We start from the raw sequence: 72,089 nt of genomic DNA on the forward strand, positions 1-72,089 counted from the left end.
TTAAGTGCATATCCTGCATCCTCCAGTAAATGTCCTTTTGGGATATCTCCCTTGGAAAAATCTGGTAAAGCTGTGAGTTGTGCCAGATATAAGAGTTGCAGTAACTGTCGGGGTTGGCAGCACACACATTCGGGATGATTCTCCTAGCATTACAAATGACCTCTCAGTTAATGGAGGGAACCCCTTTCTGTTGATGGACATGCTTCCCTGTTCCCTGGATGGTGCTTTGATCTCAATCTGTATGCAGTCTATGGCACCCAAGACTTTTGGCAAGTGTCATATGGTGTAGAATCCTGTGTAGTTCTAGCTCTATCTGCTGGGGTATGGGGGAAATATATATAGTCACTGGCATGCTGTAGCATAGCATTTAGAAGTTGGTGTAGGATCCTGGATGCTGATGCCTGTGACACCCCCAGCATGTCCCCTGAGGGTCTTTCAAAGGTTCTTGTAGTTAACATTCTAAGTGCTACATATAACTTACTGTACTTACTTACTATAGTTGTCAACCATGCAAAACCCTTCCTTACAAATGAAGCCAGACTAGCCACTGCCAGGTCACAACTTCTATCGACCCTACTCTACTGCTCTCATATATTTACTAACCTCCGCAAAACTGACCTAAACAACCTACCGTCCTGTTATAATAAGATTGCAAAATTTGCCTGCAATCATACCCACAAATCTCATCACTGCTCTGCTCTCCAACAACTGAATTGGCTTGAGTTTCCCAGCCTGTTAACACTAAACTACCTCACTCTTACATATAAAATCCTTCACAACCCAAACCAATGCCCTTGTCTTTCTTCCTTAGTTGAAACTCAAGCTAATACTAGGCCCCTAAGATCCTCCAACAAACTGATGATAAAATTAACCCAGTCTTATAACTACCATGGTGACTGTCCTTACTCTAATAAAATAGCTAAGGCCTGGAATGCTCTCCCTCAACATATTCAAAACACTCCCAGGTATTTTTCCTTTAAAATCATTATTAGAGAATATCTCAAATCCAGGTGGATTTGCTCCTCCTGCTCCCCTGGTTGATCATTTCACCCTTTTTACTTTCTCTTTTTTACCTCTCTAAGCAACTGTTTTTTTCCCTCTGGCTCTTGCCCATGTTCTTAAATTTCAGTACATTGTTTGTACATTTTTAATATATACTACATCTGACATCTACTTGGTTGCGCCTCTCTTAATTAATTTCTCTCTTTGTTTTTGTTTAGTTTTATTATTTGCAATTGTTGCTCTCAACCTAATTTCTTTATCTCTGAACTTCTGTTTTTTACTTGTTTAAAATTTTGAATGTAGTGTATTATTATTATTATTATTATTATTATTATATGTATGTATTTTTATTATTTTTTTTTATGATTCTATAATTATTCTTGATTTTTGTATACTCTTTACATCTTTACAATTCTATTTGAATGTGGAGTTTTTTGCTCCCCGGGTCTCCTCTGAAAACAAGCTCCTTGGCCCAGTCAGACTCTACCCAGTTAACAAATGTAAATAAATAATAACTTGGTCTCCACAGGTATTGGTTCCCTTCTCTTTGTCCTTGCTCTCAGGTGAGGAAGACAAGGGTTTCAGAGTCCCTGGAATGTGTCTCTTTTCACCCAGTAACATTCTACTATTTCCACATCAGGCAGACCATGAAAAGTTAATTGGAGTCTAAATTCCCATCTCCTCCTTGCCTGAGATCTATTAGCAGCAGCTGCAGCAGCAGCAGCCCGTAACATTCTTTCCCTCCTGTGTAGTTTCCGTGGCTGTATTCCAATGGGTTTTGGAATACAAGGCAAAAGGCTACACTAAGTGTACATGATTTCTTTATAGCTTATTGAATACCTCTGTCATCTTAAATTTGTTGATTAGCATACAAGTTAGCTGCTTATGCAGCAATTAGCATACCGTGATGCTTATCATGTTTGCGCGGCTCTACACATCATGTAGAGTCGCTTATTAAATACAAATTGGCACGCTATCATGTGCGCGTTGTGTGAGCTGTGAACGGTTTATAGAATCCTGCCCTAGGTCTTTTTATAATACAGAGAAATGTGAAAGAAACGCACCATGGAAATGACAGCAATAAAAATCCATTTTAATGGTGAAAATAGTGAAAATTGAGTGCTTTTGTTGTTTGCTTTGGTGTTTTTATAATACACCGTGCGCCCTTTTATTCAGCCCCAAAACTATAGCTACTTTCAAGCTCTTGTCTGAATTAAGGGAAAAGGCTTCTTTTTTACTAGAAAAGACTGATGAAGGCGGATTCTTACTTAAAACAGTATGTGAAACATTCTTGTATTGTACTTTTTGATCAGTCGTGTAAAAGGCATCTTCTTATAATATTAAAAATTAATGTTTGCATGTTCTGCATATTCACCTACTAGCAGCAAAGATGCATCATGTTTTGCTTCCAGAAAGTTGTTTAAAGACTAGACAAGTTCAGTTTGTAAAGTTGCAAACCCTGCCATAAAAAAAAAAAATAATGTTCTGGTACCGAGAAATTCCAGTAGAAAATTATTTTAAAAAAAACACCACTGAACAGCAGTACATCAGGGTCCTCAATACTCTTTAAGCAACAACTTTACTCTCACTATTGTTCCCCATGCATGTGACAAATTGTCACAAAAAATGATCAGTACTCTTGAGTGTCAAATTTTGTTGCTATCCTAGTACAATCAGCACAATGTGGCTGATAAATCTACTTAGCTAGACCTGCCTCAGTTTAATGCTAACAGCCAAAAAAAAAAAAAAAAAAACAGACCTCTCTAGTAAAAAAAAAAAAATACAGCCCCTGTACTCATTTTTGTCATTCAAGAAAATTCAGTGCTGAAAGGTCAACAGAAACTCACTTAGAAAGCAGCCATTCACCTTAATCTGATAGTCTGATGACTAAAGTCTTACTCTTTTTATTGCATGTACCCTTATGCATTTTATAAAGAGCAGGGTCTATACAACTTTACAGTAAAATGTATCATTATCTTGCTTAAAACTATTTAAAATCACATATGGAAATTAAAACTAAACTGTTTACTATAAAACTCTCTTTGCTGACTAGCTTAATTGCCTACATGACAACTTCCAGACTGAGCTAGTTTTAATTACATGGTATTTTTAGCTTCTGGAATCATATCTACAGTTGTACACAGATAAAGATGTCAGTTATGCAGCACATAACTTCATTTGAATGTTAGAAGATCAAGCACCATTATTTATTTCAATAAATGTTGATGGGTACAAAAAGATCTTGATATGTTCAATTAAATTTCTTTGAAAAAAAATGCTTTTCATATTTACTGATAGTCGTATGCAGATGAGAGGCAGAATGACATCTTATGAACAGTTTCAGCTGCCTTTGACTACTTTACTGACTATTGACAGGTGAGTTTCTGTTTATTATGAATTCTATGCTTGTCAAATTTGATGTCTGTCTATGGTCAGGATCAACGTTATGGTATTTTCTTTGGCCTGAACCAATGTTTAACATCACTGTCCTGTTAAGCTGTCAATAAAATTTTAGGGTTAGCTTGTTTCTTTATAAGAACATATGATTTAATCTAGTGTAGTCTCATCTCAGGCTGTGTGGGTGCAGATACTGCAGAATATTATAAATAAATTTGATGGAACAGGCTTTGTTACTACTTGTCATGGATTCAGCAGTCATCATAAACTCCAGTTTAGTCATCTCACTGTGTGTGTGTGTGTGTGTGTGTGTGTGTGTGTGTGTGTGTGTGTGTGTGTGTGTGTAGTGTGTGTGTGGTGTGTGTGTATGTGTGTGTGCTACATGGAAAGCATTAATATTATTGTATGATGAAGCTGTGGCAGTCCATGGCCCACCAACAAACAGAATGGCTTCCACAAGAAAAAGTTAATGCCTGCATTCTGAACTAAAGCAGTTACAAGGTCAGACTAGGCTACTGAATACCATGAAATATCTGTGCCATTAACACTGTTAGAGCATGTTATATGTAACTTTCATTTTAACTTATGTATATCTTAAATGAGTAAATGAAGTTGTCCATTCATTGTATCATAGGCAGTTTAGCAGTATTTTTTTCTTTTTCACTGAACCTATCAAAATGTCTCATCTACAATCAACTAACTGGCCATTCATTCTTTCAGATGTGAGTGTCAGTAATCTCCATGGTGAGGCTATAGTTATGCACCCATTTTTTGTTGCCTAGGGGTTCTGATCAACCCATTTGATCCCTCCTGTAGTGTGAGTTATGTGGTAGAGAATGGTCTGGCTTTTGGTCCAGCAGAGCAGCCTACCCTTATCCCTTCTGCCAGAACACATTTAGCAGTCTGCTATTGGGATGTATAGTGGGAAACAGCACTAAGCTATCATTTTCTTCCATTAGGGAAGGCATCACAGGCAACTGTTTCTGCTCTCCACTGAGAAGTCATAACTTGTGTTTGTGCCCAGAGCTTGAGCAGCACCCTTAATCCCATCCATGAACAAGGTGAGGAGGATCTTCCCATTCATATCCCTCTTCCATGCCAACTCCATCAGGTGCCAAGCCTCTCAAGGAACTTAGGGTGCCTGCTTCATAGTCAGGGATTTATCCGTTTATGCCACCAGAACTGACTTATTTAGTAGCATAAACTGAAGTGATGGGAAGAAAGCAGAGTACCAGAAGATGCCATCACACACACACTCTCACACACACACACACACACACACACACACACACACACACACACACACACACACACACACACACACACACACAGGGTGAACATGCAAAATCTAAACACTAACCAGCACTCAGTGTTTAATCACAGTTTCTGAACCAGCAGGACAGAAAGATTAATCACTGAGTCACAGAACCAGTCAGTATACTTTATACCACACAGGAGCCAGAGCAACTACATGAATAACTGGGGCAAAGCAGCTTTAAGTTATCAACCTTAATATATCGTAACATATATAGGACTGAATTCATGGACAGCTACTCTAAGTGCAGCTATCATGTGTGTGGTGAGGCACACCACACACATGATAGGGCAATATTTGGTATTACAAAACAAGGGGAAATGGCAGAATATAATAATGAAACCATAAGTAGATGAATTACATGCTACTTAACCAATCCAACATGGCAGAGTTATAATACCTATAAAGTAATTGTGTACACTCTAGCCATTTGCCCTGAAATCCAAAACTCTTTGGATTACAGCCATGATTACATTTAGAAAAAAATAGGGGTTGCAGCTGCCATCATTAGCCTACAGTTGCAACATGCTTTAGTAAAAGGTGCTGCTGCTGCTATACCTCAGACAAGAAGTAGAAACATGTTTGGACCCTGTTTGACCTACCGTGGACTGCATGACAGAAACTTTAGAGTAATACTGGGTGGACAGGGAAACACTAGATGAAATATGCAACCTCTGCCACCCTCACCTGAGACCTCATGGGAATCACATAGAATCCATCCCAGTGGAAACAAAGGTATCTGTAGCTTTACATATACTAGCTACAGGTACTTTCCATAGATCCACTGGGGATATATTAGGTGTGTCACAGGTCTCAGTGTGTAGAATATTATATCAGTTTCTAAATACAGTGTTACAAATTGCAAGGGAGGATATCTGTTTCCCATACACTCCTGAGGAGAGAAGAAGAACCATGCAGGAGTTTTATGGAATAGCACAATTACCTGAAGTTTTGTGGGCCATGAATTGTACACACTGTGACACCCGTGCCCTGGCCCATCAATCAAGGAGCCTCAATCCTCACCACTAACACCAGTGAGGGGCATCTCATATAGGAGGAAAGGATAACAAATATGCACAGCAAAGTGCAATTTCCCTTAAGAGCACACAGAAATCAAAGTCAATTTGGGGCTGGTCACTCCTTAGCTCCCCGGGTCCTCAATAAGACACCCCACTGGCAAAGCTATAGGGTCCAGATCTCAGCCAGCTGGACAAACTAAAATCTCCAGCACCCTTTCTGTCCAATCAGTGCTTTGTGCCCCTGCCAAAGTAGCTGACAAACACATACTTTGAGATAAGAGTTTAAACATCCACACAGACACTCCTGGGGAAGGCTGGCACAGGTTCTCCAGCTGTGCCCCTTTTACCCAGATTTCTTCTTCTTCTTCTTCATTTGGCTTTTTCCCAGTTAGGGGTCACCACAGCAGATCACCTGTCCGCTCATGATTGGCAGTGCAGTTTTACGATGCTGAGGTGCCAGCCCGGCACCAAACCTTCCAGAGAAGGCACCCCTTTTTACCCAGACTATAATGTAGAAATCACTGCCACCACCCAGCTAATATTTATCAGCTACTCAAAGGCCCTTAAAAGGGTGTCCAATTATTACTGTGCAATATTATTATCCAATTGATAGTATAGCCCAGGGCTAAAGCTATTAGAGTGGCTTTGTACAATTTTACCAAAGGCATGCAAGTACTCTTAAGAGCTTAAATTATCTCTACACAAAACAGCCACAGTTGAAGGTTTTACAATATTTAATAATAATAAGTAAAAACACAAGACAATACTTCTTACTACACACTTCTAGTAAAGAGTTCAGAGATCACAGAGAAATACTTAGAATAATTCATTAGTACAGTTCTAACATCATAGAAAAACCCTTAGTCTAATCTTTCTAGTTTCTATCTATTTCTAAGAAAAAACACAAGTCTAAGATAATTTACATAGAACAGGCAGAGTGTTGATGAGTTGGATCGTCAAGATAAAAATGCTTAATAATCTCTGATTCTCTCTGGTTTTAAAATCACATTCCTGGTTCCCATTACATCATTTTTCACACTTCCCAGGGTTCCCAAGCTAACCAAAACTACATTTACATTCTGAGCATCTCCTTGTGTTATCTTGCAGCTGGTCAGGAAGCAGAGCAATAAAAATACATTTGCATGTTTAAATTTAGCAATTTAACTCTTGGTTAAAACACTAGAAAGAATGTCTTCACCTAGACTGGCTGGAGCCAACTTTAGATCAAAAGGTCATAACATTTTTATTTGGTCAGCAGAGAGCACTGTTGTTACATATTTTGCAGTTCCACATCTAACAACAGATTTTCCATTTAAGACAACAAGTCTGTGCCTTACATTAATGCCTTACATTAATATTTACAAATGATAGAATTATCTATAAAATTCTATCTAGCTAGGATGGCAGCCTTCACATTTCTCCCTTCCTGGAAAACTCACACTAGTTTTTCACATGACCCTTGAGAAACGCTGCTTGAGAGAGTTAGGTCTATCTGAGTATACTTTACCCCGTCCCATGTCTTGAGAGCCCATCTGCATTGGCATTGCTAATCCCACTGTGGTGCTACATTGACATATCATATGATTACCACCCTAGGCTCCATCTTAGCAACCCTGCATTTTGCTGGCTGGCTCTGTTTAATCATGTTAGGGGGTGTGATCTGTCATAACAGTGAATTTCCTTCCATACAGATAAGGCTGAAGTTTCTGCAGTGCCCACACTCTAGCTAGACATTCCTTTTCTACAGCTGCACAGCATTCCTCCCTGTGTTGAAGCCTACAACTGAGATAAACCACTAGGTGTTTTTACCCCTATGAAGAAATCTGGCTAAGTACAGCCCCCACCCCATGGTTCGAAGCATCCAGCTGCACAACAAATTCTTTGCTGTAATCTGGACTGGCTAACACAGAGGGTCCTCCCAAAGCTTCTTTAAGCTTCTGGAATGCCTGCTCACATGCTGGGGTCCACACTACCTTATCTGGCTTATTCTTCCTTGTCAGGTCTGTGAGGGGAGCAGCTATGGTACTATAACTGGGGACAAACTTTCTGTAGTATCCTGCTGTCCCTAAAAATGCCCTCACTTGCTTTTTGGTAACAGGTGCAGGCAATGCCTGAATGGCTTCCACTTTGGCAGGTTCTGGCCTTATTTTACCACTCCCCACTCTATGTCTTAGGTAGGAGACATCTGTCATACCCACCAGACAGTTGTCCGGCTTAATGGTCAACTCTGCCCTCTGTAGTTTGCCCAGCACCTCCCTGACATGCTGAAGGTACTCTGGCCAGGAATGGTTGTAGATGGCAATATTATCTAGGTAAGCAAGGGCAAACCCTCCTGCTCTTGCTAGGATATGATCTACCAGCCTCTGGAAAGTTGCTGGGGTATTCTTCATCCCAAAGGGCATCTTGTTGAACTCATACAAGCCAAAAGGAGTCACAAAGGCTGACTTCTCTCTAGCACTGGGAGTCAAGGGCACCTGCCAGTAACCCTTGGTAAGATCAATGGTTGTAAGATACTTAGCCCCACCCAGCTGCTCTAGGGCCTCATCTGTCCTAGGCTTGGAGTACGCATCTGACTCTGTGTGACTAATTTCCTGTAGTTCACACAGAACCTGGTACTGCCATCCTTCTTTAGCACCAGCACCACTGGGGAGGCCCAGGGATTGTTGGAGTCTTGAATCACCCATAGTTCCAACATCTCCTGTACCTCCTCCCTCAGAGTCTGTTTGACTCTCTCAGGTACTCTATAAGGGGCTTACCTAATCGGCCTTTGGGGTCCTGTATCCACCTGGTGCTACCCCAGGTGGGTGCACCCTGGTTTTCCAGTGAACATGCCCTCATATTCCTGCAACACTACTCAGATTTCTTGAACCTGGGTAGGAGATAGATGCTGGGACATTGCTACCCCTTCCACTGAGGTTTCAGCCTGAGCCTCACTGAGGAGATCAGTCCCCAGATCACCCTCAGACTCCTGCAATCCACTGCAAATGCTCAGCACAAGGGCCTCCCTATCATGGTAAGGGTTCATCATGTTAACATGGTACAATTTGTGCCCCTGCCATCTGCCTAGCAGTTCCACCATGTAGTTAACATCACTTACCTTTTTTACTACCTTGCAGGCTCCCTCCAAAACTGCTTGCAGCTTGTGTATGACAGGAATGAGAACCATAACCTGCTGCCCCACAGCAAACTCTTTAGCTCGAGCACTCCTGTCATACCACACCTTTTTCTGCTGTTGGGCTTCTTCCAGGCTATCCTGGGCCAAGACCATTGAGTTCCTTGAGCCTTGTCCTGTGGTTTAGGACGTATGCCACAACAGACTCCTTATGAGACTTGCACTCACCTTCCCACTCATCTCAAATTAAATCTAGGGGTCCCCTCACCCTCAAAGGGTGAAAAACCTGCGGATTCCTGGGGAACCTCTCTGTAAGCAAACAACAGATGGGGCAAATATTTGTCCCATTCCCTCTTAAACTGATCTGTAAATGCCCATAGCATGGACTTGATTATAGAGTTTAATCTCTCAACAAGACCATTAGACTGGGGATGGTAGGAGATGGTCTTCATATGCTTCACCCCACAGGGCTTCCACAGACAAGCCAGCAGGTCTGACATGAAATTGGCAACTCTGCCAGTCAGTATTTCTTTTGGGAAACCAACCCTGCTGAAAATCTCTAACAATGCATTTTCCACCTTCTCTGCCTCAAAGGAGGACAAAGCCACTGCCTCAGAGTATAGTGTAGCATAATCCACTACCACTAGGATATACTCTTTCCCTGCGGAACTTGGGGTACTCAGAGGACCTACAATATCCATAGCTACCCTCTGAAATGGCTCCTCAATCACAGGCAAAGGCATCAAAGGAGCTCTCACCTTGTCTCCTGCCTTGCCTACCTTTTGGCACTGCTCACAGGTCCTGCAGTACCCTGTTACATCTCTGGAAATTCCAGGCCACTAGATGTTCTGCATAACATGCCTCTTTGTATGTTTTATGTGCTTATAACCTGCAAAGGGTATATCATGGGCTATGGCTAGAAATGCCAGATGGCAGGCTCTAGGCACTACCAACTGCTGTACTCTCTCATCCTCTAGCCCTACCTCAGGGTTCCACTCTCTGTATAGTAACTCTTTGTCCCAGTATACAGATTCCCCTTTCCTTGAGAATCAGGTGCCTCCCTAGCTACCTGCCTCAGGCCTTGCAGTGTAGGGCCTGAGAGCTGAACCTGTCTCAACTCTCTCCTTGTAACCCTTCCCAGCTCCTCTTCCACAGGAAGTTTGGAATCCCTTGACAGCAGTGCCTCACTGTCAGCCTGGGTACTATTACTCACTTCTACCTTTGTAGTCACTCTGTCCAAGGGGTCATAAGTACACACAAGCAGCTGTGGCTCACCTTCAGTCTCACTACTACAGTATAGCTCACTCCCCGAAGTAACCACCTCACCAGTCCTGGCTGCAAGTATGCAGTCTGTCTGGGTCTCCCCCAGTCTACCAGACCCACATGCTTGTCTCCTAGTCTGACCGCTTGTAACTGCATAAGCACATGGTACTGCCTCATCCAAATCCTTCCCTATCAGGACATCTGCAGGATAGTAGTTCAGTACCCTTGTTGTCTCAAGACAACCTACTATTGTCCTTTTGTCTTTCCCACTTACTGGCTCTCTCACCTTTGTTCCCCACCTTGCCTCTGTGGACATCTGTATGCTACATGGCCCCACTGGTCCCTAGCTCCTGGATGTGTACCTGGACTAGTGGCTTCCCCTTCCAATGGCAGATTCTGTTGAGGCAGTCTGTGCTACCCACCATGGGTTCCTTTAGACCCATGAGCAGTACTGAGGTTCCCTTTCCTGTGCAGGGCTGTCAGGTATAGGTTTCCCTTCTTCCCCAACTCATCTGAAGTAACACATTGTCTATCAGCTAACCAGATCCTTATTTCCTCAGGTAAAGTGCTAAGGGCTTGTTCCCTCACCAAAAGGTCTGCCAGCCCTTCAAAAGTGGTGATCTGACATCCACTCACCCAGCTATGGAAATAAGTGCTCAGTTCAGCAACATATTCACACATACTTTCATCTGCCTTGCGTCTATGCTCACAAAACTTTTTCCTATACATTTCAGGTGTTAGCTTAAACAATTCTAACAAATGCTTTTTAACAGCAGTATAATCAAAACATGTAATGTCAGACATTTCTGACAAAACAGTTATAGCTTTACCATGGAGTAGGGGGGTCAGGAACTGTACCCAGAGCCTTTGGTCAACCCCATACTGTTTGCATACTCTCAAAAACATATGAATGAGACTATCAAAATTATCCCCTCTTTAAACTGCGGAAGAAATTTACTAACCTGTTGTGCTTCTGGGGTCCAGCTACTCCCCTCCCCATTACCTCCATGACTCTGGTGAAGAGTCAGCATCTTCTTCTCATGCTGCCTCCGCCTCTCCTTTTCCTCAGCCTGCAAATGTTGCAGTCTCTCATTGTCCTCACTCTCTAGATGCCTCAGTCTCTCAGTTGCTTCTATTTCCACACGCCTGGCCTCCAACCCAAGTCCCTTTAGCTCCAGATGGATTTTTAAGTCCTCTGCAGAAAATTTGAGCTGTCCATTCTCTGAGGATATTATATCTCCACTACCAGTCTGATTGTCCTCCTGGTTGCTGTTTTCTGATGCAGCTGTAACCAAGAATGCGATCAGGTCTGCCTTAGTCAGGTTTCCATGCACCAGTCACCTAGCCTGGCACATCTCCGCCAGCTGGCTCCTTGTCAGCTTTCCATACTCCTCTGCTGACATGCTGCCTGCTCACCCTGACTAACTTAACTAACAAAATAAATAAACCAATTGCGATCTGAACTCTGAGTATTCACTGCATGGCGGATGTAGTGTACAAAACAACTTCAAACCTTACTGTACACAAGCTATAGGGATTCACTTTACCTACACCACTACAAGCCAATTAGTATTTGCCAACTAATTAATATGTGATGTGGATATCCCACCAATGCCAAACAATTAATATGTGACACCCGTGCCCTGGCCCAGCAATCAAGGAGCCTCAATCCTCACCACTAACACCAGTGAGGGGTATCTCGTATAAGAGGAAAGGATAACAAATGCACACAGTAAATTGCAATTTCCCTTAAGAGCACACAGAGATCACAGTCAGTCTGGGGCTGGTCGCTCCCTTGCTCTTCAGGTCCACAATAAGACTCACCACTTGCACAGCTATAGGGTCCAGATCTCAGCCAGCTAGGCAAGCCAAAATCTCCAGCACCCTTTCTGTCAAACCAGTGCTTCATGCCCCTGCCAAAGTAGCTGATACACACACACTTTGTGATAAGAGTTTATACAACCACACATACACTCCTGGGGAAGGCTGGCACAGGTTCTTCAGCTGTGCCCTTTTTACCCAGACTATACAGTAGAAATCACTGCTGCCACCCAGCTAACATTTATCAGCTTCTCAAAGGCCCTTAAAAGGGTGTCCAATTATTACTGTGCAATATTATTATCCAATTGGTATTATAGTCCAGGGCTAAAGCTATTAGAGCGGCTTTGTACAATTTTACCAAAGGCATGCAAGTACTCATAAGAGCTTAAGTTATCTCTACACAAAACATCCACAGTTGAAGGTTTTAAAATATTTAATATTAAATAATAAAAACACAAGACAATACTTCTTACTACACAGTGCTAGTCAAGAGTTCAGAGATCACAGAAAAATACTTAAAATAATTCAGAAGTACAGTTCTGACATCACAGAAAAACATGTTGTCTAATCTTTCTAGTTTCTAGCTATTTCTAAGAGAAAACACAAGTCTAAGATAACTTACATATAGAACAGGCAGAGTGCTGATGAGTTGGATGATCAAGACAAAAATGCTTAATAATCTCTGATTCTCTCTGCTTTTAAAATCACATTCCTGGTTCCCATTACATCATTCTTCACACTTCCCTGGGTTCCCAGGCTAACAGAAACTACATTTACATTCTTAACATCTCCTTGTGTTATCTTGCAGCTGGTCAGGAAGCAGAGCAATAAAAATACATTTGCATGTTTAAATTTAGCAATTTAACTCTTGGTTAAAACAATAGAAAAAAATTCTTTACCTAGACCGGTTGGAGCCGACTTTAGATCAAAGGGTCATAAAATGTTTTATTTGGTCAGCAGAGAGCACTGCTTTTACAGTTTTTTGCAGTTCTACATCTAACAGCAGCTTTTCCATTTAAGACAACAAGCCTGTGCCTTGCATTAATATTTACAAATGATAGAATTATCTATAAAATTCTATCTAGCTAGGCTGGCAGCCTTCACACACACATAGAAATCAAAGCCCACCAGGTGTACAGGGAAGGAGATATATTAACAGGAAAGGATACCACTCTGTAAACTGTCAGGTTGTCTGCAATGCTAAAGAGTTCATCTACAATATATGTGCAGGTAACCCAGACAGTTTTCATGACTCACACACCTGTGAGCTATACACAAGGTTTGCTGGAGGTGACTTTCTACCACAACTAGATCCAGCACTAAGCAACCAAGGCAAAGTACATTTTCAAGGAATTGTAAGCTTCAAGAGAATAGAAGTTTACTGCTGCTTATGCTAAGTCTGTTTACAATGTGCAACTGTTTTGTTTGGCAAATGTCATCACTATTACACAAAAGAGCATATCAAGTAGCATACTTGCTTTTGATGCAGAAGGCTGTGTGTTCTGCTCCTACAGTATGCAGACAGATTGCTGAGTCTATGTTGTATTTTAAGGGGGTGGAGTGCTGCAGTTCTCAGTATATCCTTCTTTGGATCAGATGCCTAGTAAATATGAACCTGTTGTCAGTTTGCCATCCATTCCCTATTGCAATATTACCAGCGTGGAATTATTCAGATGACTTTTACTTCTGCAGACATTGTGCATATTGACTGACATTGATGGAGTATAATGGCATAATTATGAGTAGACTTTTATGGTTAAAATGTTCTGCATTGGACAGTTATGTCATTACTGGATCATATATTTTGTTCCATTGCTTATTGGAAACATATTCAAAAGTACAAATTTAAAACATGCTCCAAAAAGTGGTGTTGTATTAAACAAGGAATATAATTTTATACAATCAGGAAGGTGAATCAAAGAACACATACATGCATGCATGGTCCTAAAAATGTGTGCAAGGGGCCGATGATTTGAAAGCAGCCCAAAGGTAAATTTTATCCGCAATTGGCCAAATGCATTTTCTTTGAATGTGGGTTTCAATGCTGTTTCATGGATGTGAATTTCAAGGGCTGAGAAATTTTAATAATGTCTGTTTTCATTGTGAGACTGTATTGCTTTGTTTAGCAAATGTCTGTCAGTGTTCGTGCTCTAAAATTTGAAATCAAAGGTTTAAATTAAATCCAAATAATTATTGTATAACCAAAGCAGAAAACAGCATGCACACTGAGAGTTTTGAACAGTGTTTGTGGTAACTGAAGAGAAATAGCCAAGTAATAGGACACTGGAATGTCTGCAAGGGGGATGTATATGGGGGCCCCAATCTATTACCCTGCCTAGGTCCCCATTTGACAATGATCCAGCTGCACTTTCCACAATGTTATCTTGTAGAGGATGCAAACTATGGACTGGAACCTTGGCTCCTGACAACCATAAGACACCCACACAACCCCACTGAGCAAGGACACAGTAATGCCCATGCCCAAACTAGGAATATCATGAACTATAGTGTGTGTGTGTATATATATATATATATATATATATATATATATATATATATATATATATATATATATATATATATATATATATAAAAATGTATGTGTACTTGGCTTGCTCAGTTTCTGGACACATCAGGTGGTGCCCTGCAGTACGACCAGCAACCTCTGCCAAAATACACACAGTTTGTCCCATGTTGCATAATATCACATGGAACAGCTTCAACAAGGGCAACTGAGGGCAGGACCACAGTTCCCGGTACCACAGGCAGGGCCAGCAGCTCCAGCAGATACATATGAAGAGTCTGAGGGAGAACCACCAGCCGCAGATGCTGCTGGCAGACGTAGGCATGCACAATATGTCATGGCTTTGGCTAAGAGGCAAAGGATAGTACACAGAAAGATCAAAAGTGCCTTAATACATACAAATATTAAACTGATGCTTGCATAACTGCACAAACTTTACTGAACCATGTAATGGTTGCATTCTGTTAACATCAGACAGATACAATTCTCAAGGACACATCTTGTGTCTACAGTATTATCAAGGTAAGTCTGGAACCTGTATAGAAAATACAATACGAGTTATATAACTGATTACTGTTATATGTAAATTCTCATATGATCCTAAGGTGGAACATATCCCAGGTGTACAGTAATGTCAGTAATAGCTTATGACTGATGTTTGAAATATACAACTATGGATTTTGCCCAGTAATATGAAGTAAGCATTTCAGTTGGCCACTGTCTTATGAACCAGTGAGCATATCAATGTAAGCATTATTTGTACAAGTAAACCAATAAACAAACTTAAATATCTACATTGACTGCACTACCAAGAAAACAAACAGAAATACAATAAGGGTCAATAATTACAGAAGAACTTATTCACAGCTGATTATGAACAATGATTAAAGAAATATTCTGCAATACACTTACATTAAAGGAAGGTTCTGAGTAATTCAGAATTAGCTATCCACTCTATGCATCAAACATATATGCAATCGGAAATCACAAAGAAATTGTGCACAGGGCAGGGCATAGTCATCATTACTTGCACAGGGTGGGGGTGGGGATGGGTCACAGGAGGGTAAACCTGAGACCAAAGAAGTGTGTTTGTGAGTAAAACAAAAATGCATTCCTTAAATATCCAATTTGTAAGGCCAGTAGCAAGATATGTACAGCAGTCAACAATACTGCTTAGATAAGTAGTGTGTAGGTGTGTGAGGTGGTATAGGCATGAATTTGTTGAATGTGTGTGTGTCTGCATGAACACAATCAAGCAGTGTGCTAGCACTATGTTTTCGCATCTTGGACAGATGTGAGCCATGGATGGTAGACTAATCAGTTCAGCGTCATCACATTTAGCCATGAGAACTACCTGTACAAGGAGCTGTCATCAAGACTATGTCCTGGATCAGAACCATGTCTGGGTGTGGACACTACAATCATTAAGAGAGCAGTGGAGGTAGTATCACTGTAGAAGTGGGATCTTGCACAGCCATGTTGGCTAACACTGAATGCAGTGGCTCTCCAGCCACATGGATGCCAACATTGCCACAGCAGATGTTCCATTACAGACACTTCCCAATCCAGTGTGTCATTCATCCAAGGAGTCACACACACATGGTTTACGTACCCTCACATGTCAGAATGCACAAAGTTTAGTACTCTTGCTATCTCTTTCTGAGCGCCTTGTGGAATATGCCTCCACTACAGCCTTACATATATGTCTGGTAGTACTTAATGACACACTAGCATCAGGTGCAGGGTGGACAGCAGGTGTCATATGTGCAACTCTAACAACATGCCTGTGTAGCACCTCACCCTCATAACGGCTATAGGGAGAATCAACCAGTTCTGCAGCTGGAGTAACCATACTAGTCTGATCAACTGTGTCACCCTCAACCTGTCCTATGCCCAAGGTCGCTGTGTTATTGGTATGTGTAGGCATATCGAGTATGACTGAAATGGGTCAGGAGATTTTGGAAGCACAACCTCAATGTCAGACTGACACTCTGCACCCCAGAACATAACTCTTCATCACTGTCATTATCATCAGAGGCTACTAATACTGAGACATTAGGCGATAATGAGTTCCATAGTGCCACTGGCAGGATCACCTATGATAACAAGTAATCAACATAACAAAGAGGGAAATAGAATAAACAGTGATCACACCTATGCTATGTGAAGTGTATATGAAGAATTAAGAGATGCTAATGCAATGAAAACAAATGTGTTTCAGTTACATATACATCTACCTTTTATACATTAATAACAATACAGAAAGTAGATTCACAATGTGCAGGTGGCTGAGCAAAAAGAGAGCCAGATGTACCTAGATATAAAAAAGGGAGATGAAATGGTGATTATAAGTATCACAAAACAGATGAAACAAGAAACAGACAACTCCCTTCACTGCTGCAGAATAAGAAACATCTCATACAAAACTTTAAAATCTAGGTGACTTTCCCCCTTCTTCCCTCATTCACCCTCTCCACATCAGCCTCAACATCAGTGATTCTGTGTTTACCCTGTGCTGAGCTGCCTTGATCTCTGACAGTGGACAGAAAGTCCTCTGTTTCAGTCAATAGTGGTTCAGTAGCTGCCCGCTGTCTGGCTACTGTGATCTTATTACTAGCCTTATGTTTTATTTTAGAAAATGCACATCCATAGTCTCTGACTTCATTAACATCATTGACCACCTGCTCCCAGATACAGTCATGGCAGGATTTGTCACTTCTGCCTCTCTCTAAGAGGAATGACCCATGGCGACATAGTGCTTGAATGATCACTTAATTCTCAGTGTCACTGTATGGTGGTTTACAGGGTACAGATGTCTTGGGTGGTGTAACCCTGTATGAGAGGAAACATAAAAGTAAAAAAAAAAATACATAAGTAACCCAAATATGATTATACACAATTCAATTAAGATTCCCTGAACCTTCAAACAAAGAATGGAATTTATAAAAATCATTAAGAGGATAAACATTTCTCTAAGTCTGTAGCACATTGCAACATTAACAAAAATAATGTACACCTTTCAAGGAAAAATGGATAATAATTGTGTGTGATATCCACTTCCCTGGAGGGCAGCCAGGTATACATCACAGACTTAACACGATTTTGTGTGCTAATAATGCAAAAACCCATGACCTTGCTAATAAGTAATACAGCAGTCTTGTCCACTAAGTGGTCAGCAGCACAGATTAAACTGCACATTAAATATCAGTAACATTGTTTAGAAACATTTTGAATGATCAAGAAATAACTGATATACATGACTATGCCAACAGCCAATGAGAAAAATGCAGAAAGTAAACCAATAGTCACAAACTATCCACCTCTTCCCAACACTGCTCTGTCATAAAATAAACTTCCTTGATTCAAATCATCATCACACCTGAAACATGATCATAACACATATCTGGTCTGTATTCCATCACATTCATACATGGTTACATGTGTGTACCGCTTATTTGCATGAAAGGTAACACAGAGCAACATAGACTACTTATAATCCCCTTTCAAAGTTCAATAGTATCCGGACTTCAGAGTGATGTTGACTCAATTTAGTTGGTCTGTTCGTGTATGTCTGCACCCCAATGGTTACACTTGCAAGTGTGTTACAATGGTGTGTAACCTTTTCACACATAATCCATTAATGTTTTTCAGAAGTGTGCTGTCATATTAAGAGACTGTTTGTATTGTCAATGCACACTGTGCAAGCATGAGACAAAGCATCTGACAGTAACACAATAAATGGTTACTATTTGCATGCAATCATCCCAGGATGAACTGTCATGAATGCTTGATTGGCAATCCACTGTTTTACAATTGTGTTTGTCGTTGACAATCCATATTGTGAAACAGGTACATGTCCCTCACAGAAACACAATATACATGAATAATAGTATACAGATGCTAGCAGAGAACTATGTAATTACATGCGACAAGTGCAAAGCTGTTATTGCATATCTTCATCCAAACATTTATGTATAACCATCACTCTTTTTTTTCACACTGTAGAGCTTAATAGGACATGACAACTTATATGACATTTCTTAATGTATGGCATAATGCAAGATCATCATAAAGTGTGATTGGACTTGTGTCAATAAACTTTCTTGTGTGTTGGTGTTCTTTACATGCTGTAATGGCAGTGTTTGCTGTAATTTCTTCTGAGCATACCCAGTATAATCATATAGTAGATGTACTCCGCTTATGAACAGAGACCTTCTACTACTGAAATGTCATCAGATCTGTATGGCCATTTGTCAGTAGTGTATTTTATAGGTTCATAGGTTCATAGGTTCATACTAGGCTATCTGCCCTAGGGCATTTATAAGCCTAGCCAGAGTTGTGTGGCTTTCACCACCCCTTAGGTTGAAGAATACTATACCCATTAGTTTGCCATGCCTCTGTCCAGCAGTGATACAGAGATGATCCCCGGGGTAAACCTACGATCTCCCATCCACTGGTCAAGATTCCTCTTGAACAGAGCCAGCGAGGTGCTCTGTCTCACATGGACCGGGATTCTGTTCCACAGCATAGGGAGTCTCTGGGTGATGAATCTGTCCCTCCAGCACGTCCTATTTATATCCGTGTTGAGGTTTAAGTCTCTTGCTCTTGTGGCTCTGGTGGATTTGGATTTTTTGAGGTGGAGCATGTCCATTAATTCCGGGTTGGACATGGCCTTGTATGTCAGGCACAGGTCACCTCTGAGCAGACAGTATGCGACTGAATAGAGCTGGAGTTTCTTCAGTCGGGCAGCATATGGCATATTTTTGAGCCCCTTTATCCTTTTGGTGAGGAACTTTTGGGGTCTTTCCAATTGCTGCAGGTGTCGGGTAAGATACATTCTGAATGGGGCATTGTACTCAATCATTGGTCTGATAAGTGAAGAGTACAGGGAACAATGACCTCCCTTGATCTGGATGTGAATCCCTTCATAATCAGGTGGGCAATGTAGAAGGTCCTCCTAACCACTTTGGCAATGTGAGTGTCAAAAGAAAGGTTACTGTCAACTTGGGTCCCCAGGTCTCTGATAACCTCTTCTGTGCTTAATGGATTGCCACCTATGTGGTAACTTGGGGTTACCTTGTTTTTACCAAAGGGTATGACTATACATTTTTTGGCGTTTAGCTTAAGGCCATGGCTCTGGCACCAGTTATCCGTTTCTATGAGACCTCTCTGAAGGATGTCTGTGTCTGATGGATTTTCAACTATGGCGCCCAGTTTGCAGTCATCTGCAAACTTTGTCAGCCACAATCCTCCTATGTTTGCCTGTACTTCTGAAAAGTAGATGCCGAACAAGAGGGGGCCCAGGACTGAGCCCTGTGGGACACCGCTTGTGACCGGCTTGGAGTCTGACATGGCACCAGCAACTCTAACCCTGTGGGTTCTGTCCTTGAGCCAGATTGCAACCCATCTTGTGACATATGGGTTTACATTTAAGCTGGTGAGCTTTTCTATGATACCCGAGTGGGGTATTGTGTCGAAAGCTTTTGCAAGGTCAAGGTAGGCTGTGTGAACTGCCTTACCCTCATCAATGGCCTTGGTGACTGTTTCAAAAATGTCGACCAAGTTCAAGAGGCATGATCTGCCCTTGACAAAGCCAAATTGGGTAGGATCCAATGTCTGTAGGTCCCCTATGTCTTTATTTATGAGTTCCATTATGATCCTCTCCATAGCTTTGCAGACCAGGCTTGTTAAGCTTATGGGACGGTAATTACCAGGGTCCGTAGAAGCACCGCCTTTGTGGAGTGGGACCACAGTTGCCGTATGCCACTCTTTGGGTACGTATCCTGTGGTAAGGCTAAGATTAAACAGCAGCCTTATGTGTGGGTTTAGTTCCTCATTGAGTTCGTGTAGCACACAGCCGGGGACACCATCCGGTCCCATTGATGCTGTGTTTTTAGCTTTAGAGAGCAGCTCTCACCTGGGCATTTGAGATGATTGGGAGGCTACACTCTGCTGGGATAGATATTTCTCCTTTTGGGGGAGGGAGGAGAAATTTTCACTGAACCTGTCTGCCAGTATGTTTGCAATGTCTGTGGGTTCAGTGATTTTTGTATCATTTTGGACTAATTCTGAGCATATCTGGGAGTTTCCACCCAGATTTCTAACATAGCTAAAGAAGGCCTTATGATTGTCTTTTGAATCCTTGGCGATTTTTCTCTCAAAGTTGGCCTTGGATGATTTTGAGTGATCGTAGTTTTTTACTAGTATTGATCAGAGATGTCTTCCCTTTTAGGGATTTTGCTCTATCTTGTAGTAGCTTTCTCCTCTTGTTGTAAAGTTTGTTTATGGCTGGGGTCCACCAGATCAGGTGCTTGCCTTTGGTGGAAAGGGTTTTGATTTTATTTGGGATTGCTTGATCCATGCAATCCTGGAGGTGCTCGTAGAAAGCATTTGTAAGGGATTCAGCAGCATGGGTTGTGGTTTCCACTGGCTCAGGGGCCTTGAAGGATACCACACCAGTCTTAAGAAGTGTGAAGTTGGCTTTTGAGAAGTTCTTCACTGTGGTCTTTTTGTTGGGGTGGGGCGGATGTGGATCTCCAGTGAGATTAGTTTATGGTCTGATCTCACCAATGAGGGATATACTTCCGGTGTGGAGCATTTTGTCCCCATGTTTGTGATGATCAGGTCTAGTATATTTTCACCTCTTGTGGGAATGGTGACAAGTTGTTCCATAGCATTTGAGTTTATGAACTCCAGGAACCTTTGGGCTAGGGTATTGGGGCTTGAGTAATGTTCCCAGTCTATGTTTGGGTAGTTGAAGTCACCCAATATGATGGTGTTTGGAGAGACATTTATACTCTCCAGTGTCTTCAGGAAGGCTGTGTGGGGTTCCTGAGTTTGAGAGGGTGGCCTGTAACATGCTACAAACTGTAGAGCAGTTTTGTCTATGGTTAATTGCACCTGAATGTTCTCTGATGCTTAGTGAGTTGCCACCACATTTTGAGTGTTATATAGGTCTTGCACCACTGAGTTTGAGCTTGGGGGGGGGGGTTGTCAATTCTGCAATTAGCAGGGAATTCCACTTTGCCAAAGGCAATAATAATGTCACTTTTCGCATTTAGTTGTAGACCATGGATTTGGCACCAATCATTTGTCTGTTAGCCCCTCCTGTAATATGTTAACATCATTGGGAGCCTCAGTGATTGCAACCTGGACTTCGACCACTAAGTTTCCACAGTGGTAAGGAATGCCTTCTACATCATACACCTTAAAAGTAAGGGCATTGCATCCAGATCTGAGGATGTTGTAACACCAGTGTACTTGACCCTCATCCAAGGGTGCCGGAAATATAGAGCAAGGGGGAGCTGCACCCCCCCCCCCCATTTTTACAAGATCATCTTGTCTTGTCTAGCCCCCATGGCAGCTTCAAAGATTTGTTCTTCTTTTGGCTTTTTCCTGGTTAGGGGTCGCCACAGCAGAAATCTGGTCCGCTAATGATTAGTAGTAGATTTTTACAGGTGCTGAGGTGCCAGCTCGACACCCAACCTTCAACAAAGGCACATCCATTCTTTCGAATGCAGACTCCACACAGAAGGCGCTCCAGCCAAGAATCGAACAGAAGAACCTCTTGCTGTAAGGCAACAATGCTACTGCTGCACCACCGCGGCTTCAATGATTTAAAAAAAAAACTCCTTAATGCTGGCAGTGTCTTCTTTAAGGAGGACCCATGCGTATGTCTCAGATTTAAATACAGTCTGTGTCAAACCAGTCCACATTTAGGAGCAAAAGTTAAACTTCCATGCACTGGGGGCTCTAGTGTGTTTCACGCACAGCTTTTCTCCCTGACATACTTACCGGTAAGGGGAGACCATGGGATACAAATATTAAACTTTGCATTGTTAGTATTACAAAATCCAAAGGAATTGCCATCACATTAGTGTATGTCCGCACTGATTATGATGATGATGATTACAGTTATTATGTATTTAACTAAGTTAGCCAAGCGAAGGGCAAGAAATTCTGAAAATAACACATTTGTCTTGGTACTCATAAATGGGGAATGCTTCAGGGGAAAAAAGTAATATGCGGATATTTTGTGTGCTTTATGCTAGGCAGTGCTATTAATCCTGGGTACACAAATTCTTACACTCTCAGCCACCTTAAATACAGCACTGAAGTAAATGTGCCAGGCTGATGCAGATATACTTTCTGAGATAACGTGTCATAGTAAGAACATCGATTTAAGGAGTGTTTTAACTTGAAGAGTTAATTGCTTTGCTGGTTGCACAGAGTGTGGTAAATAGCACTGTCACACTTGCTTTGCTAGTTCGGTACCAGGATCTTCATTCTGTGAGCTTTGCTTCTTAGTGCTCTGTTTTCCTCCTACTTGCTATAAACATGCTGCAAGCAAACTGGCTAACCATAAAGGTGTGTGTGTGTGTGTGTGTGTGTGTGTGTGTGTGTGTGTGTGTGTGTGTGTGTGTGTGCGCGCGCGGGCACACATGTGTGAGTGAGTGTCCACACATTGCCCAGCCTTACCTCTCTCTGCATTATACCTGTGCCAGACGGAAATCAGCACGTGCTTTTGTGATGATAATTTATATTTAACTGTCATGAGACAAACCTTGCCTATATCCACTAGGAGAGCATTTTCTCATGCAGTAGCTCTGCATGTTTGTCATTCCATAAGGAAATCAGAAACCGTCATGCTCCTGTAACAGATGAGCATATTTAAATACTAGGAGTCCACTGCAACAAAACCTCCCTCTGCAGTATATTGTCATGTTACGTTTTGTGTATTGTCTGATCTACATGGTGCATCACCCATAAACTGGTATATTGTTTCTAGCTAAAATATAATTTAGTGACCACATACCCTTTTAGTGAGAAATTCTCTTGGGGGAAAAAACATTGTTAACAGTAAGCTAGAATGTGAAAAGTTCCACTGCTATATACACATTCTTTTACAGGAGAAACAGGGTCAGCAACTAAAGTAAAGCTCTTAGAAACTGTGATTAAGAGGGAAGGGTGCAGAAATGAACTGCTGATTCATTCTGATCGTGAGTCGCCTAGCTGCTTCTGTTTTACATAAATCAGAATTCGGCCTGAGATCAGAAAAACAAGTTGTTCTGCAATAAAATATACTTCATTTTCTGCATTCTAGTATTTTTGGGTAAAGTATCTGGCTGGGAACAAGTAAGAACCATGATGTTCTGTGTCAGCAGAACATTATCTATGCAGCAATTAACACTGCATGACGTTTGCACCAGCCAAGCAGGGGTTGGTAATAGCAGATTATAACAGCTAGCCAAAAAAAAAAAAAGATTGTTCTACACATGGTACCAGACGCAATTTATTTTATGATTTGAGTGTAGTGAGAAATCTGAGAAAAGTTTGAATATACATTTCCCTCTTGACGCTCAAGAGTCAAACTATGTTTTTTTTTTTTTTACTCCATTTATCCAATTGAGTAGTTTAAGATAATTTGTATCTGTCTATGTGTATATACATGTCTCTCTCTCTCTCTCTCTATAGATGTGTGTGTGTGTGTGTGTGTGTGTGTGTGTGTGTGTGTGTGTGTGTGTGTGTGTGCGTGTGTGTGTGTGCGTGTGTGTGTGTGTGTGTGTGTGTGTGTGTGTGTGTGTGTGTGTGTGTGTGTGTGTGTGTGTGTGTGTACAAAAAGTAGGTAGCACACCCCTCAACTGTCCAGGTTTTTGCAGAATGTCCACATTTTTACCCCATATTTTTGTCTGTTCCTTTAAAAGGACTGAAGTTGCTAAATAATAAAAGACATTTGAGTTTTAGCATATCCTCCAGATTTTTGCCCCATATTTTTGCCTGTTCCTTAGAAAAGGATTGAAGTTGCTAAATAATGACAGACATTTGAGTTTTAAACATCATATTCTTTAGAAAAGTGCCTTCTAACACAAATCCTGTTATTCTAACCATTTTCTAATTTCATGAGAGAAATATTTATAACCTGTCTCTATTTATTTTAGGCTTTGTCCAGACATCTTGCACCAAGAGTTTGAGGTATGTGTGTGAGTGAGTGAAATGCCCTAGTGAGGCTTAGCAGATGGTTACTAATTTACTTACGCTCATGCCCTGCACCTTAGCTAGAGGAAACAAGGGCCTGAAATCTCTATCCCAACTACCAAGCTGCATTTTTCAAGGAACTGAGTTTCAGGTGCATTTTTCAAGGAATTTAGTTTCAAGTACATTTTCAAGGAATTGTGAGCTTCAATAGAAAAGATTATTGCTGCTCATGCTAAGTCTGTTTACAATGTGCAACTGCTTTGTTTAGCAAATGGTATCACTATTGTGGTTTAGAACTTTAAAGCAGTATTAGTAGTACAGCAGGTAGCATACTTGTATGTCAGTCTGGAAGGCTGTGGGTTCTACTCCCACAGCATATACACGTATTCTGCACACTGTGTTATATTTTAAGGGGGTGGGGTGCTGCAGTCCTGAGTATGTCCTCCTTTGGATGAGATGCCTAGTAACTATAAACTGTTTTCAGTTTGCCATCCATTCCTTATTGCAATATTACTAGTTTACCATTTTTTAATGTAACACAGGCAATCAATTCTTCAAGGGCAGCATGCAATGATTTGTAGATGAAACACTGAAATATAAAGTTCTTTGCTAGCAGCAGCCTTTTCATTATTACAGAACTCTTTAATGTGGAATTATTTAGATGAATTCTACTTCTGCAGAAATTATGCATATTGACTGATATTGATGGATTCTAATGACAGAAGTCTGAATGGCCTTTTATGGTTCAATGTTCTGAATTAGTAGTTTTGTCAATATTGGTTCATTTGTTTTGTTTCACTGCGTACTGAAAATGTTTAAAACTATAAATTTAACACACTGTCTAACAAGTAGCACTGTATTATACAAGGGATATAATTCAATTATTATGTATTATAATTTTGCTGAATTATACAAGGGATATAATTTAATATGTATTATAGTTTAATACAATCAGGAAGGTGAATCAAAGAACTTTTGCATGGCCCTATAAATGTGTGCAAGGGGCCTATGATTTGAAAAAGCCCAAAGGTAAACTTAATCCACCACTGGCCAGATGCATTTTCTTTGAATGTAGGTTTCAATGCTGTTTCAGTAAATGTGAGGTTCAAAGGCAAAGAAGTTTTAAAGCTATGTTTGTTTTCATTGAAAGACTGTATTGCTTTGTTTAGCAAAAGTCTATCAGTGTGTGTGCTATAAAATTTGAAATAAAAGTTTTAAATTAAATCCAAATATCTGTAATCTTTGTAGAACTAAAGCAGAAAACAGTATGTACACCGAGAGTTTTGAACAGTGTTTATGGCAACTGGGGAGAAATGGAGAGCTAGCCAAGTAATGGGAAACTGGAATGGCTTCATGGGAGGAGGACTACCAAAATTACATGCATTTTGTTTTCACATACATTTCCAGAATTTTTTACATGAAAAGCTGGCAACCTTATTGCAGAGTCATAAAGTCTTTTTTTCTATATTGCACAGCCTATAAACAAATTGTAACTAGATGTAGAGATGTCATTGACCCCTTTATAAAGCCCTCTTAGGTCAATCATTTTTTATAATGCCCACTTTGGCATGTATCTGCTAGACCCATGCAACAATTGGAATACCCACAGAAATACCGTACCAAAGGATAAAAGTTCTAAACAATAGGTCTTGCATGGACCACCTCAAAGATTTATCACTATACTCAGTATCCTACAGAGTGCTTAAAGGTGACTTGAGTCTGGCATACAAGGCATCCCCTGACCTAATAATGGATGGACCTGCTGAACAAATTATCTATGGTATGATCACAGTTATTCTTACAATTATCAGCCATGGGATAGGTAAGACCAATCAGGAAATGTTAATTCAAGCACCAAAAGGGAAATTGGCTAAGCTTAAAATGTCCTCCAAGTGAACCTATGTTGTGGTCGTAAATAGTTCTAAAACAATTCCCCTTTTAGATCACTAAGTTCCCCTCTCACTCTCCGACCCCCCCCCATAGCCTTCAACAGCTTCTGGCACTTATGCCCTCATCAGACAAGTAATATAATATAATGCTCCCTTTAGAATGTACCTCACCGGATACCTGCAGCAGCTGGAGAGACCACAGGGGTTTCTCACCAAGACAATACACAGCATCAGATCTATGCCATGACATATGTTGATAGACTGAAAGCAATGTCACTGTACTCTGCATCATATAGGCTGCTGAGAAGTGACTGGTGCTTGGCCTACAGGGCAGTCTCAGACCCTGCCCTGATGGAAATACTGCACATCTGCAATTCTAATGGCACAAAAGTCACTCGCTCCTGGGATCTTAACATAGCCTGTGACATTACCAGAACATGCTTGAGAGACAGATATATTGGCCAGAGACTGCCACTCCTCTAGAATAAACTTCCAAATCATATGAAGCAGAATTCCTAACTGACTCTATTCAAGTGCAGTGCAGACAAATGGATGGGAGATTGAAAATTCATCCTGGGGGTGGAACCTATGTCCCTCATGAACAGGGGTAGTTGATGTTGACCATAGACTCATTCTGTGAATTGCATCCACCTGATAAGGACAATTGGGACTACTTGGGATGAACATGGCTAGTCTTTTAAGGGTCGGTTGTCCGCTAGCCTAGTAACCTCCTATAAAACTATGAACCTATGTCTACAGTTCTAAGGGGGCACATTACTCAGCTGTTATAGAAGGAACATGTAGTGCAGTGGCACCAATGGTCATCAATACATAAGGTCACATCACAGATCATAATATCTTCTTGTAGCCATACTGTGCATCCACACCTCAATACAGCATATGTCAATGACAGCAGTATTGACATGTCAACTGATCATAGGGTCATAGCATACTATTATGCTGATGGTCAACATCACATGAAATCTTAACCATTATTTTAACATGAAAGCAAAATGCCTATGTGTATATTATGGACAATAGTAAGACTATTGGGAATATGTGTATATTTGTTGTATTGCATTACATTCTCCCACTGTCCATATGGGACATGTGCACTACACAATGACAGAATTAACAATCACACATGTACTGGTCTGCAGATGGCTTGCATAGGCTCATGAAAGGACTCTGTTTCATGATGTGTGTGCATGTTTGACATGAGGACATCCTTCACTCCTCTGCAAGAAAGATGTCATGTGGCCAGAGGACAAAGAAGGATGTGTGAGGCTACATGAAAGGTACCTAAGTGGTAGCAAAATGAAGAGCTACTCCAAAGACCACACAATGACCATAATGTACCAGCAACTAAACACACAGCAGTACACTGGGCCTGATATGAAGATTACACCTGTGTAGGCATAGAATATGAATGCCATGCAATGTCACAGTAGCAACACCAAATATGTCTGACTGCAACATTGTCCTGTTGCACTTTATGGAGTATGATAACATCATTGTATGCTGAAGGGAGCATGTTGCAAGCACTGTAGGGCATGTATGTAGAGTCACATCCCCTGTGTAAAATTGTCTCAAAAGTGATAGTTGTATGTATAGACATGCAGGTAGCTTGCTGTCAGATTAGAACACCTATATGTGTAGTTAAAGTAGATTGCAAACAAAGTACTTAATGTTACTGCCACAGCATAGGTTTGTCTTGAATCTGTTAGAGTGCATGTTACACAGGATGACATAATCACTGCATGCTATAACAAGATGTTTAGAGGAGTGTTGGACATAACTGTAGACTCGCATTCATTCTAAAACTACTTAACTATTTACAGAGCATAGTACCTAACACACATGCCAGAGCACAATTCTAGCTTTTACAGTGTTGGAGAATACTTCATAACTGATGACATCAGCAGAGAGAAGAAGATGGTAATAGCAGTATCCCACATGTTGGTGTAAAATGCTCTCTCTAATGTCAAGCAACTGCACAAACACACACCAGTTGACTGCAGTCTGAACAGACCCTCTACCTATCTAAGTACACTGACTAGAGAGCTCAATATTTAATGCAAGCACCAATGCACAAGTCTGACATGAAGAGTGTCAGACAACACTTTATAAATGATGACATCAGGAGTGTCTACTGAGGAAAAGAAAGTAATAGCAGCATCCCACATGCTGGTGTAAAATGCTCTCTCTAATATTAAGTGCACAAACACACATAAACCAGTTTACCACAGTGAGAACCACTACCTATCTAAGTACACAGACAAGAGACCTCAGTATTTATCAAAAGAGCCATGGCACAAGTCTGACTTTTACAAGGCAGTAAGACAATTTATAGTGCATGACATCATAATTGTATGTTTGAGAGAAAATGTTGGGAAGCCTGAATGAAATGGATATTTAGGCATGCATATATAACTTTCAAGATATTAGCTCTCCATGGGATTCTAGTGATGCCTGCAGTATACATGGGTATGATCTTCTGACTAGACAGACAGATGCACACACCAGTTGACTGCAGTGAGATTAGAACCCTTACCTGAGTACACAGATTAGAGAACCCAGTACTTAATGCAAGCACCACAGCATAAGTCTGACTTCTACAAGACTGCAGGACAATTTATAGTGGATGACATCATCATTGGGTGTTTGCGAGAAAACGTTGGGAGGCCTGAATGAAATGAATATGCAGGGATATACAACTGTCAAAATATTGGTTCTTTATGGGATTCACACACACACACACACACACACACACACACACACACACACACACACACACATACACACACACACACACACACACACACACACACACACACACACACACACAAACACACACACACACAAACACACACACACACACACACACACACACACACACACACACACACACACACACACACACACACACACCAGTTGACTGCAGTGAGATTGCAACCTCTATCTAAGTACACAGACTAGAGAACTCAGTACTTAACTCAAGTGTCACAGCACAAGGCTGACTTTTGCAAGGCTGCAGGACAATTTATAGTGGATGACATCATCATTGGATGTTTGAGAGCAGATGTTGGGAGGCCTGAATGAAATGGTTAGCTAGCTATGTACAACTGTCAAGATATTAAAAATCTGCATGTTACCAGATTGATGAGTGTGCAAAGTATAGCATAGACTGTTGTGTTTCTAGTGTGCAGGTTTACCTTGAAAAGACAGCTTTGCAAACTAGATGTAAACAACTGCCCATGTTACTACAAGTATTAGAAAATCAGAATGTGTATTACTAGTATAAAGATGTCTGTGGTATATAATAAAGCATTTTTTATTATTTCCATAGTGTAGTTGATATATTTGGGAACACGTATTGAAAGACCAGGTTTCAAGTGCATGGGAGCAGGTAGCACATAGCTACAGTGTAAATATGTGTTCTTTCCTTAAAAAGTGCCTTTTGTTTGTTTTTACATGTACTTTCATGGGATGAAGACTAAATGGACAGTAAACATAAGTAATACCTGCTATTGTGCACTTTCCATAGTGCAACACCGAGCAGCAGGTTTGCACGATCAATGGCAAAGTCTTTATGGATGCGAGATACACAGTTATATTGTTTTGCTTATCCCCACACAAACAAATTAAGTGGAGAGGCATGACAGTCAGCATTGTGTACACTACAGAGTGTAAGAACACACCTGCTGCCTATCTGACCCTGTGGCAGCAGGTGTAAATGTATTGACCGATATTTTTGTTGCCCAGATGATAAACTTTTCGAATCTAGGTGTATCTAATAGTTTTAAATGCGTATTTATACTGCAATGAAATAATTCTTTATTCTTCATTCTCTGTGTATTACCTTAGTACAGCATGTTTAAGCAGCTTTGCCTGGAGATAACCATATCAATGAAAAGACATTCACCATTGTTTGGCATTTGTGTGCAATGCCAAACTCCACGTAAACACAGAGGCCAAAATGTGAAGGGTTTCATTGCTTTTTTTACTTATGTGTATCGTGTGTGATTCTATTTTTTGACCAGATTAAATGTGTTAAAATGGGGTAGATAGGAAAGTTGTGAAATGGGGTGACAAGCAGGTGGAGGAACAAAGGAAAAGTTATATAGGAATGTGAGGAGGGAGGTAGGAAAGAACCATAGCTGTCAACTTCTTCAACAGTGTAAAACAAAAATATGTACAGAATATTAATTGAATTTAGATGATCACCTCAACAAAGAGAGGTGACAACAACACAATCATGTTGTATAGCCAGTTGGACCAAATCAAGCATGTCAAGTGGAGAGCTATATATGGGATGATATTTTATTTTTGGGGGGTACCCATTTTTTTTATTTCAGTAAGAGAGGAATATTGGGTAAGGAAGTAGATATTTCTGGGTCATTTCAGCAGTGTAGGTGAGGAAGCAGATGCAACCAAACAGGAAAAGCAATACAAGACACAGGGACACAGGGATGATGAGGGACACAACAAGTTGGGGGAACACCATGGTCGGGGTTAGGGAGGGGACAACAGATGCCCATGACAGTCAAACATGGGGACAGTGAAAATCTAGTCAAACAGTTCTCACCTGCAGGACTGTCATCATTCTCCCCTTACACCATTGGCTGTTGTAGTGCTTGATGTCTTCTCCTACACACCATAAGTGAAGACAGCCTCTTCATCCAGTATAGGCATGTACCAATGGTGCACAACCCTACACACAAACCTTGGCATCTCCTGCTGGGTGATAAAATCCTCACCTCTGCCACTACTTCTGGAGGGTACCACAGCACCAACTGCCAAGGTAGTGATACCAGATATGGAAGGCCGAGGTAGTACAGGGGCATCAGAAGCAATACTATCAAGTTGGGTCCTAGATGTGCTGGGCATTGGTGCAGGAGCTGGTAGAGTGGGGGCATCCTGAGCCATGGGGTTTGGCCTACCTACCTGTGCTGTAAAGCATTTTGTGATTTGTCAGTGATAGATGGCATGTAAATATTCTGACAATGCATAGGAAGATAAAAAAGAGAGATAAGGGTTGGAGTTCAGAGAAAAAAAGATATTTTTTACCATCACATGTGACATGCAATGCATTAGCTTAATAATAAAGTATTTTATATTTATCTGTACTTTTGCATTTAAGTATACTTCTTAACAACTACAAACTATAATAATTGCTGAACATAATCCTTGCAATGTGCATATATTTCACATATGTTTGGTCAAATTAACAGCAGGGCATTTATAACACTTGTGTTGAAATTATAATATTTTAAAGGAGTTTACTTATATTTATTTGTTACTTGTGGTATTCAAACTCACACCATCTGACTACAGTATCACGTAACTCCTATGGTTAGCTTGTGCTACAGACTGAAGCATGCATGTTTGCTTTTACAGTTAGGAGATGCATGCTTAATTTGTTAATTTAGGTAAAATAATAGTGATATTGTGCTGCATACATACCCCTTGCTTCCCTCAGTCTCACTAGACACTCAGCATGGGCATCTCTATTCACCATAATCTCTTAGTTGGCTGTGGACTAAAGAGAAGAGAACAAGAGAAAAGCATTATGCATACCAGTTATGTCTATATGCAGCTTTCTATCTACTATACATTCTCTTATGACTGTGGTGGTGGTGCTGCGGTAGCTTTGTCGCCTCACAGTTAGATGTTGCCCGTTCAATTCTCAGTTAGAGCGTCTTCTGTGTGGCGACATGCATGAATGGGCGTTCCTTTGTTGAAGGTTGTGCGTTAGGCCCAGCAAGCCAGCACGTCAAAATCTACTGCTAATCATTAGCGGACCGGAGTTCCACTGTGGCGACCCCTAACCTGGAAAAGCCGAAAGAAACAAACAAGAAACAAACAAACTTACACAACTGTGGGATGTCAGCAGTCCTAAACTCAACCAGCCACTGGTTGGTGCATCCCACTTGTGCCTTTTCAAGTCCCAGTGTGTGGCATGCCAATCACACCGGAGACAGCCTTGGCCAGACTATTCCATGCCTTAGACTTGCACTGAGAGATGATATAGTCCCCCTGTAAGACCCTTCAGGTGTGGTACTTTACAAGAAGTGCAATGAAGATTCTGAAATCCTCGACACTCCATCTCTGCACCCTAAATTGAGCACCTTCACCTTCCCTCCCCATGTCCGACTAGGAATAACAGCAATAATTAAGAATGATTTCCCACCAATGTGTGTTATTGTGCTTACTGGTAGTGCACAAGCCTCAGCAATGATGCCAACCATGGCTGTGTGATGTTAAGAGGAGAACAACAGTGCCAAACAGAGAGAAAAGCAGTTTTTTGAAATTGGAAGATTAATCAGACACTTGGCATTAGTTTGAGGGTTGTTTGCTGCTGCAACTGTTAGGTGATTTAACTTTGAAGACATGCACTGGGGGCATACATTTTATGACCCAACACATGTTTTGTGTGGCTTTATGCACTGATAAAATTATTTTTTACAATGTGAGATTAAAACCTATTCATAAGAGGCAAAATATTTTCTTTCACAGCAGTGATTTTTCATCCTTGCCACAGAGGAAGTGCTTCTCAGACATACTCATGAATTATATATAAATACACATGACAGACTGAGGATTTAACCATGTGTGTGACCTGACAAGGTCCCGGTTTATAGATTTATGTGTGTATGAGTATTATTGAAGTCTGAAGGCTATCCAAGGCCAGAGAATACAACTATAATTACAGAAACATATTAATCAATGTACCCTCAACCACACACATAATTCATTTGAGCTCCACGGATATACATACTTATTGTTATTTATAATTATGTTTATATTTGTTATGTGTTTATTAAAATTGTTCGTGCAACCCTTAATACAATTGGGAGTGTGTAATAATTTTTTTTCATGTGCCTTTTAATGTAAAGAAAAATAGAACAGCAGTAAAAATATTTGGAATTTGCTGTATTAGAACCCAGGATTATCTGTATTGCAGTCCTACACTTACACCTGTTAACAAAGGAATAGTTAAAAACAGTTGGATATTTTTATATTCATTATTAAATTCTGTGTGTTAACTGACAAGCAACACTGCTTAATGTGTTTGTGTGGTGTCCAACATACTTGATAGAATGTATCCATTTTGAAATTGTCTACTGTCTGCTTCCTCTCTGCAGGTGTTCTCGACCTGCAGGTGTTGGTGAAGGTTGCTAACCGCAGTGCAATGCCACTTAGCAGGTTTGCGCAATGGAAACAAAAGATGAAACAATGTATCCTTTTTGAAATAAAGAATGTCTGCATCCTGTCTGGTTTGTGTGTGGGCCATTAGTCCAGGTTTGCATGACAGTAAGTGACACACAAATGTTAGAAGCAAAGCTAAACTTGTTTCATCTTTGTGAGCAGTGTTTATTAGGTTTCATCCTTAAAAGACAAATGTGGGACTTGCACCATGATCTTCAGATAGTATATACTGTGTGGATTACTGTGGTTAGAAGATGTGCTACACACACAGGTGATTCACAGGTGTAGCTTATATATTGTTTGTCATAGAAGTACATTACATGACATTTACTGCATTTCTCCATTTCCCGTGTTTGCACTAAGCCACAAGCCATGGAAATAGTGGTATTAAAGAAAAAATATTAAATAAACATTACAAAATAAGTGTTAATACACATTAAGGATGTTTGCACAAGTCTTGGTTAGACCTCTCACACCAATGAACCTACAAAACACAGTAAGAGTGTCTTATCCTTCTTTGCCACAGAAACAGTTTTGCAGCAGAAATGCAAATCATTGTGCATAGAACCAAGTACCATTTCATCCACAGTATTAACAAGACATATAACATTTGTATACTCTCTGTTGTTTGAACATGTGTTAATTACATATTTAGTGCAGTTACTGACCAAACAACCATTTATGAGTATTATTTGCAGCAATGCACCTCTGTCTTATCTTTGTACTGTGTTCATTCTTCTCTTACCTGAGCAGTGATCTCAGACATGCAGTATGTAAGGCATTTTGTTGGTTGCATTGTCTTAAAAATATATGAGAATAATAATTGATGATAATATACAGTTTTCAACAAAGGAAGGGGGAGATTGGATGTTAGAGAACAGAAACTGAGAAATGTCTGCTGCTCACTTCCATTTAAAACCATGATACAATTACTTCGACACTTTGTAAGTGTATCCTGGCTGAGACACTCATTGTAGGTAAGAGAGTCTGAATTGTTGTGCATGCTTTCTCCCTCCCACTAACCATTCACAGTTGCAATCCATTAGCAAAAAACTCTGAGCCAGTTCTTACACTATGTTTACATCTGATACATGAAGCCAAAAGTTTGGTATTCAGCAATTCTAATAAGTTCACACCTCATTTCCATCTTCACTGTGCTTAGCGGAATGAGTCTACACCACAACAAGGTAACTGTGTAGCAAGGGAACTTGACGGTGGGAGGACTTACGGATTTCTAGAACACAAAGGGTTGACATACCTTTAGATTTATTGGGAGAGAAGCCTTCTGATGTTGCAAAAGTATGCTTGTATTTTTCAAGTGCATGCTAGATGTGTTTGCATGTTATGAAGAGAATGTTATATATATGCATTAGGGGATTAAACTGTTACCTGTATGCACTTCTTATACTTCACTCTTGACAAAGACATTTTTGCCATGCATTGACTTTCACAGATACACAGCTTTATTAACTGTCATTACAAGTGTTATTGCTAAAACTGGTTACTCTATAGTCTTTTTCTATCTTATTCCATTGCAGTGTAAAGTACCATATTGTCAGTGACACAGGGGTGTAATATTTCTAAGATGGTCCATAGACACCACCAGGGGAGTGCTGGGCACAGTGAGAAGAGCCTAACAATCATATACAATTTACTTTTGAGTTGTACATGTGTAAATATTTAGTGAAAATTGTGTGGGAAGCATTTATAACAGGTGAATTATGTGTTATTCTTTGGATTCTACAAACTGTTATTTTGCTGTTATTTGGGGGGTGGGGGAGCCAAGTACTATTGGTGTGCTTTCACATCACAAGTTGGGTTTCAAAAGTTTTGCCCTTGCAATTGTGTAGTCGTCCTGATATTTCCATGTGTCTATGGGGACAATTGTATGTAATCTGTGGCATGTTGTAGTTTAGTATTCTGGAATTATTGTAGGATACTGGATGCTGATGCTATGATATCCCCAGCATATGCCCTGTTGGCCTCTGAAAGGTTGCTGTAGTTAAAACTCTAAGTGCTACACATACCTTAGTCTCCACAGGTACTGGCTGTCCTTGGTTTGCCTTTGCTCTCAGTTGTGGGCAACAGAGGTTGCAGAGTTCCTGTAGTGTGTTTCCATCCACCCTGTAGCACTTTAAAAAATTTCCACACCATGCAGACCGTGGTAAATTAACAGGGTCTAAATACCCTTTTCTTTCTTGGTCAGGGACTATTTGCAGCAGCAGCATAGACTTGTGGCTGTAGCACATACATCTATATAGCATCAACTGCATTCCCTAATAGTGTTTCTGTGTAGAGTACCTTCCGTGGCTGTATTCCAATAGGTTTTGGAATTCACAAGGAAAACCTACAATGAGCATACATGATTGTCTTATAGCTTATTGAATAGCTCCTCCATCTTGAATTGGTTGATTAGCATACAATATAGCTGCTTATGCTGTAATTAGCCTGCCATGATGTCTATCATGTTTGCACAGCTCTACACATCACGTAGAGCCACTTACTGATGCAAAATGGTGCGCTATTGTGTGCACATCATGCCACAATGCAAACATGGTTTTAGCAGCTTGTGTACGCTTTATTGAATCTACACCTGTATCTTTGCAAAGGATACCCAATAAAGCCTGGCACCAAATTACATCTGCATATTATTCTTTATTTCTTTTAATGTGACACACTAAAATTTTCATAGTGAGGTTACAGCTCTGCAAAATCATAAAAAAATGTCAGGTACTGGACTAATTATGGCTGCAAACACCACACTTGCTATCAAAAATGGATAATCATTGCCAGAGTATACAACATAGGCAATATGAAAAATCATGAATTAAATGTACTATCATTTTGAAATTGGAGTTGATGTTTAAAATAATTCCCACCCTGGAAAATTAGTAGCACAGTATTTATCCAAAACAAATGAAGGATAAAGCTTTTCAGAAGATTTCATTGCAAGATTTAAAAATTGAGAGGCCATTTTGTAGGGAATACCAAATATCCACCAACATGAGAACCTTTTGCGTAATATGATTAACTAACGATAACAGTTTTAGAAGTACGGTTAAAAGTTATATTAATCATAGAAAGATACCATTATGGCAAATTATTTAAGGAAATCACAATCTTCCAAGGAAGTATAAGGATAATTGAAATTGATGGCAAAAATACAATCCTTTAAGAAAAAAGAAAAGCATGTTAATATGTTACGTTTTCATGAAATTCAGAGTCAAATTCCAAAATGAATCATGCTTGCTAATCAACTTTTCCATTTCATTTTTTTCTGCTGCAATTAAAGAGTGTGTTCTTTTTTTTATTTTTGAGCCCAAGTTAAGTTCATAGTTAGATATGGAATATTTGATAAGAAAGTAAGCCATTTTAGTACTTGTGTTATGAGTTAGCAAAGTGTCACTTTTTTTCTTTTTTTGTTGTTGTTAAATGTATATTTCTATCTTTTTCACGTATTCATGAATCCATGAGTAAAGCTTATAATATCATATAACATGGATAGTATTCAGAACAAACTTATTTGAGACATTGAGGATAGTATCCCAGTCTATTTCATGCATATATAGCTTCCACTAATAAAATATAGGAAGTGTTATTTATTTATGATGGAGTTTAATTTTGCTCTTAGATTAACCATGATGGTATTATGGCCCTGAGTGTGCTATCCTTCAGATGAGATGTTAAATGGAGGCCCCATCTCCCTGAATCAGTGGTAGCTCAGGTGGATGTAAAAGATCCCACTGTGCACATCAAAATGAGTAAGGGAGGCTTCCTGGTGCCTGGCCAAATTTTCCCTAGTCATTATGAATGCCAGCTTGGGTGTCTCCTGAACTGAAACCTTGGCCTAATGGTAACAATCTGGTCAAAAAGTTATAAATAGATACACAGTGTACTGCAGATTCCTATGTTATCCAGTACCACTTATATTAATAATGTCATGAGAAGTGTTTAGCCCTGAGTGGTTTCCTAGTCATTCTGGCTTTTAAGTGTTCTGTTACAAAGACTGAAACTCTTTTACCAATCTTATCAGATCTGCAACAATGAAAGGAGGTAAAGCCTGATATCTGTGATGCATATTCTGAATCTTTAAAACACGTTTCAGTGCTGGTGTGGATGTCAACATTCTCCATGCAGATATTATTTTTTGTCTGAGAATTTGCAGAGGTCTGTTACCTTGAAATCTCCATGTGTAGTGGTGGCTGCTCATGGAGATAACTGTGGAAGTGATATGGACTGCAGGAACAACAACTGTATAGAGCAAGTGAAACAGACTAAATGGGTAGAAATTGTAAGAAAATAAATGATGTGAACTACAGAGATAGAAACTGTAAGAAAGCAAGTGATGTGCCCTACAGGGATAGAAACTGTAAGACAGCAAGTGATGCAGACAACAGGGATAGGAATGGAAAGAAAGTGAGTGATGCAGATTATGGGGATAGAAACTGCAAGAAAGCAATTGATGTGGAATAAAAGGATAGAAACGGTAAGAAAGCAAGTAATGCGACCTACAGGGATGAAATTGCAAGACAGCAAGTGATGCAGACAACAGGGATAGAAACTGAAAGAAAGCAATTAATGTGGACTACAAGGATAGAAACAGTAAGAAAGCAAGCGATGTGGCCTACAGGGATCGAAATTGTAAGACAGCAAGTGATGCAGACAACAAGGTCAGAAACTGTAAAAAAGAAAGTGGTGCAGATTACAGGGATAGAACTGCAAGAAAGTAAATAATAAGTAATATGGACTACAGGGATAGAAACTGCAAGAAAGTAAGTGATGTGGACTACAGGGATAGAAACTGTAAAAGAGCAAACAATGTGGAGAACAGAGAGAGAAACAATCTTGCTCAGTATGCATACATAATCCCTTTCCACAAAGGTGGTAAGAACACAGACACTACCAACTTCAAACCCATAGCTATACTCTCTCCTCTCTCTAAAATTCTAGAGAAAAAACATCCACTCTCTGCTAATGCCCTACCTAACCCAGCACAAACTCCCCTCTCCCACCCAGCACAGCTTCCGCTCCCGCCACAGCACCATGACAGCCCTCCTTTCCTTCCTTGAATCAGTCAGCCTAGCACATGATAGTGGCAAATACATATCTTCTCTATTTCTTGACCTCCCAAAGGCATTCAACACAATCTCCAATTCCCTACTCCTCTCCCAGCTCTCACACTTGCACCTATCTCCCTCAACCTTAGCCTGGTTCTCCAGCTACTTTTCCATGCGTCAACAGGCTGTACAATGGAAAGAATCAACCTCCCCTTTCTTACCTACACCCACAGGAGTTCCTCAAGGATCAGTACTAGGCCCAGTCCTCTTTAACTTATTCATCAACAACTTCCACCACTCCATCCTTGATGCCTCAGTCATCCAATATGCTGATGATGCCACCATCATCTGCTCAGCTTCCTGCCCCTCCAAACTTCTACTTAGTACCCAAATAGCCTTCTCCAAAACAGAATCATGGATGCAATCTCATCATCTAGCCCTAAATGCCAACAAAACAAAACTAATGATTTTCACTCCCACCAAAACCTCCCAATTCAACAAGGACAAATTTTCCATCAAAAGCCACAATAACTCCCCTCTAGAAATTGTTCCTAGTACCAAGCTACTTGGCATCACCATTGATGAAAACCTAAAGTTTGATTACCACATCTTCTCTGCAATAAAAAAAAAAAACACCAGAACATCGGTCTCCTCTACAGACATAACTGCTACCTTACTCCCTCCTCCCATCAAACCCTCGCATTTACCTTCCTTCTCCCCTCTCTCTTGTACTGTGCTCCCCTATTCTTCAACCTACAACTTGGCCTCCATTCCAAACTCAAAGCTTGTTACAACAAAATCTGCAAATTTGCAACCAATTCTAAGAACTCCTCCCATCACTGCCACTCCCTTCACACCCTAAACTGGCTAGAACTCCACAACCACCTAAAATACCTACAACTTACAACAGTCCACAAACTCATCTTTAAACCAACCAAATGCCCTTCTCATGCCAAATCTCTAACACCCTACACACCTAGCCTCACCCTGAGATCCAAAGGCCAAAACCTCCTACATGTACACAAACCCCTACACCTACCTGGCTAACTATTACTATCCCACACCATAGCCAAACTGTGGAATGCTCTCCCCACACCACTACATAAAATACCAAACCATAAAAACTTCAAATCCATGCTTCTCTTCCATTTGGCCTCCAAATGGGAACGTCCTTCACATGCTCCCACCTAAAACACCTACACCACTAATTCTACACCTAAATCATTTTTTATTTGCCAAATTTAACAAAATGATTTAGTTTTTCTCTGTACATCTTTCCAAAAATTATTTCTTTTGCATGCCAGCCTCTGGCCTATCTTACACATATTCTCAAACTGACACCCTCTTAATTGCAAAGCAGTGTATATATTATTGTAAAACTGTTATTCCTGTACATACTAATATTGACATATGATACTCACATTATCTATTACTAATGTGGCAACTTTTTGTAATTCTGCTTTTTCCAAGTTTGACAAAATTCTGTACTTTATATTTTGTAATGTTGCAAATTTCTGTATTTTATATTTTGTAATGTTCCAAATCTCTGATTTTATACTATGTACCGAAGCTTTTCTCCTCAGGTCTCCACTGAAAATGGGCCACAAGCCCAGCTGGACTAACCCGGTTAACAAACAATAATAAATAAATAAATAAATAAATAAATAAATAATTTACCATCCTGCAAAGCTATCCAGAGAGTGAAAATCAACACTGCCCTGGGATGTCCAGTAAAGCCCCTCAGGAGAAAGCATTCTTGTTAAATGAATATCACAATCCAGGTTGACAGGCACTGAATTGCTAGTCCATAATACCATGCCCTTGCTCACTATTGAACTCTAAAATGTTGACATAATATTTAGTTTCCATACGAAATGATGGGAGGATTTTGCTGAGTAGATGTGTGGTGGCAACTTCTGTGAGTCTGAATAATGTACACTACTTGTGCTGAAATCCTCTCTCCATGAATCTTGCTACGAGCAAGGATCCTACCATATCTTTTTGCATATCCAACAAGGACAACATTCTTAAATTGCTCATTCTAGCATATAACAGCATATAATATATAATGTAATATAATATAATATAATATAATATAATATAATATAATATAATATAATATAATATAATATAATAATATAATATAATAAATATATAATATATATGTAATATAATATATATATATATATATATATATATATATATATAAATATATATAATAGCATATAATTGTGAATAGTGATCATGTCATGATTAGCCTTAATCCTTTTTTTACCTATTTAAGATGTTCCTAATTTTGGCTCCAGGTAGCCATGACATTGTCCCAAGCTTCTTATAAAGACTTTTGATGTATGTGATTGTTTTTACTCGCAGAGGCATCCAGAATTACTGGAATATTTTAGGAGCTGCTACATTACAATTCCTGCCTCTTGGAGTTTTGAGTTTTCTTTGGTTAAATGACAACCTCATGTATGTTGCTGTTTACATAACCTACACACTGACATAATATGGTAAATTTATGTCTGATTTAATCTATTCAGTCCAAGGTTTGTAGTCAGAAAAAGACTTGTGAAAAAAAATAAAATCTATATTATTGTGAGATGAAATTAATTGCATTATAAGTAAGTTCATTGTTGTCAGCTCTTAGTTGCACTTATTGAAATATTGCTATACCACTAGTAAACCCTTTTCTAGCTTAATTTTGATATTGTGCATTGGTGTTTCAGTGATAGAATTCTCACCTGCCACACAAAAGGCCTTGGTTTAATTCCCAGCCAATGCAGCAATGATAGCTGGCACAGAGGGTTAAGGATGTGAGCTTTCATTCATAAAAACAAAATCATATCCTTAAAGGGCTCAATACACTAATGAGACAGCCTGCGTGCTTTCAATATAGGTTTAATAGAGCTGTTCTCCTTCAACCCCGGATATCTATTAGCTTGTAGTAATACTAACCATCTCAACTCAGCACATTCTGTCCTATTACTTAAATCTCCTCCTCTAAGAGGATAAGCTTTCACTTTTATGAATGAAATGTTGTCAGTGGCTCGCTTTCAATAGTTTGGATTACGTTCGTTTCAGTTTAGGGGTGTGTCTGAAGACATGTGTTTAGTTTTTGCTACATGATTGGCTGAAATTGCTTTTATAATACGGATGTTTTAACTTGCTTTAAATGGTCTGGTGAAGCTAAGTGAAGCAGTGAAAGAGCTTACCTTGTGTATTTTTTTTTTATTTTATTAAAGCATTCTTTTAATCTATTAAAGTGTTCATTTTTGCTTGTCCGTGGTAGTCGGATATTTGTTTTCTTAGATAAAATAATAAGTCAGGGAACTGAGACAACTGATACCTTAAATTAAGCAGTATGGAATCTTGTCTAAAGTCTTATTATTTGATTTCATCTTAGTTTATTAAAAAGGACATCTAAACCATACCTCTCAACCTCTTAGTGCAAAAAATCTGGACAAAGCCAGACAAAATGGGGGACAAAGGCCCCAAAATAGGGACATGTTTGAAATATTGCTCTTATAAACTTAGAAAGTTGCTAGAGTAACAGGGTTTGTTTTAACATACATTTTCTGATGGATTTGACGTCTGAAACTCATGTCATTGTTTAGTGACTTCAGTCTTTGGATCATCCCAGTAATTTGCCAGAAAACAACACATTTTATGAGGAACAGACAAAAATATGAGCCACAAATCTGGACATTCTGCAAAAATCTGTACAGTTGAGAGGTATGTAAACTCCATTAAACTATGTATTAGATTTACAAATAGTTGGGAGTAAAACTGTTTCTTTTTCAAATTTAATAAATCTGTTAATATATCCCAATTTCTTTGAGTCCCAGTTTCTGATTTCCAAAACATATTTACCAAAAGTCATTTTAATGCAAGTGTGGCACTTAGGTCATGAGAGATGAAGAATTAATTCAAAAATTGTCCTTCAGTGCTACATTTGCTTCACATTTTTATATGTAAAAGGTCATAAGTTTAGTCATAACAATATTTATTACCACAAAATTAATAGTGGACCAAGTTTGTAGTTTATGCAATGCACCAAGAAGTGTGTTGACATTATTTTGGTAACTTCTTTAAGGAAAAGTTGAACTCTTATAGGGGGGAAAAAATCCCAAGTCATAAATATTAACCATCAGCACCTAATAAAACAAACTGTAACTCAATGTAAACTCGGAAGCAAAATATATATTTTTAATTCAAATAAGTATGTTTTCCAAGGGTTTATATTAGAAGACCAAAAGATTACTTCAGCGAACGCTCACATGAGCGAAAACACTGGTAATCGAACTGCTGATTGTGGGGGGCTGCACCCCCACACCCCCACTAACTATATATACCAACTCCGAGATCACACTACAGTGAGGAAAGGGCAAAAATCCCACTCCTCACTGTACTGCAACCCCACAAACACCCTTTCATTTACCAGCGTTTTCTCTCATGTGAGCATTCACTGAAGTAAACTTTTGGGTTTATAATATAGACCCATTTTCCAAGAGGATAACTTTTTGGAATGCCTCTAGATTAAGAATAAGGTTCTGATCTAAAGCTTTCAATATCTACAATTCATGTCTGATTAGAAAATCAGTTATGAACCTTCGTAATAACAGATTTCTCAGCTTGAGTACAAGTAAATTGTGAAGAACATTGACAATTGCCCGAGAAAAATCAACATCAGTAATATCACTTGGAAATTATATTCAGGGGCAGAAATTATGCTATTATAAAATGTTAGGGTTTACCTTCATGTGTGTGTATTGCACACAGGCGAACAGCAATTGTTCGAAAAGCTGTTTGCAAAGTTTGCAAACGCCGAACGGAAAAAGATTTGAATATGCAATGAGCGAATGCACAGTGACATTTGCTTATTGCACATTCGACATTGTGGGGTGGATTGCACTATAGTGGGGATTGGAAAATGGTCCCTTTCTCCACTGTAGTGTGATCTCAGAGTTAGAATATTAAAGTAGGGGTGGTCTGGGGGGATTTGGGAGGCTTGCCCCCTGGTTTACACTTCTTTTTTTTTGTTCAACATTAATGTTCGAAAAACAGCGAATCTTCTTTTCGATTTGCTGATTTTTGAACATTAAGAACTATCGCCGTTTTCACTTTTGTGGTTACGAGTCACTCATATGAGCATTCGAACCACTGTGATTCAGCTTTGTAAAGATAAACCAATGTCAGATTGCACTTAACCATATAATAGCGATGTATAAATACATGGTAAACAATGATTATGCAACTTATTTCTTTTTCATTCAAATTTCTTCTTGTCTGATATTGGTTTCTTTATAATGCTCTAAATACAATGAAGGAAATTGTTAGCTCTCTAGTCAGTCAGCAGTGATGCAGCACTCTTTTCTTATATATAAACTTAATCACTTTTTTTTTCAAGTCAAATGGACCTATGCCCTCTTTAAACCTTGTATTATGTAGGTATAACAGCAGTTCTAGTATGTCATTTCTTACGGTCTTAAGATTACTATTGGTAATATTATCATGCCCTGTATGCTTGTTTATTTTCAGATATATTATTTTTTGATTTATACAATTATTTGAGAACCTGTTCTCATGTGAAATTTCAGATGGGACAGCTAGAATAAAGGGTTATAAATCTATACAATAATTTCCTTTTGATGAGTGCAATATGCAGCTTTCTCAGCCACTGCACTACTCAAATTTACAAAGTATAGGGATTGGGATGTTATCATTTGATGTGGCGGTATTAATGAATTTTAAAAAAGGTTCTGAGATCGTCAACACATTTACAGTCTAGATTCATCTCCATCTCCCCTATTCAGCCCAACAGTTGAATTCACCTTTTTTTCATATAGCAATCTACTTTTTACATATCTTCTTTATGTTAATATGATGCTTAATATTCCCAGTTAAAACAAAATCTGGATCATTGCAGAATGTTTCTCTAACTACTTTTGCTTATCTAATTGTTTAAACAATCCCCACATGCAATCCATATTCAGGCCACATAGTTCATGTTTTCAATCTCATTCTTTGAAAACTCTTCTAACCATTGTCATAAATAATTTTAAGAAACAGAATGATACTCTTGTTTCTATCTTTAGACTACACACATTTTAAATTTATATCGCAATGAAGGATAAAAAAGATCACCTCCAAATAAATGAGATCCAAACTCCATGTCTCAGTTAAAGCAGTAATGTCTATTAAGAAAAAGACCATTAAAAATATTCTGGCCCCTGTATGGACATATGTGATCATTTTCATTTCTTAGATATGACCGAATTAGCCTTGTAACACATCTGCATAAATTTGTAACATTCCAAACAAATTAGGAAAACTTAGGTTCCTAGCAGTTATAAATATTCACAATCAAATTTATGTGAGACTCTATTAGCAATGACATATTCGTCAGGTGACATTTCATAGGTTTATAAATTTATACAAGGAGAATTGTACATTGCTGAATTTTATTTTCTAAACTTAGGCAGTCAGATTTATTGCTGATTTCAGATATGGTTGCATGCACAATGACTTGAGTAGAACTGTGAATATATAAGCAGACTGTGCTACATCTATTCTTAGTCTAAGGCTTCTGACTAAAATAAGAATTAAAGCCTTGAGCACTAGCATTCTTATAATTAGTTTTAACCAGATCTCCAACAATACCAGTATTACAGCTATTCTTAATGATCTTGTTTCCCCAAATGTCAAATTTGGGAGCTGCACTTCTAAAGTTTGTATACAGAATGTCAATGGAGTGAGTTGCCACAAATTTGATTTTCTTTCCTATTATGTTCTGAAAAAGCTGCGTGGGTTTATCTTCAGAAATTTTATTACGACAAATAACTCTGCATAAGTGCATGACAGACTGAATACAGATGTATTCCAACAGTGGCATAGGCAAATCAAATGCCATCCCGCTTGGCATGTCCCAAAAAGTAAATTTTTTAAAGATTCATATCTTAGATACATACTAATTTATCCTCATGATTGTTCTATTGTATTATACAAGTATAAACAAATAAAATAAAAAGCTGAAGTATCCTAATAAATAAAATTAATTTGAATATAATGATAAACAGTGATTATTAGGATATAAATTGACATAATAATATAGGCTAATAGTAGCATGAAAAATATAATGCAGATTCACATCAAAGTTACTTACATGTAATCTACCCAAACCTCCAAGACCTCCTAAAAGCATCTCTCAGTGGACCGACACACACACTCAAAAATGACAGCACTTCACACAACACATAACTCTGACAATCACAGCAGCCCCACTTCTACGCACTTAAGGTAACACACCACATAGCCAAACATTCTAGTTACTGGGATTGTATTGTAAGACATACTCACGTCCCCCTTACCAGGTTAAACAAGGAGAAGATCACAGTGATCAGTCTGACTGGAGCCAAGATCTGCCAGATCACACATGCATTTAGGTCTTTAAGCCACAACTACCAGTATGACACAGTCATAGTCCATGTGGGTGTAAACAACCTAAAATGTACCTCATTGGACTATATGAAGAGAGACATGAATCTATTTTTGAATAGCATTCCTCCTTAATCAGTGATGATGCCACAGTACCAGTAAAAATGGCTTAGTTTCCAGTGTCACAGCAAAGGGATCCATTATCTGTCATCCTGGGGAGACATGATTGATGAAACACAATGCTTTGCCAGACATGGTTTGCACTTGTCACTACTTGGCTTCCAGATACTGGCAAAAACATTATCAATCCCACAGTGCCTTTTTCAGGCAGTGCCAGGTTGTTAAATGCTCCAACATAACTAAAATCACAACTACCTAAAGGTACTAATGCTCAATGCTTGGAGTTTAAATAAAAACCTGGACTCTCTGGAATCACTCCTTCTCCTGCAGAATGCAGACCTACATGCAGTTACCAGAAACATGGACAGCACCCTGACTATCAAAGGCGATAATGTCTTTCATACATTTTGATCCCCCTCGATTCAAGTTAAAACAAAGTCAGGATGTGTCTCTGTGTTTATAAAGGACAAATACAGTGCTATACTGGTCCAACAACATGACTCACTTGAGCTGCTCCATGCCCTGCAACCCACTATCATATCCTTGCTCGTTACACATCCCCTGACATCCATCTGGAAAACTACACCTCCTACCTAAGCCTACTATAATGTCTTAACATTCAGCCTAACACCGTACTTATGGGTAACTTCAACTACCCCTCAATAAACTGGGAGGCTTATATGACCCATAATCCACTTACTCAGAGATTTTTGAACTTTGTCAATGCAAACACCCTGGAGCAACTAGTTAGCTCCCCAACTAGAGGTACAAATGTCCCAGACCTAGAACTCATAAACATGGGGGATGCTGTTCCCTCCCATACATTAACTACTCCTTGATAAAATCTGACCACAAAATGATCTCCTTTAGTATTAAAACTAAACTAGAACCCCCATCAAACCTGTTAAGAACTTTGCTAAGGTCAATAACCTCAAACTAAGTGACAGCACATTAAACTTCCAAGCCCCTCCATACTCAGATAACAATGTGGCCTGCTCTGAGCTGCACACAAAAGTACTGTACAGCCACATTCATAACTGCATAGAGAAGGCGGTACCTGTTTGAGTCAAACCTATGATCTATGGCAAAAATAAACCACCCTGGTGGACCCCTAGTGTAAATAGACTATTCAACAAAAGAAAAAAATCCTCTCCAAAGCCGAGAAGGAAAAAACACAACAGTACAAAGAGACACTCACAAGTCTAGACAAACAGACAAATTAGAGAGCTGGTTAAATCTGCCAAAGCAAACTATAAGAGAAAGATGGCCTCCCAGGTGAAAGATAACCATAAGGCTTTTTAAATTATGTTTGTGACTTCAGGGGAAATGCTCAGCAATGTGCCAAGTCAATCATGAACAGCAACTCTTACACCCAGCCTGCAGCTATAGCAAACCTGCTGGCTGACAAGTTCAGTTCAAACTTCTCCTCCCCATCACCTGCTACCACACTCAAAGAAATACCCATGAGGGAACAGGTCCCTGCTGCACTCACTAACGCCAAAAACACAGCTTCCGTGGGTCCCAACAACATTCCAGAATGTTTCTTAAATAGCTTAAGACAGAATCTATCAGGGCCACTACAAACCCTCTTTAACCACAGCCTCCAAACAGACTTTGTTCCAGAGGAATGGAGGACTGCAACAGTTGTCCTTCTACACAAGGGGTTCCATCAACTGACTCAGGGAACTATAGACCCATAAGCTTGACCAATCCTATCTGCAAGGCCATGGAGAGAATCTTCATGGACCTGATCAATAATGACATAGGAAATATCCAAACACTGGACCAAACTCAATCTGGTTTTGTCAGAGGGAGGTCTTGCCTGATGAAGCTGGTGGACTTGTTCAAGAATGTCACCAGGGGCATGAATTAGGGTAAAACAGTACATACCACTTATCTAGACCTGGCCAAAGCTTTTGACACAATCCCCACTCTGGGTTATAGATAAATGTATTGAGTTAGGCATAAACCCCTACATCATCAGATGGATAGCAAACTGGCTCATTGACAGGACACATGTTGTCCAGACAGGTGAATTCACATCTGATAAGAAACATGTTACTAGTGGTGTCCCACAGGACTCAGTGTTGGCACCCCTCTTGTTTGGTATATACTTTTCTTAAATGAAGGCCAATGTTGGGGGCCTCTAGCTCATCAAGTTTGCCGTAAGCTGTGAGTAGTCACTGAATCCCTAAATAATGTTGACATCCTACAAACAGCCTAAAAATGACAAATAACTGATGCCAAAACCATGGTCTGAGACTAAATGCTAAAAAATATGTAATTGTATCCTGTGGTAAATCAGATATCCCTGAAAAATATAAAATTGATAGCAGACTTCTAAAAGTAGACCCAGTGGTGTAGGACCTGGGAGCACAGATAAATTGTAACCTAAACTTTGACCACAAGGTAGTAATGAAATTCTTCTGTGTGGCTCAACTTATAAGTAAAGGTAAGGAATCAAGATCAAAGGAAATCATAGTGTCATTGTACTCGGGACCTTATCAAGCCCATAATCAAGTACAATGCTCCCTGTTGCATGTACCTAACTGGGTACTTATGCCAACTGAAGCAGCTCCAAAGGTTTCTAACTAAAAAATACAAAGTATAGACACGTCTTATGCAGACCCACAAAAGGCCCTATCCCATTAGTCCATCTCATATCGTTTATTGAGAGGGATTTATGCCTGACCTATAAGACATTATCTGATCCAGCCTTCATGAAAATGTTACATATTTGTGAGAAAAATTATACGAGGATTACACATTCCATGGACCTGAACATTATTTGTGACTCTAACAGAAATTGCTGGAGAGACAAATTCGTATTCCAAAGGCTACCTCGTCTATGGAATAAACATCCCATCTTTGTAAAACAAAGACCATCCCTCACTGTCTTCAAAAATAATTTTGATAATTAGGTGGAGAACTGTAAATTCAATCCTTGTGTACTGCCCATGTCCTTTATGGACAGAAGCAGTCTGTAAAATGACTCAAAACTCCAACACCCAAAGACCCACTACTCTGATATTAACCATTCCATATGTGGGGAACAGATATATAATATTGTCATATCCTGAGTATTATTGGCTAGGCCTCTAAAAGCTCTTGTGCTATTACCCTAGTAATCACGTATGAACCTATAACCTATTAAGCATTTCCATTTATAATCTGAAACAGTGTGCGTGCTTATTTCCATTAACACATAACTTATTGCATTTCCCTATGTCAAAGGAAATGATAAAGAAAACAGTGTATGGTAAGAATCCAGTTAGATCTATATTGTGCGTCATAAAAAGGGGTCTGAATTTTAACACAGGTTAAGCAGAGTTTTGATCTGATTTAATGAGATAATTCTGAATGTTATGTTTTCAAGTAGAAAATTATAAAGGTATACTACCTTCTGAACATAGAACAGTTGTCACAAGCTCACATGATATTTATTGTATATGAAGAAGGCTATGAGGCCATGTTAACTGCTAAAAGATCATGTGACAAAGGCTGCACTTGTTTTTATTTATTTATTTATTTTTGTATGTATATGTGTATGTAAGTAACTTTTTTGTTAAGTGAGTGAGTGGACTGCTCCATCCATTGTTTTCAACAATGACCTAGGTCACAAGAGCAAGGTTTAATAACATATATGTGTACAGTTTAGTGTAACCAGCTAACAAGCATATTTTAGAATGTGGAGAAACCAGAGGACCCAAAGAAAATCAACACAGACACAAGGCAAACGTATAAATTGTAAACAGTGGGAGTGAGCTGAAGGTTAGAAAAAAAAACATAACAGCCTGGAGCTGTGAGGAAAATAAATTACAGATTTGGTTTGTTTTTACCTAATATAATAGTGGTCCATTGAAGAAGCCACTTCCCCAAAGGTTTCAAATATAAATAAAAATAAAAATAAATTAAAGTTATAAATAAGTGAATAAATTGATATATAAAATAGTAAATACGTTGCAAAATGTGCATGTTAGATCTGTATTTTTGGCAGTTATTTCATGTAGGTGCAATCAAACTTATAGATATATGTTCAAATTTTACAAATTTCCACACCTCTCACAAAATGGTGCAATGGTCTTATGGTAAAATTATACAGCACTTTTCTTGTGTTGTAATCCTCATATGGAGAACACAGGGATGAAGTCACAAGAAATACCTCATTGAACATGTATCCAGGTTATGGTGTCAGCTGGTTATTATTAGCTACTTTCTTAATCAATATAAATCATATTCTTTCTTTGGCATGAAGGTAAAGTTACTAGAGTACTGACTCCATATTTAACTAAATATTTGGATTCAGGGCCTACTATTCAAGCATTTATTTAAGCAAAAAGTGATGTTTTAACATTAAATCACTGGTGCTTTCCTGTAGGCTTTTGGCTTCCTGTTAAAATTTCACAGTGAAGCACAGTCATGAACTTTATTTGTACATTAACTGCTATTCTAGGAGGGGGTTATATCTTTATAATTAGATACAATTCTTGATAACTTAATTAGAATTTCTCTTGTTGACCACTTTTTGGTTAAAGAATGATCTTTGTGCAGACTTTTTTGCAGACCACCTGAAGACCATATCCCTGTATTTTGTCTCCTACAGGCTTTTGAGGTGAGATCTATGCCTGGCATACAGGACATTGTCAGACCCCACTCTGATGGACCTCCTTCATATCCACAAAACAAACAGCTCCAGAATTAGCCATTCAAAAGACTTAAACCTTGCCTCTGATAAAAATAGGACCTGCTGGAGAGATAGGTATGTATCCCAGAAACTACTGTGTCTAAGGAACAGGCTCCCCATCTATGTGAAGCAGAGTTCCTCCCTAACTCAGTTCAAGTGCAGATTGGGCAATTGGATGGGAAACTGGAACTTCATCCCTGGTTTGGCACCTATGTCTCTAATGAACACAGGTAACCTGTAAATGGTTCCTCTCCCAGGCCCATGCTTACACTTATCAAGGGTATCAGAACTTGTCAGAGATTTGGGATGCATGGCTTGGCTTAAAAAAATCACTTGTGGTCATTAGCCTAGTAAACACCTATGAACCTATGAAACACATTTTATTCTCTTAAACAGAGCTATAAATTGCTCAAAATGCTATCATTGTTTTCTGACTGTCCTTGTATACTTCAGCACTGCAAGCTAACATTTCATTATGGGCAGTACAGAAGCAGTAATATATGCAGGTTTATACTTTACAGCATGCATTGTTATTACAAAACTAATAAGGTACTGTCATCTGGACAGCAATTATGCTAAGAAAAATGAAGGTCTATATGCCTCATGGTTTGGTAGTTTTCCTTAGATATTGTATTTGAAGCTTTAAGAAATAGTGCACAGAATAAATTTATAGAAACTTGTACTTAAAATACTCCATTCTGCAAAGAATAATTGTAAATAATATAAGTGGTAGTGCTTGTACAGTTTAAATTTCACACTTTATGTTTTGATAAATACATAGCCCAGTAAATTTAGTCTCATGAAAACCAGTCCTCAGGCAATGCAAAAGGCCCAAAACAGCAACAGGATGAATTTGTAATTGAAATAATTTTTCCATGTGAGGAGGGCAGCACATACACCCATCATTTGCATATAATCCAAGTTTTCTGTGTTACAGAGAAATATACACTATAAATAGTTGATACAAGTTAGTGCTCTTATAAGCTTAAAAGTTCCCTTTAGTCACACACGCTCAATTTTATTTAATGGGTTTCATAGTTCTTAAAAGAAAATTTTCAATGTCAAATCTTGACCTTCTATTCCTAGTGGACAGCAGCAGCAAGGTAAAAGATGTGTGGTCTGCAAAATAAAAAAAATATAATGCAGTGAAGAAGCAGAAGTTGAATTAACAATTATCAGCTGTATCTCAAACAGTTTATTAGACTGTGTGAAGCCCCAACCTCTGGCCCAGTAATCAAGGAGCCTCAATCCTCACCATTGCAGTCAGTTGGGGACATCCACTGGGAAGATAACAGGTACACACACACACACACACAGTATATCCAGATGCAGCTGTCTGCATCAAGCACAATTTCCCATAAGAGCACATGGAGAACACAATCAGTCTAGGCCTGGTTCCTCCCCTCTTTATCCAGATCCACAGTAAGACTCCCCACTGGCAAGGCTAGAGAGTTGTGTCCTTAGCCACAATTCCAAGTCAAGTCCTCCAACACTCTCTCTGTCCAACCAGTGCTTTGTGTCCCTGTCTAAGTAGCTGACACACACACAGTCTGAGAATTGATTTGCACATACACACACACACACACACACACACACACACACACCTGGGAAAGGCTGGCACAGGTTAACTAGCTATGCCTCCTTTCGCACAGACTATAAGGTAGTTATCACTGTCACTAGTAAACCTTGCCAGCTACTGTAACACCCTTAACAAAGGGTGTCCAATGTTACTGTGTAACATTAATGCTAACACAAATGGTAGTTTGACCAAGAGCAAGGCTATTAGGAGTGGACCACACAATGTTACCAAATAAATATGCAAGTACTTTCAAAGCTAAAATATTTCTACAAAGATCAGACACAATAAAAGTTTTAAATATACGTAATAACAAGATAAAACCAAAAGAACCCAATGAGGAGGCTGTAGTTTCCAGTTTAAAAACAGAGTTTTAATCCACAGAAAGGAAGCATAAGCACTTTTGTAGGTGCAAATCCCACTTCTTCAGATGCTAACAACTATTCAAATAAAAATGGTTTAAATACACATACAAGGTCACCTGAGACAATTAAATAGTGACATTACCTTAAAACTATACTCATATTAAAACATTCAAAACAAAACTACTTGCATATACTTTCCTAGATGTCAACTTGACATTTAAATACAATACATGAACTATAAAAAATGTATAGATGTTGCAAAAAAAATTTATAAAACATAATTACTTTCAATATTTATCTATTGCTCTTATTTTTCACCTAATAAAGGGTCTTTTCTTTAATAGAGGTTTAAGGGAAATATACTCGTTCATTCCAAAATCAGCATTAGCTCTCAACCTTACTATGCATTCTGCCTCTAAATTTTCTGTGACATTTCGTATGTCCCCACCCCAAATACTCTCAGATGCCCTACTAATAACTAAAAACTTAAACGTGTGTTCAGAATCCGTTTCAGTCACATGTTTTACTAAAGCACTTAAATTATCCTTCTTATTAATGTGGTAGAGATGCTCCCTGATGCTATCTTTTAAGCACCTATCATATTTCCCTACATAAAACTTTTTACATTTTAAGCAATGTGCTAAGTAAACAACATGTTTGGTTTCACAAGTAACATACAAATGAAAATTATATATTTTATGTTGGTGAGGGTGTGTAAACTGTGCACACGTGTCTATGAACTTGCAAAACGAGCAATGTCCACATGGTCTAGTATCAACTCTTGTTGGAGTTCTAGCATTGTGTTTAGGATAACATAAGTCTCCTTTTCAGGGACATATTATTCTTGAACAAAAATTTTGGTTCAGCATGTATCATCATCTTAATTTCCTTATCACTAGTTAAAATTCCCCAGTATTTCTTTACAATATCCATATACATATTTACATTTGAAGAATACTCTAAAGGTACTCTTCAATTTGTAGAACTTTTCTTACTATTCGGAAATTCTCTCTTATTTTCTGAGAAGTAAGGTTTAGCATTAGATTGTCTTAAATTTACCACCTGTTGGATTTTATTGTCCAAGAACGATTCAGTGTACCCTCTGGACATCAAATTATTTCTGACTACTTCAGTTCATTTTTAAAAATCATCATCATGCATGTTCAGCCTAGAGGCCCTATAAACTTGATTCTTGACCACATGTTTAAAAATATGCGGTGGATGCACACTATTCTTGGACAGAAGGTGATTTACATGACAAACATTTTTATATTGTTAGGTGTAAATTTCTCTACTATTCTCAACTACTATTGACACATCTAGGAAATTAATATTGTCTTCCGAATGTATTGTTGTAAATTTCAAATAGGAAGTGCTACTGTTGATGTACTCCTCAAATCTCCATAACTCATCATATGTACCCCCACAGCATAAAAAGGTCATCTACAAACCTCCTCATGAACAGTATTTTGTCTTTAAATGGCCCCTGTAAAATTAATTCTATTTCCCATATAACCATCACTGCATTGGCATAGCTATTAGCACACAAAGTGCCCATAGCTATGCCATTGCATTGCCAAAACGCATATTTATCAATATTAAAAACATTGTTGTACAGAACCAACTTAGTCATTTTCACCAACACATGTATATGTCTCTCTTCAGTACTGGAGTTTTACATCCAGTTTTACTGGAGAAGCTCAGGCTACCTGCATCCATATGCAATATTCTCTTAATTATTTTGTTCAGCATCTCTACCTCTTCAGAGCTACTCTCTACAACTCACTCTAAACTTTTACTAGAAGAAACTTGGTTTTCTAGGCGTTACTTTCTCTCTCATAAAAAACTAAAACTCTCCTTTTCCTTTCTCGAGTCGAGACCTCCTTTATCTTAAACTGAACCAACATCTTGTCTAATGATACCACTGTCATTGCAACTGACACTACCACTAAAAACTGCTAAATATACTGATGATCTAAATCTCAACATTGATCAACACATCAATAACAAAAATAAAAAATCTTTACCAAAAGCAAGGCTTCTTTAATTATTAAACCTTTTTACACCTTCCACCCCAGCTATGAGCCACTCCCACTTCCATTCTGATATCTACTCTTTTTACGCCTCACCTATTTTAAATAAAAATAAAAAGCAACACTAAAAAAAAGCATTAGCCAGCCACAATAGCATTGCCCATTTGCCACCACATCACCTTCTGAACCTAACACTGTAGGCTGGCTAGAGCTTCAAAGGCTGGTGTTAGCCAAAACTGTCTTACTACTTCACATATTACTTACTACACCTTTTGGAAAAACAATATACTAAACATACCAATACTATATAACAATCTTAATCTTACCTCCCTTCGATCTTCTCTTAAACTTATGACTAAAAATAATCAAAAAGCAAAACTTACTCTGGACTCTCACACTTTTACTAATACTGTTGGTAGGACATGGAACTGGCTATACCCACCAATCCTACCCACTCCTCCCTCCCAAAATCAAAATCAACTTCCAAAACCACTGGCTTTGTTCCTGCAGGACTCTGCTTTGTTGACTCCCTCCCCTACTCAACCCTACTCAACCATAACTTTATTCATTGATTAATACCTATAATTACTAATTCTTTTGTCTTTCCCTGTTGTTCTCCTCTTTCCTCTCCTCTCTCCCACCACCCTCTCTACCACTCCCTACCTTATCTCTTTACTTATCTCTCACTCTTTACTTTACTTCTCCTCTCTTTTCTCTCTTTTATTCTCTCATTAATTCCTTTACATCTCCTGCTTTACATCTTTTTTTTTGACAATTTTTGAATTTTTGAAACTAAATTTCTAACTTTCAATTTTTTAATAAAATCACCACAATTTTACTTTTTTGCGTTTTACTTTTTTACCTAGTAAACCCCCCTAGGTTTTGTTGTACTTATTACTAAACTTATATATAGTGTATTACTTTTTGTTTTTACTTGATTTTGCTGAAATTCTCTCTTTGTATTAAATTATGTGTGAGTTTTCTCTACTGAAAATGGACATCCCCGGGCCTCTACTGCAGAGTTAACTAATAAAATAAAATAAAATAAAATAAAAAATCTTGCTCGTAAATCACTTTCATTGCCATGTAATTCCTGTAGGTTAATCGATGATGACTCTGCCTCTAATGATGTCATGGAATCGCTTGCAGTCTTCTGCAATAAAGCCCCTTCCACTCTCTTATCTATAGAGGCATTCTCTCTATTTAATTGCTCATTTCCTAATTCTCTTTGTTCCTCATTAAGATTGGATAAAGTGGAGGATCTTTGATTTGAATTACTCGCTGTTCTCTCGTTTTCTCCAAATCTCGGCCAAGAGAATACATTTCCTGACTGAAAGGCATGCCTATCTCATTTTATTTTGCATAATTTTTGTTTTATGAGCTTTCGCTCATATGCAGAAATAGAATCAAGTGAATCAATGAAATTTCTATTCAACACAGAAATGTCAAATAATGAAAGCAGCTCAGCATATAACATTTTAACAGAAAGGGATAAGGTTTGAATTTTCCTTTCAGAAGCTGATATTAAATGTTTCATATAGTTCATACTTGTTTGTAGGTTGACTTTTTGCCACTTGGTCAGAAGTATAGGGTCACAATCAACATGTGAGGGCATTTTAAGAACTCGTAACCCTCTCAGAACAATTTCTTCCTTAATACAATACTCAAGATAACATTTTTCAAACTGACTCCTTTTCAGTTTGAAAGTCTTTCTCCGTCAAATGCAATTTGCTTCTCAAAGTCACTATATCTATACCACTTGTCTCAGTGTCAGTATTTTCGAGCCAACAGTTGTACAGAGGATTGTCTCTACATTCAATGGTTTTGAACAACTTGTCAGTGTTGTAAATATTACCTTGCGGTTATGGCATAGAGATATTATCAGGACTCAAAACTTCAATTTCATCAGCCATATTCTCCACAAATGTAGTGACAACAAACAGAAGAATAACAAAAAACAAAACTGCCACCACACACTGTGAATTTTCAGGTCCAAAGATGAGACAAAGTCCAATAATGAGATAAAAACCAAAAGGAGCCAATGACGAGGCTGTAGTTTCCAGTTTAAAAACACAGTTTTAATCCACAGAAAGGAAAATAAGTGCTTTCGTAGGTGCAAATCCTACTTCTTCAGATGCTAACAACTATTCAAATAAAAATGGTTTAAATACACATACAAGGTCACCTGAGACAAACAGTGACATCACCTTAAAGCTATACTCATATTAAAACATTCAAAACAAAACTACTTGCATATACTTTCCTAGATGTCAACTTGACATTTAAATACAATACATGAACTATAAAAAATGTGTAGATGTTGCAAAAAATTTTTATAAAACACGATTGCTTACAATATTTACCTATTGCTTTTATTTTTTGCCTAATGAAGGGTCTTTTCTTTAATAGAGGTTTAAGGGGAACATACTCGTTCATTCCAAAATCAGCATTAGCTCTTAACCTTACTATCCATTCTGCCTCTAAATTTTCCATGACATTTCGTATATCCCCACCCTTAATACTCTCAGATGCCCTACTAATAACTAAAAACTTAAACGTGTTCAGAATCCGTTTCATTCACATATTTTGCTAAAGTACTTAAATTGTCCTTCTTATTAATGTGATAAAGATGCTCCTTGATTCTATATATTAAGCACCTATCAGTTTTCACTACATAAAACTTTTTAAATTTTTAGCAATGTGCTAAGTAAACAACATGTTTGGTTTCACAAGTAGCATACAAATAAAAATTATATATTTTATGTTGGTGAGGGTGTGTAAACTGTGCACACGTGTCTATGAACTTGCAAAATGAGCAATGTCCACATGGTCTAGTACCAACTCTTTTTGGGGTTCTAGCATTGCGTTTAGGATAACATAGTCTCCTTTACAGGGACATATTATTCTTGAACAAATTTGAGAGTACAAGTATTTTTCAAATGTAAATGTGTATATGGATATTGTAAAGAAATACTGGGGAATTTTAACTAGTGATAAGGAAGTTAAGGAGATGATAGATGCGGAACCAACATTTTTGTTCAAGAATAATATTTAACCTACATTGGTCTCCCACTTCAAGTCCTGGGAGATTATGGATCCCAAAAACTTGAAAGATTCCACAACTGACACAGCAGTATTAAATATAAAGAGGAGGGATTATATTGTAGTACCACTCCTAAAGTTCACTGTCATCTCCACAGTTTTAAGAGTGTTCAGTTCCAGATTATTCTGACTACACCAAAGGGCCAGCTGCTCAACCTTCCATCTGTATGCAGACTCATCACCATTATTGATGAGCCTTATGATAGTTGTAACATCTGCATATTTAATAGGTCTGACAGAGGGGTCTTTAGCAGTGCAGTCGTTAGTGTAGAGGGAGACTAGCCATGGGGAGAGCACACATCCCTGGGGGGGCACCTGTATTGATCGTGCAATAGCTACATGTAAATTTCCCCAGTTTCACCTGCTGTTTCCTATTGGTTAGATAACTGGTAATCCATTGACAGGTGGAAGCAGGAAACAAAAGGTGGGAGAGTTTCAAGTGAAGAAGTTCTGGAATTATTGTATTAAATGCAGAGTTGAAGTCCACAAACAGAATCCTTGCATATGTCCCTGAGCTGTCAAGATGTTGCAAGATATAGTACAGGCCCATATTAACTGCATTATACACTGACTGTTTCTCTCAATAAGCAAACTGAAGGGGGTCCAATGAGGGAACTGTAATATCCTTTAAGTAAGCTAACACCAGCCTCTCAAAAGTCTTCATGACCACTGATGACAAAGCAACAGGCCTGTAGTCATTCAGTCTTGTTATACTGGATTTTTTAGGCACTAGAATGATTGTGGCTTATTTGAAACATAAGGGAATTTCACACAGTTCTAATGATTTCAAGAGCCAGTTGATCAGCACATGTTTTAAAACAGGAGGGTGAAACCCCATCTGGACCAGCTGCTTTCTTAATTTGCTGAACTTTAAAAAAATGATACACATCCTCCTCAGCGATAATTAATGCAGGCTGAATGTGATAATGTGTGGAATAGAGAGTCACACAAGTCTGAGGCACTCCTTAAAATGGAGAACATTGATGTCTGTGCAGTGACAGAGACTTGGTTCAAGGCTCCAGAGAGCACCCCTGCATAACCATGCTATAATTCATACCACACCTTTCGGCCACCTAACCTGGACTGAAACACTAAAGGCAGAGGCATGTCCATATTCGTTAAGGATATCCACACCTCCAGGCTTGTTGCTCAGCATAATGCATCCGAGATTATCCAAGTGCAACTAACACTGGGCAAGACCGCAATCCAACATGGGCAACCGGTGTCCCAAACCAGAGGTCAATTCCTCGTTGGTCAGATCCAACCACAAGCTAATCACCCTAGACATCCACATCTTGCCCCAACCCCCATTAGGGAAACCACCATAAAAAATGACTCCAAAGCCAATTTCACGCTTCTTAAGACAGAAGTGGCAAACTTCATGACACCCATGCAGATGGACAATAGAGGTAAGACTGTGGAATCTTACACAAATGCACTTTATAAGCACTTACACGAGTGCATGGATCATGCAATCCCTAACAGAACCAAGATGCTATCCTCCAAAAAATGGAAGTCAATCTGGTGGTCCCCTGCCATAAACAAACTCTACAACAGAAGAAAGAAACTGTTGCAAAAAAGTGTAAAATCCCATGATTGGAACAACTCACTTGTCAGCCTCAGTAAAAAGCTGAGATCCATCATAAAAGCCTCCAAAGCTAGTTACAAAAACAAAATTGACACTGATTTTAAAGACAACAACAAAGCATTCTATAGCTATGTCAAGAATCTCAGTGGCAAAACTAAGATCTGTCCTGAGTTACAGCACAATGGCACTAAATATACAGAACCAACTGTATTGCCAACATCCTGGCAGATAGGTTCAGTGCTAACTTTACCCCCCCTCACCCCCTAAAGGGCCCATCTCCTTACTGGAAGAATGCAAAGTTCCTGTAATCACGGCTGCACAGGTAAAAAACACACTCTCTAAAGCCAAGAACACAGCATCCATGGGGCCTAACATCATCCCAGGCTGTGTTCTACATGAACTGCAGAATGGACTGGCACCCCACCTAAGTACCATGTTCAATCATAGCCTCACCTCAGGCTTTGTGCCCACTGAATGGTGCACAGCGACAGTTATCCCACTCCACAAAGGGGGAGCCACCACAGACCCCATGAACTGCCGCCCGATTAGCCTGACGAGCCTGGTCTGCAAGGCTATGGAACATATCATCATGGAACTTATAAACAATGACACTGGTAATCTCCAAACTCTGGACCCCACCAAGTTTGGGTTTGTAAAAGGTAGATCATGTCTCCTAAACCTGATAGACTTCTTTGAAGTGGTCACCAAATCCATAGATGAGGGTAAGGTGGTTCACACAGCCTATCTAGATCTTGCCAAGGCTTTTGACACCATCCCCCACTCTGGAATTATAGCTAAACTCTCTAAACTAGGTATAAATCCCTATGTCACAAGATGGGTTTCCAACTGTCAAACTGTCAGAACCGACACTGTGAAAGTAGCAGAATTCAAATCCGACTTCTGACCAGTGACAAGTGGAGTATCACAGGGTTCAGTCCTGGGTCCTCTAGTGTTTGGTATCTACTTAACAGAAGTACAGACTAACACAGAAGGTCTCTCACTAATGAAGTTCGCAGATGACTGCAAACTAGGAGCCATAATCAAAACTCCTAACGATGTGGACATCCTACAAAAGGGCCTCACTGAGACAGATGCCTGGTGTCAAAGCCATGGCCTTAAGCTCAATGCCAAAAAGGGCATTGTCATCCCTTTTGGTAAAAAACTCTGCACCCATGAACTACCACATAGGCGGTAGTCTATTTAACACCAAAAGTGTGATAAGAGACCTTGGGACACAGGTGGACAGGAGTTTCTCCTTTGATAATTACATCCCCACAGTATTCAGGAAATCCTTCTATGTGGCACACCTCATCACAAAAGGTTTCTCATCCAGGAAAAAAAGAGGTAATTGTTCCCCTTTACTCGTCAATCATTAGACCCATTATAGAGTACAATGCCCCTTTTGGTATGTACCTCAAAAGACATCTACAACAACTAGAAAGGCCACAGAAATACCTCACAAAGAGGATTACCGGCCTCAAACAGATGCCCTATGCAGACCGTCTCAAAAAACTCCAACTTTACTATGTCACATATCGCCTACTCAGAGGCAATCTCTGCCTAACATACAAAGCTATGTCAGTCCCAGAACTGTTGGACATGCTTCACTTAAAGAAATCCCAATCCCTCCAAGCTACATGTTCTAGGGACCTAAACTTTGTCACCACAATAAACAGAACATGCTCGAGGGATAGATTCCTGTCCCAGAGACTTCCCATACTCTGGAACAAACTACTTATCTATATCAAACAAAGCTCCTCATTAGCACTTTTCAAGAAAAATCTTGATGATTGGATGGGAGATAGGAGATTCACCTCGGGATCACTTCTGTGGCTCTGCTCGACAGGGGCACAGGAAAATAATTTTCTTGTGTGGCGAAAGCCAGGGTACCTTTTTGGCTATGCTTATATAGGCCCTAGGGCCAATAGCCTAGTACCTACCTATAAACCTGAACAATGACAGAGCTAGTAACAGTGTAGTTTGTAACCTCAACCTTCTCAAACCTGCAATAAAAAGCATTCAAGTCATCAGCCAGCTGGTAATTAGCTGCACTATAGGGGACAATTTCCTGTAGTTTGTAATATTTTGTACACCTTTCCACACTGATGCAGAATCATTGGCTAAAAACTCTTTTTGTCAGCTTTTCAGAATAGTTCTTTTTAGCCACTTTGATTTCTTTTGTTAGTGTGTTCCTTGCCTGTCTAAAAAGTGTTCTGTCCCCACTTCTATAGGCATCTTCCTTAGCTTGACAAAGCTGCTTAAGTTTAGCAGTAAACCAGGGTTTGCTGTTGTTAAATTTTAACTAGGTCTTTGTGCAGATACACATATCTTCACAGAAGCTGACATAAGACCTTACTGTGTCTCCCAGTTCATGCAAGTTAGCAGCAGATTTTTTAAAGACACTCCAATCTGTACATTCAAAGCAGGCTTGCAGCTTCAGCTTTGCCTCAAAAGTCCACCTTCTCACTATATTGATCACAAGTTCTTATAGATAGGAAGCAAATGAATCAGACAGTGGTCAGAACAGCCCAAAGCTGCATGGGGACAGCATGATAATCATGTTTTAACACCATATAACAATGATCCATTGTGTTCCTGTCTCTGGTAGGAGACTTTATATGCTGTTTAAATTTAGGAAATTCATAGCTGAGATTTGCCTTATTAACATCCCCGAAAATAATTAGAAGGGAGTTTGGATAATTCTGCTCCAAGCACATTATCTGATCAGACAGTTTTTGTAGTGCCACCCTCACACAGGCTTGAGGTGGAATGTAAACACTAACTAGAATAAATGAAGAGAACTCCCAAGGTGAATAGAAAGGTCTACAATTAACACAAAACATTTCTAAGGCTGGGGAGCACATTTTATTTAACACTGTGACGTCATTACACCAATCTTCATTGATATACTAGCAGATTACACCTCCTTTACTCTTCCCTGATGTCTCCAATACTCTGTCCGCTCTGTAAAGTTGAAAGCCAGGCAGATGTAATGCAGAGTCCAGAATGGATTCATTTAGCCAGGTTTCTGTAAAACACAATACAGAAGAAAGTGAAAAATCCTTATGAGTTTCATTGAGAAGTGACAGTTTGTCCATCTTATTGCATAGGGAGTGGAGGTTTGCCAAATGTAAACTTGGGAGCACCGTTAGAAAATTGCTCTGTCTCAGCCTCTCAGCTCGCTTCCCCCTTATGCTATACCTGTGTCTACCTCTGCTGCTGACAGCTGCTGCTCCTCCAGCTAGGATCTCTGTAAAATTTCTTAATTGTGAAAAATCTGATGTCAAATTGCATGAAATTAATTGCCAAATATTTAACAATTCTTCACAAATTTACTTAATTACAATTGAACACCTTTTTTTAATTTTGATTTTAAAAAATTTAGAATTTTATTTAAGAAATTTTATTTTTTTATTTAAATCAATATGCAAGCATTTGAGCATTATGTTTAAGAGAAATGTATGCAGAATCTCTCCTGCCCTTAAAACAGAAGATTTTCAGAAAATACTGGAAATCTGCAATACCCAAAGATTATACTTGTGTGACTTCTATAAAAGAAAAAAAAAAGAGGAAAAATGAAGAGAAATACACATTTAGATAAATGTCTGTGCATGCACATTTTCTCACACATACACACACACACACACACACACACACACACACACACACACACACACACACACACACACGACTGTTCTCCTTTAAAACAAACAGATTAGGAAAGCATACTGCAACAGCAAGGTACAATAAATGATAGTTGTACGATGCTAAACAAACTTGAAGACATTTTCCTGTGTAATTCTGCTTTACATCTGCAGGGCGGTAATTATAATAATTAGTAATTACAAGACTGTATGATATTTTTTGACTATTTACAAGTCTATGCACAAAAGACTGGAAGAAGATGGTTGAATTCTGACATTAATAAGAAGTACGTGCAATGCCCAGCTGCAAATGCTTTGGTAGAGTATAAGTTTCAGCTATATGCCCAATAAGGGGTTATACTCTGAGGTCAAACAAATTAATGGAAAAATAAATGCTTGTTTTTTTGTTTTTTTTTTGTTAGCTAAAGCAAATATTTCCTTTTGCCAACAGTTGATTGCTTGGATTTGAAAGATGTGAACATTACCTTTTTGATATTACCACTTTAGATGATGAATTTACAAGTACACACAGACTTTAGCTCCCAGTAAATTGCTGATAACTATAGTGGTTTTAGACACACATTGTAGATCAGTAGTTTTGAACACTAGTATGCATATGATCATTTCCAGCAGGGATGCCAGATTTCTCATGAGACAGATAGGGACAAAAAAAAAAAGGTCCTTCATGCTAAGTTGTTGTTTGTCTTTCAGCTTTTCCCTAAGTGAAGACCCAAAAAAATAAAAAATTAATGCGGAACACCAAGCAGTTCCACATTAAACACAAGTAGCTCAATGTTTCATGATATTTGAATGACCTGTATCAAAAAAATCGCACAGCAGACCTTCTTTTGTTCAAGACGGAACATCAGACAGTTCCGCATTAAACAGAAGTAGCTCTGTTTTTCAATTTTTTGATTGGCTCATATAACGGCATACGGGCCATTTAAAAAAAAAAACAAAGCAGAGGCTGTTTCACTGGGATTTTAACTGGCAGTGCAGGACTCGGGATCGAGCTGATGATCCCGCTCAAATAGGGATGTCTGGCAACCCTGATTTCCAGTAAATTGTAGGTCAATAGTCTGTATTATGGGCTTTTAAATTAGAAGGTATATTTATCAAATAGTGTTTTAATACCTTATCTGACTTATCCTATAAACATCTCACTTTAATGGCCTGTGAATATGTATTGCAGTTTCCTGTTTCACTTCCTTTTTGGATATTGGTTCCACTTAACACTGTGTGGAAGCTGGAACTTAGCCTCTTTTTAAGATGGTCACTTAATTAAATCACAACATAGGTGGACACTATTTTTGACAAATATATTTTATTACTAATGACATTGCAAAGCCAGTGTTATAATGTAATTGTTCATAAAATATTTGGCTTGAGATTATCCAGTTTATGATAACATTCACTGAATAATTAATTTATTTTGTAGCTGTGGTGTTTGTCAGTATGCACATTGTCAGATAAGAAAAGCTCTCAGCTCTGTTAGCTGTATACATTTGATGTGGCACAGTGATTATACCATTTATAACATTACATCTGTGTAGGAATTTAAAGGTTCTACATTAATACTCTGTTTTTTATGTTTTGTCACAGGCGGAATTTTCCTTAATTTTTTTTTTCTTGTTGCTCATACATTGACACAGCAATAAGTGTGGAGATTACAATGACAGCATTTGCTAATTCCTTTGCTTAGCAGCAATATACACCTGAACACAGCTCACTCTTAAGAACTAATGGTGATTTAAGTAGATAATGCAGTATCATCTGACTAAGAACACATTCATGAAGAAATTCTTATTTCTGTTTGTGTAAAAATATATAATTTTTCACATACCAAAAGAACCCATTTTAAATGCTGTTAGACAATATTATCGTACTTTTATCTCTCAGCCTGGTGAGGAGTTTTCTCAAGTGAACATTGGCTGACCATGAGGCTGATGTGAACTGTCCAGCTATTTAGTACCTACAACCTCTGCAGTTTTCACAAGGGGTTTATCAGGTAAAGAGATGTAACAGAATAAATTCCTCAGATGAGAGGAATTTGAATTATTAATTCATCTAAACATTTCCAAAAGCTTAACCTTACTTACAATGCCTCCTTTAAGAATATTTAATGATTCTGCAGGAATATTAACTACTTCCCAGAGTGAGTGCTATGAATTTACAAATTGCCGTAATGACTATCATAATTATTAGTAAGAAGGTGACTTATGACACTTGATTGACCTACATGTTAAAATGTAATCCATCTCTCCCTCTCTCTCTCTTTATATATATACATATATATATATATATATATACACACACACACACACACACACACACACACACACACACACACACACACACACACACACACACACACACACATCCTCTCTTTCACTCTCTGCTTTTGTCTCAAGACTTCAAAATATGAAAATAATTGACACTTTATGGATAATTGAAGGAATAGTAAGGACTTGAGAGAGAGTTTCATTTTTTTTGTCCTGTGTCGACAATAGCTCTTGATGGCATATTGTAAGAATGTTGTTGTGTCTTTCGGCTTATCCTGGTTAGGGGTCGCCACAGCAGAACTCCGCTCCGCTAATGTTTGGTAGTGGATTATTACTTGCCGAGTTACCAGCCCTGACGCACAACCTTCAACGAAGGCACACCCATTCACGCATGCCTCCACACAGAAGATGCTCTAGCTGAGAATCGAACGGGACAACGTCTTGCTGTGAGGTGACAAAGCTACCACAGCACCACTACCGCAGGTGGCATATTGTAAGAATAATGTCTTGCAACAGTGAGAGTCATGGTTAGATTTTTTCCCCGATAGTTAGTCATGCCTGTCATGGATAAATGTCAGCCATAAGTGTAGCTTTTCCAGTGAAGTTACAGTTTAACTTTGTTTGCCTTTCTAACCAGTTGTGTGTTAACTAAACTTGTCACCATATGCTCAACATGATTATAACTAGTCTAGCTAACATTTTGGTTTTAATTGGGCACATTCTTCTCTGGGACATGCCTTACAATACAAAAACGTTCTATATAAATTGAGGTTTTTGTAAGTTTAATGGAATAATTGTAAACTGAAATTTGTTTAAAAAAACAATGGAAGTACATTAGCAATGTGTTTGTATTAGGGTATGTCATGAAATTCTGTGGTACCAAGAAGAAGACAACAGTATTCCAAACTCAAAATTTATTAGAACAAGTTTAGCGCTTTAGTTCAGTACATCACATAGAACTTCCTCAGAACTAAATCTGTTAATGACACTTCTTTTATACATAATTAAAATCACATGATACACTGTTAGACCCAAACTACCAGTTAAAACTCATTGCAAGGTTAAACCATACACTCTGACACTGAGGAATTCCTGGCAAATCTAAGCATACAGCTTCCAGGCATGCATCCCACCCTACATCATGGATGTGGGTGCCACAGTGGCCATGGAAGAGGAACATGCAGGTAAGCATAGTTTGATCAGTAATGCAATACTGTAGCATTATGTGTGCCAGGGCATACATAGTCTTACATGGGTGTCAGGTCTGTCTGCTTTTGGGGGAAGGGGTTCACTGCAGTTTGACTGTCACGCTCAGATTTTGACCAATATAACAATTAACACAGTAACTACTGTAAATGTGAGCTATATAGATGCTTTACCTTGTGATGTTGGATCATGTGGTGGTACTGTACTGATATTAACTCTCTCTCAACTTGTCACAGGTCCATCAGGTATTAGACAAGCCCATGGTCCTGCTCCTGGTAAGCATGACACTGTTTTGTTATAGATGTAGGTTTACAGCATTGTAATCCATAGACTATCATCCCAGGCCTGCTGCCTGCATTGCAGTACTGTCGGCATGATTGGCAACTACACACATATATTCTGACTGTACACATGTTAGACTCATACCTATGCCTTGCAGGTGTGACCACACTGATAGATGTGACGATATTGTCAGGACACTACAGAGTGTCATATGTGTCAACTATGCAGAGTCTACACAAATGTCAACAGTATTCCTCACTATTGCTGATGAGATTGCAGTGCAATGAGATGTTATTTTCAAGTAACTACAGCTGTTAGTGGGAAGAGTACTGTCCTCATGTCCTAGTATATGAGATTGGGTTTTCAACAGGTCTGTCATAGTAACAACAGTGTATAGAGCCTTACATATATCACAACATAGTACTGCAGAGCACAATAGTGCAGATATTAATGTACTGCTTTTTCCTTTCTTATCACAGGTGACCAGTGGGGTTGGTGTCTGTCCCCTAAAAACCTGATGTCAGTGTCTCCTCAGACTCTGATGATGATGGTGGCCACAGTGTGGCACAGTTGGGGGTTTCAGTGACTGAATCTGTCCCAGAGGTTGACATCCCTCTTCTGTCCACATTGTCACTGCACACAGTCAGTATGCCCACACATACCCATTCCCCAGAGGCCACAGATATTGGACTGTCAGAGGGTGGGGACATTGAACAGAAAAGTGTAGCAACTATGGCTCCAGTGAATGCAGACACTGGCCATAGCCAGAGAGCTGGTGAGGTCCCACACAGGCGGAATGACAGGGGTGCTTGTAGGAGGCCTGTTGTCCATCCACCATCTATTTCAGGTGTCATATCATGGGTCACTCGGCACATGTTATGGACTGTCATGGAGGCTCAGTCACATTCTGAACAGAACAGTAGATGTATATGCTCAGGGTTATAGATGCAGCACAGGCTGGTATCTGTGACTGCCTCCACCACATTGGGAACACCCTGGATCGGTTCACTGATGCAGTGCATGAAGGTGGGCTGAGACAGTGTCTGTCTTGGACCACACATTGTCTGTGCTTGAACATGTGGATGGAGTTGAACGTCAGACTCATGGATGTAGGTCAGCAACCCCATCTGCTGACAGTCCATGTGGCCATGCACAATCATGCTGCCATAGTGGTAGTACATCCAGTTCTACAGAGGGGACTGTGCTGTCCACACCATGATGTAGTAGGCCACAGGATCATGGTCCTGGGCATTCCCATGGGACATGGTCCCAACAGACAGCAGTCACCATCAGGTACTAGCACCACTTCTGACCTTGGGCATGGAGGTGGCAGTGCAACTCTTGGCAGAGCCAGTTCCCATGTTTGGGACCGGAGATGGTGAATTGTCAACTCTACTATGTACAGTCCATAGCTGTCCAACACACACACACACACACACACACACACACACACACACACACACACACACACACACACACACACACACACACACACATGTAGGGCTAGCACTGAGCTTGACTGTGTACAAGCATACACTCACACACCACTGTTAAATGCAAGTCACCTACAGACACGCATGGCACCTTTCCATAGTTTATCTTACCTGCTTCCCTTCCTGATTCACACACATGCTGTCAACCATTTGGATTGGGCTAGGCCTCCTGTACCCCCACACAACACCCTGTGCAAGTGATGATACCTGTGCCACATCCCTGTCATCCTCACCATCGATTTTGGGAAATAGAGCTATGTGTCTGATGCACAGGATGACTATATTAGTTATCATGTACTAATGTAATGCAGTTTTGTTTTACCTTGCCACTTGTAGTGGTTAATGACATATACTGTATGCTGGCATTTGTCATGAGTACACCACATACTTTTGCACACCTTATGTTGTATGATGTTGTAATGGCTGCATAGTTATACAGTGCCAGGTGCATCACTGACCTGTTCATGTTTCTGCTTCAGGAGTTTGTTGGGATAACCTATGGATACACAGCAGCAATAAAACAGCAGAGGATGGCATGTCAGCAGCACAGTAGAAATATGTCTTCAGCAAAGTACAGCACTATAAGTGCATGGCTCCATAGGTTCATATGTGTATAACAGTCTAACAAGGACAATAGCGGCATTCAGCATACTCACGCATCCCTAATCTGTGAACAGGTCTGCTACCCTTGATAAGTGCCATCAGAGATTTGGGAACTCACACATCTGCAAGCTGTGGTGATGGAGATGACCTATTTATAAATATCCTGTGTCCAGTACAGACAGTTGCCCGACACCAGTTAAGATTGTTGTGTTTTGCATCCCATTGTGTAACCTGCACATGATGTGTGTCACAGCAGATGTGTGCTTCACATGCATGGGGGGGGCTGTTTCATGTAGGGAGTACTGTCTGTGTTACATAACTGTCTGTCCAGCATGTACTATGTATACCACAGTAATGTTGTAGGTGTGTAGAACAGGTGAGACATGTGTTAGTCCAGTCATGGATATGTGAGAGGTACACAGTGGGATCTGACACCTCCCTGTATGCAGCCATACAAATCCCCTCCAAAGTATTTAGGAGACAGACTACACATGTACGGTCATGACACAGACTCCATACGACATGTTACCTACACTGTGTATTATTGTACCATGGAACCTGTGTGGCGGCTACAGTTGTACGATATGCCTGTGTAGTAACATAGCAAGGGTGCCATTGCACACAATGATAGGTGTGATGACTGCCATATTCAGTATAGCAGTGACAGTCTGTGATTGAAATCCCAAACCTGTCGGTATAGGTTGTACATTCCCACATCTTACCAACCAGTGAAAGTCAAAGGGTACATTACTCTTTGTGTCCATAACTCCATGTGTAATGGCTCAACTGTGTGCAGTGTGCAGCCACTACAATATTTTGTAGGGATGGATGATTTCCCACAGAATAGTACTGTACAGTTATTGGCATTTAGTCTTTGTCAGTGGCTCAGAGAACAACTGACTGTGTCTTAGGCAATCCTAGTTAACTGTTGGTTCTGTGTGGGATTCTGTGACAGCTCCCAATCTGCAATCACCTGCTAATGTACTCAGTCAGAGGTCACTGACAGTGGCAGTGACTGCAGAGAGGGAATAGGTAGACGGGGTATGCCAATAATGGAGGATGGTGAACTCCACTGATGACTGGCATCATTGCAGCATAGGTCTCCCAATGCTATCTTCCCAAAGTATGACTGTCAGACACTTGCCTATAAACCAGCTGACATAACATTCTGCACATGACGTACACAGTTTCCAGCAAGGCCTGCTGGCCTAATATTGTCATATACCTTGTCAGGCCATGGTTGGTGGAGTGAGACATATGTCCAGCATCCATTGCATACTGTAACAGTCAATGGGCTCTACTGGTTACAGTCGGTAGGCATGATCTGGCCTTGAGCAAAAGTAACAGTGTTTGATCCAGTGTCAGTAGGTATATGACAGTGTTAGTGCTCGCATCCATGCTAACTCCTATCATAGCATTTCAGGTGACATTAGTCAGAGATCTGGGTAAACCACTTGACAATACATGCTAGTTGTCCTCTGCACAAGTAAGTACTGCAGTTACTTCCAGCATGTTGCAAGAAGAGAGTCATGCAAGGTGTTTGCACAGAGCACAGACAAACATGTTATGGAAGTGTAATATGTACACACTGTGTTGCTTAGTCGTGCTGCGGCTCACTTTCCCAAAGGATGGTCCAGGTCCTTATCTACCATGCCCTGCAGCAGTGTCGTGACATCCCCACATGGGAAACCAATGTATTGCATCATGTGTTTACCAGTATGGGTGACCAGTGCAGCTCCCTCAATGTGAGGTCCTCCCTGGTGAGATCAGGCCACAGATCAGTCTCCTTAGAACTATCTACATGTACCCCCCCCTGCAGACAATACAGACATATATGTCAAGAAAGCCATTTATTGCCTCCTGTGGGATGGTTGACATAACGTGACTGCACCTTCCTCTTCAGATGGGAGAGGCAAGTATGCAGAGCTCTACACTTATGCATTATGTCAGCAGCATTACAACTTCATGAACTCGGCTTTATGTGACAGGAGGGACACAGGCTCATCATGGCTCAGCAAACCTGACTGGTGGACAACTGCATAGCTTTAGGCCATGGCTTTGGCACCAGTTATCTGTCTCTGTGAGACCCTTTTGGAGGATGCTTGTGTCAGCTGGAGAGTTGATTATGGCACCTAGTTTGCAGTCATCTGTGAACTTGGTCATCCATAGCCCTCCCGTGTTGGCCTGTACCTCAGAAAAATATATACCGAACAAGAGAGGTCCCAGGACCGAACCTTGTGGGATGGCACTTGTAACTGGTTTAGAGTCTGACATGGCTCCCGCAATTCTGACCATGTGGGTTCTATCCTTGAGCCAGTTTGCAACCCATCTTATGATGTAGGGGTTGATATTTAAGCTGGAGAGCTTTTTTATGATGCCAGAGTGGGGTATTGTGTCGAAGGCTTTTGCAAAGTCCAGGTAGGCTATGTGGACTACCTTCCCTTCATCTATGGCCTTGGTGACTGTTTCAAAGAAATCGACCAGGTTCAAGAGGCAGGATCTATCCTTGACAAAGACGAATTGGGTAGGATCCAGTGTCTGTAGGTCCCCAATGTCTTTGTTTATGAGTTCCATGATGATCCGCTCCATAGCTTTGCAGGCTAGTCAGGCTTATGGGGTGATAGTTTCCAGGGTCCGTTGAGGTACCACCTTTGTGGAGTGGGACCACTGTTGCTGTACACCATTCCTTGGGTACATATCCTGTAGTAAGGCTGAGATTGAACAGTAACTTTATATGAGGTTGTAGCTCTTCTTGGAGCTCGTGTAGGACGCAGCCCGGGACACCATCTGGTCCCATTGATGCTGTGTTTTTTGCTTTGGAGAGGGCAGCTCTCACCTGAGCATCTGAGATGTCAGGGAGACAACTCTCTGCTGGGATAGATATTTGCTCTTTTGGGGGGGAAGGGGGGGAGAAGTTTGCACTCAACCTGTCTGCCTGGATGTTGGCAATGTCTGTGGGTTCAGTGTATTTTTTGTCATTTTGGACTAACTCCGAACATATCTGGGAGTTGCCACCCAGGTTCCTAACATAACTAAAGAAGGCCTTGTGATTATCTTTAGTGTCCTGTGCAATTTTTCTCTCGAAGCTGGC

This window comes from Protopterus annectens, chromosome 8.part0 (genome assembly GCF_019279795.1).
Source record: "Protopterus annectens isolate FY-2018-M chromosome 8.part0, PAN1.0, whole genome shotgun sequence".
In the NCBI taxonomy this organism is placed as follows: domain Eukaryota; kingdom Metazoa; phylum Chordata; order Ceratodontiformes; family Protopteridae; genus Protopterus; species Protopterus annectens.